At 43.6% G+C, this 56067-nt stretch overlaps 1 protein-coding gene across 3 annotated transcripts; it reads right to left on the bottom strand.

Annotated features, from left to right (window-relative positions):
* Nucleotides 1-7127: 7127 nt before the first annotated feature.
* On the bottom strand, nt 7128-34734 carry LOC141929237 (uncharacterized). 3 transcript variants are annotated; one of them, XM_074838424.1, is made up of 7 exons: nt 34618-34734; nt 30339-30412; nt 23970-24037; nt 22408-23333; nt 9780-9927; nt 9043-9336; nt 7128-8032 (listed from the first exon to the last, which is right to left on the bottom strand). In XM_074838424.1, the coding sequence occupies exons 5-7, from the start codon at nt 9810-9812 to the stop codon at nt 7709-7711; spliced, it is 651 nt and encodes a 216-aa protein (XP_074694525.1). In that variant the 5' UTR covers nt 9813-9927; nt 22408-23333; nt 23970-24037; nt 30339-30412; nt 34618-34734; the 3' UTR covers nt 7128-7708. The 3 variants fall into 3 exon arrangements, with proteins under 3 accessions (XP_074694525.1, XP_074694526.1, XP_074694524.1); XM_074838425.1 differs by lacking the exon at nt 23970-24037; XM_074838423.1 differs by lacking the exons at nt 9780-9927; nt 22408-23333; nt 23970-24037.
* Between the last annotated feature and the right edge of the window lie 21333 nt (nt 34735-56067).

Genomic DNA, 56067 nt, shown 5'->3' with positions numbered 1-56067 from the left:
TAGTGCAATTAGCAGCTTTAGTGCTGGGGCCAGGATTGAGCCACCTGAGATGCTGCTGCTTCCTGACAGCTCACCTCCAGCACGGACCTGCTGCAGGGCTCCCCGCCTGTGTTGTCTCCTTTCTGTTTCCTTATATGTGTTTTTATGTTTAATTAAACTTTAGAGTTCCTTGATGATCCATAAGAAGCATCATCCTCATCTCTGTCCCTTCATTCCCCCATGAGACAGCAGCAGTGATTGCTCAAAGAAACAACCATTTGTGTTTTTCTATCCAACTACTTCCTTGCTGGTGATTCAGGAGTGCCGTGATTTCCCTTCAGCTCCTCCGGAGTTTTCAGTAGTTTCTTCTCCTGTCCATTTTCTGTGATAACTCAGTCTGAGAAACATCTGCACCCCATTAGGAGCAGCTTTGGGTACATAAAGCTGAATACAAAGGGTAAAAAAATGTTTGATGGCCGAGTCACGCTCTCATCCAGGAAGCAATCTGGCAATCGGCACAGGGTCCCTGCGGTATCCAAGCTGAAAAACAGGCTCGACCCTTATTTCTAGCACATCACTGAAGCTACTTACTCTGTTAAAATACTAAAGCTGCTATGAATCATACCTAGAGCATGAAGAAGCTGGTGTCTTCTGTAAATGTCAGCTTCCTTTTTAATAGAAATTACCTGGTGAAGTGCTATCGTAGGGTCACCACCCAGAGAGGGGCTTTGTACCCAATTTCTGGTTACTCCAGCAATCAGCTTAGCTTGAGGTTTTCTCAAAAGCTGGAACACATTGGTGATAGAAACCTGACTTACTGTCAAGGGGCTTCAGGTAGATCTGATTTTGGTAAATTGGAAGCTCTTTGGCAAATTACCCATCAGACAGCAGTGATTTGCCAGCTGTGCTTTGTGGTTAATCTCAGCCATGTATCTGAAGTCAGCACGGGGTTTTTCAGGGACCACAAGCTCAGTGTGGGACTGGTGGGATACATCTCCATTGGACCCAAGTCCTGGCATCCCCTGGAGCCAACCACCTCCCATGGGTGATTTTACACCCCCTCTGCCTGCTGTGGTTGTTTAAGTACACCCTTTGCAATCTTTTCTCAGGAAATTTAGAGTGACCTTCAATTTTGGTGGGCTTCAGGTTTTCTGTGCTACCTGCTGATGCCCCGTGGCCCCATTCTTCTCCAGATGACCAGCACTCTCCCCAAGAGCTCACCTCCCCTTTCTGCCAGCCCATTTTCTCTTAAAGCCTTTTTGATTTTCCTACTCTTTCTGGGAACAGGCAGAGATAAAGGTATTTAATGCCCATTTGAAGATTTATTTTTCCATTTGTAATCTTCTATTTTGAAGCTGTTTTGACTGTTAAGCTCCTTCCATGCCATTGCTGCCCACAGCAGACTTGTTGCTGGCTGCTGCAGATGCTGGTGGTGGGTGAACTCGGGTGTCCTTCTCGCCGTTTCCCTGGGCTGGATGTGTTAGCCACCTTTTTCCATACACTGGGGCATTTCCATCAATTAATTCCCAAAAAAACACAACAGTGCACACAGCTATTTTATTTTTTTTTACAAATAACCTGTTTGTGCTTTCTCTGTGCCCACACAGTTTAACAACTTCTTCTGGAAAGTCTGACTGTAAGGTTGAAGTCTTTGCAGGCACAAGGGCTGTTTCAGGCACAAAGTCTGACCATACTTTACATCCTCAGCTGCTGATTTTCTGAACGTAATCACAAGATTCATGTTCCTACTGTCAAGTGAGAACACAATCAAAGAAGTCACATCCATCCATCCGTTCAGGGTTCAGGCATGTCTGGGGAGGGTAAAAAAATAGTTTAAAAAATGGAAAATTTTTTTCATGCTGCCTGTTGCTGCAGCTGACAGTGCATTGCTGAAAGCCGGGAGGAGATTCCTCCAAATTTAAAAGCCAGGACTTAGATAGATAACTAGAAATAAATCAAGACAATCATAGACCTGAGCCAAATGGTTTGCAATGCTATAGATAGAAGAGAGTGGTTTGGGAGGCACAGTGATTAATTTGTTTTCGTAGAGTAATTACCAATTAATCATTTGTGTAATGACACTGTATTATGAATTAGTTATAAACAGACTTCAGCCCAATTATAAGGACTCGGCTAGATCATTTAATTGAATGTTTATTCTTCCAAAAGTGCTGCACAAGACTTTTTTAGCAGCTGAACACATATATCTAACTGGAAAATGGCACACGTTTAAAATCACTGGCTGCTAAAGATGCCTTAAATTACACTCTGTTGTAATTAGGAGGCTAAGTGGTGTATCCATAGCTGAGCTTGACCTCTGTGATAATGCCAGTTGTTTAAGCGTGTAATCACTCTTTCACATCAGATCCTTTTTCCTGAAAATATTGGTATTTAAGGGGTTTTTTTACTTAATCAGATGAGGCGGCCTAAAATAAGCATCCCTCTCTAGGCTGACACGTGACAGCATTAACAATGAGTTGAAAATAAAATTGCACATAATATGCTGTTTAGAAGAATGTCCTCAAAGTTGCTGCAGAAAATACTGGCTGTACATAGCAGACTAATACTTAGCAATTCAAGTTCCCCCTTGGGGGTACATCTGCCAGATATAAATATTAATGAAAGGGAATTGTGACAGAAAGATTAAGATTCATTAATCATTATTATTATCCAGCATCAGGTGCTAACGGGGCAGCTGCTTGGAGTGAGACGCCGTCACCTTGACCTAGCACACACATTTGTGAGGATGCCGTAAGAAAATGAGGTCTTCAAAGGAAGCAATAAGCACACTGGTGCAAGATGAGACGTACTGAGGGAGCAAATCCAAAGCTCGGTGGTTGTGGGTGTGCGTTGGGTCCCTGGGAGGATGTGGTGGGACAGGGGAGGACCTGGGGCACGACCGCGGTCCCTGCACTGCCGGGGTGATTCCTCTGCTTTCCCCTCTGCTGACGGCACCCGCGCTCACCCCACACGCTGTCGGTAACTCCGCTGTCTAGGGAAAATACAGTCAGAGAAACCAGGAAAAGCTGCAACTCCCATGCTCCGGTGGGATATAGAAGATTTCACAAACTTTCCCATCTGACGTGTTGTTCAAACACTCTGCAGCTGTCAGAGCTCTATTGTTCAGGTTTATATTGTGTTGGGGTTTTTGATGTCTCAGCCATTGCAGAGCTTTGGAGTGGGAAAGAGAGGCCACTGCATCCTCCGTGCTGATCCCAGCCAGGTTGGTGTCTATTTTCACAGCCCCCTGTTCAGCTTAACTCCTCGCGCTCCGCCACGCTCCTTTTGCATTACATGTGTTGCCAGTTGAATTCAGATCTTGCTCCAGCAAGAATTTCCAGTTTAGCTGCTTGCATTGGATAATTTTGCTCAGTATTAGCCAGCCCAGTGTGCTTGCTCCCTGGTGCAATTGCAACAGAAGCAGTTTTGCGCCACCTCTAGTCTTTGGCAGGATTTTTTTCTCAGCTAATAGCATGAGAAGGTGCCCCAGTTTCCCTGCAGGCAATCGCCAGGCAGGGTGCTGTGCCCCATGCAACAGCTGATGCACAAGAACACCACGAACAGGAGGTAGGTGCTCAGAAAAGCAGAGCTAGAAACACAGTCCTTCCCCTACACAATGTATATATTTCAAACATTAGCTTGGAGGAGTCCCACAGCTCAGGTGATCCTGTTGTAAGGCTGTCCTGGGGAATTTGTTTCCCCATTTATTTTTACCAGTAGCAGAAACTAGCCCAAGGACACCAGCCTTGATAAAAGACTGCTAACTAAAATACATAGCACATGCATTTTTCCACATGTGAGACTCTAATGATTGCTGCAGAAGTCCAAATAAAGACTACACAGCCTGGATCAGGTGCTAGCATTTCTGCCTTATCCACACCTGCAAATCCCATCAGCTCGCGTCCCTGGGAAAGGCAAAAGTGCCCCCAGCAGCCTGGAGCCTGGAGGGAGTTAATGAGAACTGGTAGCACTGGGGCAGGGACAGATATAGATTTATGGGGGATTATGTAGGTCAGTGGGCTATTTGCTTTTTCGTCATCCATTCCCACCTGTTTTATTAACCGAGAAAGGATTACAGACAGTTCCAGCCTGTGCCTTCATCCCAGCCCAGCTTTTTTCTTCATGTTTTGGGCAACACTTGCTCTGGGCAGATATTTCACTTGAGTTCCACACACATTTGTTCTGGTGAGAATTAAGATATAGCTCTAGGTAGATTCAGATGTACATCTGTGTGTCAGGATAGACTAATCAAATCTGGTCCAGGTGTGATGGGGAGCACAGCTTCTTCCTCTCCTGATGCACCAGCTTCCCCGTAGATCACAGAGCTTGCATCCCTCGCTTCTTCATTCCCTTGTATTTCTATTTATCCTTGCTGGTGATTAGCATTCAGCACAGCCCTCAGGCACCACCTTCAACCTATCCCTGCTCTGCAAAACAAGGTTCCTGATGTCTGATGTGGTTCCTAAACTGCAGTGGCAAAACAAAGAAGCCTGTCTCAGCAGGAAGGCTGTGTGGTTCTCCGTCAGTGGGCTTACCCGGCGATGCACGTGTGCCAGTATTTGTGTGGGGGGGATATATTTAAGGTATCTAATCACTCACTACACAGACAGTTCTGAATGGAAGCCAGGTCGTTTCATATTAATGAATTGCTTCCGTTCCTCCCTGTCACGCCGTTGGGAAGGGACCTGCTTAAGTGTCTTTGTTTAACGCTGGGTTCTGCTCCTCTGTGATAAGTGCTACTTGCCAAAAGCTTCATTTCTAATGTCAAAGTAAAGTTATTAAGTCATATACGTCAACGTAATCAGGATTTGGGAGAGAAAGGAGAGCTTAGCTAATCACAGTCCTTGGGGCGGGATGCGCACGAGTACAGCTAAATGTTGGTGAGCTAATTTTCTCCCGAAAACAGCATTTGGTGAGGTTCAGGTTTGTAGAGAGGGAGCATTTCAGCCTGCTGCTCTACACCAGATGGGGAGACTGGAGGCCCAAGCCCAGCCTTGCTGAGGCTGAGGGAGTTTTCTTATTGATTTTAGGGTGTTTGGGGTCTAGATCTTAAGGCCTGCAGTACTCTACTAAATTCCATGCCCTGCAATGTCTGTGTGAACCTTTTTATCAACTTTGAAGTAGGTTTTTCCCTAGGGGAGCGCAGATTAACAAATATTATGATTAAGTCCTTTTCCTCCATATCTTAATGAAATCTAACATCAGCTCTCGAGCAAGAAGAACCTGCATTATAAGAAATCCCTGAAGACAGTGATGGTCATCACCTCTTTTGTTATTAAAGGGCATATTTTGCTGTGGTTTGTTTGGTTTGTTTTATGAATTAAATTTGTGAATTCATGAGATTAAAAGCTTAAATGGGATCAATGAAGACTACACAGCATGCATCAAAGTAATTGCAGATTGTTTTTCAAACTCCAGAGGACCACTAGTATTGAAGTACTAAGGGTTTAGAGCAATAATTATGAATTTTTCAAATAGAGAGATGAAAGGAAATACATTATCAGTACACAAGGCTGAACTGAACTGTTTGTTATTTCCAGCTGACTAGGACCTCTCTTGGGGTAAAGGTACATGATGTCCTCTCTAAGGTAGCAATCTGATCCACGGAGAAGTTTGAGAAAAATCATTTGCTGTCTGTGTACAGGATGTTAACTATGTGGAAAAGTAATATAGCAGCGTAAGCCTTCAAGAGAAACACAGACGCTTCCAACTCCACCTTCCATCCTTTCCTTTTTACCTCTGAGCAAGACTGTATGGAAAATATATTAAAATCATGAGTTTTGCTCAGCTCCAATTTCCAGATGGCAACATATATTCGCTGGGTTTTGATTAAAATTAGGCTTTTCAGATCCATAAGGGTAAATCTTGTAATATTCTCATCTCCCAAATCCTTGAATTCTGACATTCGTTATTCCCATAAATTATCAAGTACAGCCAATAGAAAGCAGCTAATTTCTATCTAGTGAAGATCAGGCAGATTTGTGGATCTGATACTATGTAGTTTAAACTATTTTAATATGCTGAATTTATGGAAATGCTGAATTTAATATTCTCAGAACAAATCACACCTGCTTTTCAGACAGAATTCCCTCCCTCCTCTGCCTGATCCCTTGAGTTTGGATAATCTCACTATATTTTGCATGGCTTTCTTTCAACGTATCCAAGACGTAGGCCTTCTTCATGCTTAAAATCAGAAGCTATTTCATAGAGCCTGACTCAGTTCATCCAGAGTCTGATTCATCTTGTTTTTCCGTGAGAAGGTGGCAGAATGATACTGAGGTGCCCGTGGGGATGCAGGGATGCAGAAGGCACGTCGGCTGCTCTAGTCACGTTCCCGTTTCCAGCCAGGGCAGCTGCGTGTGGATGTTGGGATGAATTTTCACCAGTTTGGCTGACCCCAAGTTTCCTGAAACAGGGGGTGATGCATCACCTCACCCTCAGCAGTTCCTAGCAAGAAGTCTGGGATCGAAGCTCCTGTCCTCTGCTGAGTGCCAGCATCCAGCCAAAAACCCTTCCCTACCTGTCAAAAACACTTAAGTGTAGCATGGGCTGAAGTCATTATCCAAATCTTCATGTACTTTAGATGGCTGTAGCCTTCCTGGTCTCACTGTCACGCTTACCCACAGGGAAAACTGGTCTAACTATGGAGATGTGAAATAACTAAATATGATGTGCTTTGCTTCTGCGATCGCTAAGAGAAGATAGGTAATGCTGGTACATTTGGCTGCAGGCTATCAATACCAATGTGCAATCATTACAGAAGCACTCAAAGATTAACTAAATGGTGGGAGTAAACACATCTATTTTGAACAGAAAGTGTCTACGCACAGAGCAGGAATGGGAAAGAGCCGTGTTTCATCAACTTGTGTGGTGTCTCAAAGAGGTGACATACTTGGCAGTAAGGAGAGTGTGTTGCAAGATTTCACAATTGCGAAGGAAACACCGAGCTGACCTTTTTTTGGTCAAATCCTCATCTGGTGTAAATTGGTCAAGATTCACCAAAGTCAAGTTGTTCCTGGACGCTGTTGCCCGGTTTTCCAGAGTCAAAACTGGTGTTTTATAGAAGCTCATAGTTGCACATATTAAAGTAATCAGGAGTATTTTCATTACTGACTGTGCAAGTGAAATGAAGACAGACATAATGGAAATGTGTTCAAAAAATTTTATTGACAAAGAATTTAAATAAAAATGTTTTTTTTCTCCTGTGTATGACTGTTGTGCACAGTAACCAGGTCTAACAGATGCCATTAATACAATGGAAGGATTGTAGTGGAAGGGAGAGGAAATGTATTTCCCAATCCCTACTGGAAATTATGTCTCTGCTTAATTCCTCCAAGCAGCTTAGATTGAAATAATTCTTATTTTTTTCCCATTGACCATTTCCCATAGCTGCACATCCCTCAACTGAACGTCTAGGCTTTGGGATTAGCCACAGAAAAACACAGTTCTCTTCCTCACCCTCCTCCTTTGGGATGTTTTCTAGAACAAGTTTATCTGGATTCCCCCAAATCAGTCATTTCCCTCTCTGCTGCTTTCTGCTCTCATTACACAGTCCGAGTTATCACTTGTTGTTTTGTTTGAGGTTTTTGTTGGGTTTTTTTATTATTATTTATTTATTTTTACTCCATATTAATGCAGATTTTCATGTTGCTGTAGGTTTTAAAAAGTTCTCATTCATGCCTGCGTTAACTCAATTTTTGCTGACAAAGACAACCCCCCTCCTTTGTTCTCAGCACACCAAGCAGCTGGCACTGAGGCTCCAAATACTTGTTTCTCCCCCTTGTCCTTCCTCTTTGTTCTCCAAACCTTCTTTCTCAGTGAAGAACCTGTCTCCTAGAGCTGGGCCAATGCAGAGCTCTCCCTCTGTCCTGTAGGAAGGAAAGTACCCACTGGAGGAAAAGGGTTGGTTCAGATCCAGCAGCCCACTGGGGAGGGAGATTTTGGACAGGCAGTGTTCAGAGGTGCTGTCTCTTAGGAGCTGGTGGGCTGGTGGCTCTTCATCAGTTGTAGAAGAAAGCTCCCTCTTGTTCAACTCCAAACTTGGTGGAGTGGTCTGAAAAACAACATGTACAGGACCAAGAGCTAAGGTCTCAAATGCATAAAAAAGCGTGGATGACACATTGGAAACTGTGCTGCCTTTGGGGACACAGCAGCCCCCCCCCAGCAGTGGGACAGATCTCATCCAGAGCCAACAGTGTGCCCACACAGAAAGGAGTCCAGCGTCCACGAGGTTGTTTCAAAGGACAGGGGCCTGGCCAGGGCTGCCTCAGGTATCTCTTCCTTGCAGATACCTCTACTCCTGCATTATGTTTTCAGAGCACAATTCATTATTTTGTTCTTAAGGGCCTAATTCTGGGGAACAGTATGGTGTGAGATGTGCCCACCTCTCTTCCTCCATTCCTACCCCTTTCAGAAACATTAAAGGTGAGTTTCACCTCACCTAATTTGCAGATGTTTAAACCCAATTTAACCACCTAGACTTTGAAAGAGTCTGTGCAGGGTGACAAGCACTCCTAAGAGGCAGCTGAATGATAGAGGGAGCCAAGGTCCCTCGCTCAGACAGGAGGGACATCCCACCGCACACACCTAAAGGCAGCTGCAAGGGCTCCCACGCTCACCTTTGGCTTTGTTTGCTTTTTTCCCCAGTTATGTCTCCTCCTGCCCTGAATGTACCTGCCAAGGCACTGTCTGCACAAATTCTGCATTTCTTTGGGCATGACCTCAGCTAAAGGGAAGCGCAGTGGCAATACCTGGGCAAAGCACGTCTCCACGTGCCATGGCAAAGACCAGCAAAGCCCCAGGGCGAGCGGGAGACACCAAGGCTGGTGGGGTCGGTGCTCCCACTCGTGGCAGACGGAGCATTCTCTGACTGTGCAATCTCAGGAGCAATTTAACAATTACCCTTGCAACTTACTGTCTCAACATCTCCTTCACTTTCATCTTTCCCACCATTATCACGCTTTTTTCCCTCTGCATTTAATCCATATGTGAGTGGCTGGCCAAGAAGCTCTTCATATGTTCTGTAATATGGAAAATATCCTGTGGAGACGGCTGAAAACTCACTTTCTCATCCTGCTTAGTGTTAACCCTGCCTTCACTGAAGCTTTCTTCTGTTTCTGTGCTGGTGTGCGATGCAGCGAGGGACGATGGGCTGGTAAAGACGTGAGATGTTCTGTAGTAGGGTGGGTGCACAAGAGCAAACGCTGGGTAATCTGGGAAGGACCGGTCATTGCAAAGCAGGAGTTTGGTATGCAAGTCTGCAGGGCTGTCCCTGGTCAGCAGGACATGCTCCAAGACACCCGGGCTGGATGGTGGGGGAGTGGCTTTATCCCTTGTCTCCAGATCTCCTGGAAGCTCCTGAAAGAAATCAAATATGATAAAATTATGCTATCAATGGGCCAGAGCCACTAGAAAATCAGTCACCAATGTTAATCAGTTCTGCTATCCACCCAGGGTATGGCACTTCGGCCGCTGCAAAGAGATAATGAGGCCAATTAGAAGACTGAGGATTGTAAGGATTTGACATTATCTTTCAGCTCTTTCTTTCTGAGATTTGAAATGGTTTCTCATGCAGGGTTTTCAATTAAATTTAAATCCCAAGTTAGTTCCTATGCTCTCAAGCAATCTTCCGTAGTTCACAGGAAAAATATGAAATTTCATGTTTTCCCTGTGTTGATGAAGAGCAGCAATAACCAGGCTTCAGAAATAAAACCCCAGTCTCCATGCCCTGCTACCTGATTTTTTACAAACTACTGTTTGTCACTGTATGAAACCATGGTCCGCAGAGACAGTGTTTGTACCTGATTTGAGGTTAAACTTATATCTGACTGCATGAGCTGCCTTGGCAGATTCCAAGCCAAAGAAACAGGAATCTCGTAGGCTTGGGCTGTTTAGGGTGATCTATGGCCTCCTGAAAATCTTGGTAGATCAGCGGTGCTGGTGAGCATTCTGGAAGTTGAAGAACATAAAAATTTGGGTAGAGCCTGAAAAAAAAGTCTGTAGAACCCTCTTCTCCTCCAGATATTTTCTTTTTTTGAGTTTTCCATACAACCACAACTAGCATATGCAATTCAAGTCTTTAAAAGAGTTTGGACTTGACGTTTCAACTCAACTCCAATTTTATCTCTGTCTTTATTTGAAAAGCTAATTTATCAGATCTCCACTATTATAAGATACTATTTCATTGGGGAAAAAAAAAAAAAAAAGGTCATCTTGCTGTTACAGATAAACACACACAAATATTTTGTTACTAGAAAAATTGTCTGCCCCTTGGCTGTTTGCTACTCTGGTGCTGTTAATTCCCTGTCCATTCTACTTTTTTCGTATCAAAACGTTTTTTGCATTTTAAGGATATCTTACAAATATCTCATTCAAATCCGCCTGGATCTACACATTGGGGAACATAACTGCAACCCATCTGTTCACCAGGGTGAGAAAAAGGATATTTTTATAGTTACCAAGTACCCAAGAAGCATCCCTGAAGGGGAAGCCAGTGAGGAGTGCATCATCCCTGTGCTGCCAAGTCCTGTCTCCCTTGGTGACGGGGTTCCAGGGTGGCATCACAAAGGGGGGGACACCCCTCCCACCCCCTCAGCTCCCTGCTGACAGAGCCACCCCCTTCCTCCTCCCCAGTACAGTCTTGTGGACATCCTGGGTTTACTGGGATGCTCACAGACAGCCTGTCAGTGAGGTAATGAACTCCTGAGGTAACCCCTAATAAACCAGCCATCCCCTTCCTCCACCTTGTTCTTCAACTGGCGCGAGAGACCCTGTTGGATGGACTCCCAACCAAGCAACCAGCAGCCAAAGTGACAAATTCAAAAGGACAAATTTCAACAGAAATAGCATCAGATTAATGCATTTTTTCATTTTCATACTAATGACTGCAAAGACAGTGATAAGTAAAAATTTCACTTTACTGTGACATAATCATCTCTCTCTGGTCTATAAACATAGAAGAAAGCACAGGAGTGCCTCAGCTGTGCCTTTTAAGGCATTTTCAAAGCCATGTATTTCCATACTTTAAAAAAAGATTTTATCCTGTAAATATATAGAAACAGACAAAGACTTCCTGATATTTCACATTGAAATAGTTGTCATCTATTTTCCTCCATTCGGGCTTAAAATATTTTTTCCTAAATGACAGATGATTTTTCTTATTACTGCATCAACATATATGTATTTCAGTGTATAACTAGTGAGCGTAACAGAGTGAAGCAGCTCCTCTGACAATACATTTAAAATGCTCATAAATACCTAGGTAACAGAGAAATTCAGAATAAGATTCAATCCTGCATAGTATTTGATCTATTTACTGAAATTCCAGAGCTCTAAAGCACAGGAATGATTTTGAATGGACTATATTATTATTCATCCCATTTATTATCCTGGTTGCTGCCTGCAGTAAAAAGTGGTTTATTATAATGTGATTTCTCAACTGCATCAGTATGATATACCAGCAGCTAATGAAGTGTTCAGGCACCCAAAACCCCAGCTTCATTGAAATTCATTACTACAAAGATTCTGCCAGAACTAATTGCTGTCAAGGCTGCTTATGCATATGTCTTAGTTTCATTTCACAAAACGACAGAGCTAATGCTGGTTCAAACCAACATAAAAAACCCTCCAGCCTATAACACACCCCAGCACATTGCAGGAGGTTTCTCCAGTGAGCTGACACTCCTGCAGGGCCAAGAATAGTCTGAGAATTTGGATTTTTTTTTTTTTTTTAATTGAAATGTGGCATTTATGTGCAGAGGAAATAATAATTGAGTATGGGAGTGTCTTAAGGAAAAGACGGGGAGGTCTCTGCTGCCTCCAATGCACCCCGAATTACCAGGCTTTAGGCAAGGCATGGGGTTTGGGCCAGAGAAGGACTCAAAGACCTGGGCTTTGAAGACAGGAGAAAGCAAGGGTGAGCGCCAGCCCATGGCTGCTGAGGTGTCCCGGCCCCTCTGCACTGAGACCCAAATCCTCCCTATGCCCCCAAATTCATGCCCACACCCAGAAGACCAGACCCTCTTTCCAAGCTGCAAGTGCTCTTTTGCAAACTGAGTGTTGCTTTAAAGATGCTTTTGTGACGAAAAGTGATAAATGCAATTTTCCAGGAAGGAAGGGAGAGGAATTTGCAAGCGCAGACGAAGTTTGTGAACCCGGGGACTGCTTGAGCAGATTTGCTGAACAACTCCATTTACATAATGTTTGTGCATTCCTGTTTCAAAAGTCAACCTACGCGGATCGCTCCAGATACGCCTTGCCAAAATACTTGGGACTGATCCAAGAGAATGATCTTGACTCTTGCAGGTGGGTTATGGACCCCCCGAGAGGTGCCGGAGGTGTCGGGGAGTTCACTAATTATGGCTCATTACGGCGTGTAGGGGAAGGATGCTCTCAGCACGGCCAGTCGGGGTGCTTTAGCAGGACACCTTTTCAGACACTTCCTGATGTGGACAAGGCGAACAGGGACATCCTTTTCCATTTCAACCTTCTGGAGTTACATTTTGCTGCTGAGATCGGTGGGAGCAAAGCTGCCCTTTCGTGGAGCCTTTCAGCATTTTCTGTAATGATTTCCCCGCAACTTCAGACCTCTGCAACTTGGCCAGTTAGTTTCAACAAAGACAACTTTTATTATCTTACTGAAAAGCCTGGATGTGCTGGTATGTTGTGCTTGCTACATACACATTTTCAAGCATTAGTCATGCCATAACATCTGCTTTTTATTGGTAATTACACTATCCCCATTTTAATAAGAGGTAATTCTTAAATTTCTCATAAAATATATATGACTCCAGGGAAAGAAGGTGAAAGGTTTTGCAAGCCTCTCACAGCCGCAAGACCAAAATGAGTGGAAATAAATCCTTTCTGAGCAGAACTTGTCCAGCCACTCACAACAGCACATCCAGGGATGCTTGTGCGACTCGCCATCCCTATTTCTCTTAATTGTTCATGCTCTGCAGAACAGACCCTCAAAGTCTGTGTGCCACGGCCCTTCTGGGTGCTATTAACGTGCTCAAAAATGGGGACCTGCTCCTAAAATTGCACGTACATGGATACCCCCTCCTGGGTGTAACTCAACTGGAATTAGCGTGAAGGGGGTTCTGAGAGATCAGGTCCGAGCTGGGGAACAGTAAAAGTTTGTGGGCTGTTTCCAAGTGATTTAGATGCTTTAGAATTGCAAATAGGTGTCCAGATTAATGGACCGTAACTTGTTTGCGTTCATATTTATTGTAGACTCGGTATAAACTGTGTTGAAATAGTGTGCCTGAAAAATGAGTAACATCTGAAGTGGAAGACGAATATCCATCAAGAAAAAAATCTTTTGGGGCTCCCTTAAAATCTTCCAGTTTCTTATTTCCCACTGTCTCTCTATAGGTAAGTGCTGCTGTGCTGCTTTGGCAATGCAAGAGTTGGACTCTGTGATTCCATAGTGTGTTTCCAGGGATTTTTCTAGCAATTCTGGACAAGGCAGTGACAAATGACACTTTTGCAAGGTCATCCCCAAATCTTTGAAAACCAGGGAGCTTTTTCAGCGGCTCCTGCCATTCGCTGAATGCCAGCAGCCAAGCCCATATGGAGCATTGTGTGCTGAGCTCATTGTCGATGCAAATGCACACAACTAGTTTTGATTAAGAACAAAATGCAGAATTGACTCAAACTGCTTTTTTTGTTTGAAAAGCTTCAAGCCTCTCATTATCATCAGGGTTTCTTTCAGGGCAGGAAATTGGAATTTCCATAAAATAATGCTGAAAGGCACAGGGCAAAGTCAAAGAACATTTACGTTCCTAACGAATGGAAGGATAAACATGCAAAACAAATTTGGGGACACTCAACTAAGCATTTGGGGGCATGTTATGGCATGTGGATTGTTTAAATTATTCAATATATATTAAGCAGCTACATACATACAAATGATAAAAGGACAAAGCAGTGGGTTTTAGAGAGTTCTTTCCCCTTTGCACAGTAACTTATACTATCCAGTATGGGATTATTGCATTCGGTGGCCAAGGAGGGTTTGCGTTGCATGGTTTTCATGTGAACAAGGAGCTCGTTCCAGTGCAGAAGAAGGTCCCACGGCAACATTTGTAGCCCTGAGGTCACTGAGGTGGGATCAAAAAGATTTTGTGTAACCTCAGGGCTGCTCTGCTGTGCATGGAAACACTGGTGCCTGGAGGGACTCGCCAGCCGCGGAGCACAGCCAGCACACAGGTGGTCCGGCACCGTTTCCCATCCTCGGGATGTCCTGGCTGATTGGAAAATCCTTGTGCCAAGGGAAACTGGAAAGTGGCAACCACATTCTTTCTCTTTCAACACCCAGATGAATCTGATTAGAAAGTTCCTCCATTTTTATGGGGGTTTAATCATAGCCAGGGCTGGCAGTGTTCCTTACAAATAAGGGTGTTTGGTATTTCCCAGTGCAAGACCAGGCTACCCTGCATATGATCCTGCAGGATGTGTTTGTGTTTTCTGGTAGGAGGGAAATAAAAGGAAGGACATTTTTGCCAAGGATGACATTAAAAAGCTATAATGCAAAGACAAGCTCTCCAAAATTAGAAAACTGAGGAACTGAAGTTGCTTTGTCCCTATTTCTCTCCAAGCCTCATCATGCAGATTTTAATAACAAGCCCAGCTCCTGTTTCCTTGAGTTGTCTGCCTGCTTGCCCAGGTCTGCAGCAAGCTGTGGCATGCAGAGTTCAGGTTCATTCCGTGTGGCTGGAAGAAGGAGAACTGTTTCCAAGGCACTGTTTCACAACCCAGTGAAACCATCGTCCTAAACAGCACACAAATGATTCCTTTCCTTCGGGCTGATGGTTCAAACAGCAGCTCCCAGCCTCTCGAGTTGCAGATTCCTGGAGTATCAGTGGTGGTCAGAGTGGGGATAATTCCAGAGACACAAGAATTTTCCTATGGGGAATATTTCCACCACTTGGGAGATTTCACAGTGAACTGGAAAAATGGTGGATTGGAAAAATGGTGGATCAGAAAAATACTGGAAATTATATTTTCTTTTGGTTGTTCCACCTCAAATAAAATATCACCATATCTGTGCAGGACAACCCCAAATGGGGGAAAATTATTACAGCTGGCAGCATCTAGGAATCAGAAGAAGCCTAGAGCAGAAAGGGAGGATGTGTCAGGAATTGACACCATAACATTTTCTTAAAACAGATCTATGTCTGCCTTCACACTGGTAGGTGGCAGCGGAAAGAAAACTCATTGTGTGTTTAAAAACCAGGTCATTTTCAAGAAACATCATGGAAACCTTGAGTAGACGTGAGCAAACAGCCCTGGGGGAGTCATTTGTCTTTGCTGTCAAGAGGAAAATTAAGACTCCAGGGGACAGAGAGGCTGGGTTTGATGGATGCTTGCAACAGAAGGCAAGTGGGTCAGCATTCCTGTTCGCCACAAAATCGGGTTCTTTCCCTGAAGAAAAGTGACTGTATAAAGTGTACACCTGTGGGGAAAAGAGAGGGGATGGGAAGATAAATGGTGGAAAGTCCCTAAAGTGATAAGTGTCTCTTCTTGTTCAGTATTGACAGGAATAACCTCACTCTAGGAAGGTGAACAGGATCACCGTGAGCTGGGGGCTGGTTACTGCTGGTTAGTGCTACATCTGCACTAGCTTTAGCAAGCAGGTATGAGAAGCAAGTGTTCATACGAAGTGTTTTCAGCGGGGGATTGGTCTTGGTACTGAGTTTAGGTGAGCTGGAGCACATCATCTGGCCTCGTGTCCTCCAAAAGCCATCCAGTTCACCCCTCCACAGAGCAAATTGAATTGCCATAAATGGAGATGGTTGGGATATTTGTTTCAAAATTTCTGATCCTGATGACAACCCTTATGGAAATATATGTGGATACAGTACAGTACATTCCTGTGATGGACAATGCCATGCAAGCTCTGCAACCCCCAAACCATACTGCATGATTCCCAGCCCTGAAAAGGAAGAGAAAATGCAGTTTCTCTTGCAGTCAAAATCCTTGGAAACAAAATTTGACTTCTGTAAGCAACCTATTTCAGTCAGCGAGGGTAGGGCAAGTCATACCACTAGTTTTACTGATTTTTTTGCTGTTCTCTAATCAGATTTATTTCAGCCATAAACCACACAACCTGGTGATTCATATTTAGCAGATTTCAGCTGAGCAATATGCGATGTTAGGTTAATACATAAAAAAAAAGGGGAAAACCTCTTCTGAGAGTATTTCAATATTGATAACTGCCAATGCTGGAAAAAAGCTGCAGACAGGCTCCAAGTCTTGAGGTCATCTTAAATACTATTAACATTTTTAAACTTTTTAACTAAATTAGAGTTTCTTCATCTACTTTTTCAGTTTAGGTATTGAGGATGTACTGAAGTCTTTAAACTCATTTTTCCTGCAGTTCTCACATAATCACAGGCTGTGGGAGGGGGGAAAGCACCACGTATAATGAGACATACTAGTAAGCTGCAGAGTTTGGCAAGCACAGCAATCTCTAAAGAGACTCAAGGTGTTTATAGACATTTCAGCCACGACAGATCTTAAGGACTAGGCTTTAAATTCTCAGCATCTGCAGCTGTTTCTGAGCAGGTAGGGAAGGAAAGGTACCAATGACACAGGGGTAGGACTGGAAAGAATTGCCTGGACCCTGAGAGGAGTCCTTGACCACCTCCATCCGTTAAAGCCCAGAAGGGATGAGCCCCTGCTTGGCAGCAAACCTCATAATAGTGTCCTCTTAGAAACACGTTAAATTTCCATTGCATCCTGTGACATCCAGCCCTGAAAGGGGAGGGAAAAATAAATGCTCTTTGAGTTGCCAGCCCCACTGCCACCTCCACACACACATGGCAGCGACCGGTAGTTCATACCTGATGGTCCAATTCAGCATTCAATTTATTTTAGGGAATATATTCTTCATTTGGCATCTGTGACTGTTTCCTATCAGGGACCGATTCATGGGTGCAGCAGCTCTCTAGCTTTGCATTCGCTCAAGCTTCAGCTGGTTTGCCTCTGGCAAACTTTTGATGGTGGAGCTGGAAAGCAGGTCCACAACTGCCCTTGGTGCAGTCTGAGATAGTTTCACGCTGTGGGTTTTTAACACGGGTGTCCGATCCATACTCACTATTTGCTGCAGCAGCAGCTGCAGGCAGCTGTGCTCCTCCAAAAACCGGGTGAAAAGAAGGTCCTGCCCTTTGGTACTGGTTCTTCTGTGACTCCCCTGGTCCCCAGTGGCCAGAGGAGAGAGGGAGGCCCATCTCGGCAGGACAGGCAAGCGGAGGAAGGTGGATGCAGCATGTCCAGGAAGCACATTCCCGGGACATGACGGCACATCCCGGGGGCCCGGGGGCTGCACTTGTGCTGGGAAGGAAGGACTGGGCTTGCTTTCAGGCTCCCCTTCTCGCTCGGGAGCAGGAGTCCGAACACATTTTCTAAAGCCACTTTGTGTTTTTCCCAAATTCCCTTCTCAATACTTCCACTGTGATTCTGAAGGAAAAATAATCCATAAGCAAGGGATAGCCTGCAAACTGCCAAGAGCTCATGGCACAGCCAGGATCCCCGTCTGCCTCACTCCCTCCATGTGTGTGCCCACATCTGCCCATGTCGGGGGAAAACCGCTATGGAGAAGGGATATTTTGTCCCCCAGCAGCTAACACGGGGTCCCCAGTGAGCCACGGCATTCCCAGACACTAGGCTGACACATTAAATAAAACTCCAGTAACATGCAAGGAGGATGTGCCCAGCTTCAGCCTCGCTGCTGTCCCAGCCCACGTGAGATGGAAAGGAGGTGATGTGGATCAGCAGGACACCCAGCGGGCTGTGTCCTCACCTTCTCAGCATGTTCGTGGGCACTACTGCAAGGAGGGCAGATACAGCAAGACCTGAATATCCACCCTCATTTTAGCTGGATACGCTCTGTCCAAAGTTATGCTCACTTTTGCTCAAAGAGGTGCTTTAAGGGAAGGAATAGAGTTCACCTACACAGGTGAAATTTGAATTCTCCTTCCATGGTCTTCTTGTGCTAGAAACCTGGTTTCAATATTCACACTTATACAATCCAAGACTAAGAAAATCTGCCATTCACTCTTCTCTGCTGAGCTATACTGGGCAGCACAACCGAACTTTTGAAAATTGTGAAAATGAGATTAATTATTTCCAAGTCACAGATACATCTGAATATATATTAAAAGCAAGTGACAAATGTTGGAGGGAGCCAAGGCGGAGTATGACCATGCCAGAAGTGAAATTTGGAAATATACCATCTAAATCGATCCAGGCTGCCCTGTGATGATGGGCTTGCAAGCTTGTAGCAGAGCTCTGAGCCTGGAATTTGCTCCGAGGGAGCTGTGGTTGAATTTCTTTTTGTCACTGTTGTTTTGCAATGCCATAATAAGTGTTGGTGAATTTGCAAATCATAAAAGCATGGACCATGGGTGGGTGCTTTCATCTAAGGGCTAGAACAAACATTTTTGGTGTCAGCCCATTCCAGAGAGATTTTCAGTGCTATAAATTAAAAACTAAAAAAAAAAAAAATAAATTTAAAAAGCTAAACAAGCAACAGCTGTTTGGAACTGGGCCCTAAACCCAAAGTATATAAATGGTGTTCAGACGAATGCTTAGAGCCAGTGACAAGAAAATGCTCAGTGCAAGAGCTGCAGGGTGATTTCTAGCTATTCTGCTCACAGGATGCTGATTTTTTCCAGCCACAAGAAATGAGCCATTCTCAGTGGTGAGAGACGCTTCGATGACACAGCCATTGCCACATCTACCTGGTGGGCTGGACCCGTCAGAGCCCGCAGTGACAGTGGGTGGCAGCTTCAGGACGTGTCCCCGGTGACTGCACAGGGATGTGGCACAGCCTTGCACAGCAGACTGGGAGACATTTAAAACAGCTCAATTAGGAAGCTGTCCATAGAAAATTTAAAATTTGGGATAATGAACCAGAGATAATAAGAGAATAATATCAACAGAAACCAGCAATGCTGGACAGCCACTGACAGCCTCCTATCACGGGACTGTAGACATACATACTCTGCAAGTTGAATTATGAGTATTTGTTTGGAAAGGTATTTGCCCTTTGGACAGCCATATTTGTGTTTTGAGCTTCAGAAACATAAATTACAGTCATTTAAACCCCAGGCTTACATTTTACTTCAATGACGTAAATGAGTTCCCAACTTTCAAAGGCCAGCTGTCCCTTACAGCAAGAGGTAGCAATTATATAAAATTCTTTTATTGCATGGAGGTATTTTCAGTCCTTTAAGTTTATGGGCCCCAGGTGAAGCAATATAAACAAACTATAGCTGTCACAATTGTGTTAATAATGGAAACTGCATTTGGGAAGTTTTAAGGATAAAACCTATAACTTTATACTGCTAAGGTGTCAAACCTTTCCAATGTAAAACAGAAGTGCAGCTGTGTAAGGCGCTGAGAAAGGTTTCTGAAAAGCCAACATTCACAGATTCCTTAGGTATATAAAGGTGGTTGCTTCCAAGCCACAGCCATTAATAAGAATTGCTGGGAAAAAATAAGGTTAAAAATATATTTAAATTGGTTTGGGGTTTTCGTAAACTTCAGATACACAGAGTTAAATCAATGCCTAATCCAGCCTCACTGAAACCCGTATTTTACAGATGTGCATGCATTCATGGCTGATGGCAGCAATGAAATGCTGAGGTGCAGTATGAGCGTGGATATGCCAGACAGTCCAGCCTGGCTCTCGGCTCACAGAATTGTTCCATCAGCCCCAGTGCTGGAGTTTTCCTTTGTGGATTTCTAATCCCTTGTCTTAAACTTCAAAAACAGACCAGGCAAAGCAATTGATTGCAACAGTGCAGGCAGTTGGTTTTGGTTTTTTTCCCCCAACCCCAGTAGGTGAATAAAGAAAGGCCACTACCTCAAAAGAACTGTTTAAAGGTTAAAAGCCAACAAAAACCACATCAGAGAGTACCAGTGTGCCTATGGATAGCTCTAATTTGCTGCCCTGTCCACCCCGAGAGCAGAGCATGGTGCAGCAGCCAAAAGCACACCGTGTTCCCAGCTGTGCATGCACCTGGAGCTGAGCTTATTCTGCTTTTCAGCTTTTCATTCGGTTTTGTACAAGTGACATCATACTGAGCCACATGGAAGACAATAATTCTGCTCCACGGCAATTTTTTGAACCAGTTTTTGTTCTGCGTTCAAAAATACTACTTTCCTTTCACCCTTATTCAGGCAGAACGTGGGAAAATTGGCCCTCCTAAGTCACTGGCAATGATGTAACCACCACGGCGGAGAGCAGCAGCCAACCTGCCTGCCCCAAGGAGCCACGCAGCACAGCGTGCACACAGCTGGGCCAGCAGCGCTGGTCACTTGCTTTGGCAAACCAGGGGATGGAGATGGTCCAGGAATGGTTCAGAGTCAGGAACTCACCCTAGTTCCTCCTCTCTGCTGTGGGATGGAGCAGAGCCAGCGAGCCCTGGTCCCAAAGGAGAGGTATGGAACCTCCTGGTGAAAGCACTGTGGAAACCACTAGCCTTTCAGTGCTGCAGTTGCAGTGTTGATGTGTGTACTCATGAAAGGCCTTTTGCAACCTGCAATTTATTTTTTTTCCTAGTAAAAGTAAAAAAAAAAAAAAAACCAAACATTTAGTCATCTGGTTTGATTTCTAGACAGAAAATCCAAATACATTCACAGCTCGAGAATGGAGTTCATATTGGGATGGGCATCCAAGCTCTTCTCTCCTGCTAACCTGCCTACGCTTTCAGCTGTCACCTGGGGAGACAGAGATTTTTTAACACTTTTTCTGACCTCATGTCCCATGAAAAAGTCAGGGCATTTACTATAAGGCAGGCTTCCTGCAAAGCAAGGCAAAGGTTTGGAGGCAGAGAAGGGAAGGTTTGGATGCAGTTCATGTCTCTTGCTTGGTGAACTGACAAGGGGGAGAATCGAACTTCAAAGGCTTCCATTGCACAGCTGATGACATTTAGGAAGAAAAGGAAAACTGTTGCTTTTTTAGGAGATTTACAAATGCCATCCATGTCCATGGGTGTAATTTTCCATTAAGGAAAAAGAATCTCAGAAGCAACATATGGACCATGCAGTAAAGAAGTTACCATAGCAACCAGCCTCCTAAAAATCCCTATATATGTATACAGAAATCAAATGCATGTAATAATTATGGCCGCATGTCTAAAGTCATTTATAAGTCCCATCTTCATAGCATTTTTTGTTGTCTATTAAAAGTCTAATTCATGCTTCAAACATCAGCTTACTGTGCTGCCCCTCGAACCTGCACACGTTTTGCAACTGAAAGTCAAAAGCATCATGACTGACAGTCACTGACAACAGAGTGAAATCTAATTTAGCTAATTCAAAATATATGCTATAAGCATAAAAGAATGGTTATGGGACCAGAATGAATTAAGCTCTGGGAATACAGCTGAGCTGACATTTAGGTTTAGAAAATGTTAGCTGTTAAAAATAAACAGATGAAGGGGTGTGAACGTCAGAAAAGTATTTCAAAAGCAGGGTGTTTTAGCAGGGCAGAAGGGAGTTTGGAGGGTTACAGCCCTCCCTCCCCTCTGCACTGTGGTCCCTGTGTGGGGACAGATGGGACCATGGATCGTCCTCTCCCCACAGCCCCGGTGCTCTCATCATGGTGGGCTCAGGGACACACACTTCTCCTGCTCTACTTTTTTGCAGTCTCTGAAGGGATCTTAAAAGATTTCATGGCTTGGCACAACATGTTCCCATATTTCTCTGTGCTCTGGCATTAGGAATCAGAGCTCTTCCTTGTTGTCTGCTAGACACTGGAAATTTAGCAAAAGTGTATATCCTACATGGACATCTAGGAAAACAAAACCTCTGCTGCTGAGAGGAGTTGGGGATATGAAGTCAGTGCCAAGAGAAGACCTTCTGACGCACTGGCTGTGGGATGGGAGGTAATCAGGTGCTTCAACGTGGTCTTCCAGATCCTGCCCCAAAAGATGCTGCAAGGAGACATTTCACCCTTGCTTGGGGCACCATCATGTCCTCTTGCCTGTAAATTTTACAGACTGATGTCACAGTCTTCAAGCTGACAATCCTGAATGCTGAGGTCAGTTACAGCACCCAGAAGCCCCAAGACGGGTTCAGCTCCCATTTTGATATATCTTCAGCCATGAAATTAATCAATTACATGCACAACATGAACAGACTCTCCCTATCTACCAGTGTTCAGAAAGACTCTCGGTGAGCTTCAACGCATGCTCTAATTAAGCAGTGTTAAGCTTAGCCTGTTAAAAGCATTTTTTCATCACACGTGGCTCTTGTTACTGCAGGAGCTGTCTCTGTGCTGTGCCAAAATCTGCACTCCTGTTCGTGGGATGCTGCATCCCTGGTGTACAAACAAGGCTCCTGCCGCCACAGGAGCAGACGGTCAGAGGAAGACATTCACTTCCTCTTCAAAACAAATAATTTGGAATGTCAAGGAAGTACCTGTTCGTCACTGGGATGTTTCACAGTCCCTCCAACTGCTGTTCCTCTTCCTGCTCCAAGCATTGGCTGCTGCAGACTCTGTGCAAAAGGAGCTGAAATGCAGCCTTTGATGGGTTTTATGCGTGTTGCCTCCACTTGCATCCTTTCAAAGCCCTTCCAACTGCTCATTCTTTCACCCTTTCAAAGAGAGTTGAGCAGCTGGTGAGAAGATTGGGAAGGGATAGGTCCTGCAAATGTCTCTTCTGAGGGAATGCATCGCTAATGCTCTTAAACGGACATTTATCCTACACTGAACATTGACAGAAAGTTAATAAAATCACATTTCTAAGCCCCTTGAGCACTTGTTCTTGATGAGAGTTATCTCCATCGCAAGCTTTAGCTCTCTCCCTCTGGCTCATTTGTGGCAAAGTCACTCAAGAAAAGACGGAGCCATGATTCTTCTTACGTGAGCAAAGACCTATTTGTTCTCCCTGAGTGGAAATCTCCCTGTTAGAGAGCCAGAAGACGACCTTGGCTGAACTTGAATCTTTTCTTTAGTGTGAATGGATATAAAACTAGCTTTTGCTGAAACATCATTTCACTCTCCTGTTGCACAGACACTGGGTTCCATCTTGCTCAACCACAAAATAAAAGGCATTTTTGGACCTGAAAGGTGCTGTCTGTTTTCTGCAATGTCTCGTGGGACCGTAACACTTCTGCCTGCAGCGGGGACCAGGGGTTTTCTGCCCAGATGAAAACTCACTGGCTTTGCTTGGTTTTGTTCTTCTGTTTAGGCAACAAGGGAGGTCATCCTTCATCCTAAGCAATGAGGGTTCAAAGCCCACATCACATGTGGACTGGACTGGATCACCCTGCACCTTGTCTGCTGGGGAGGAGGTTTCAGTATGTTGCACCCAGTGTGATATGCTGAGACTTGCAGCTCCTGCCTGAGGGAAAAATGAGAAAAAGTCCGCAAAGCTTGGTTGTTACAGGAAGGTTTTCTACCTTGCTGCTTTGCTTGGTGGCCACCACGGGCAGCCCTGGTGCCACCCCCTGGCTCCCAGCCCCAGCCTCGCAGGGGTCCTCCTCCCAAGGCACGTGGTAGAGCAAGGCACTGTCCACAGCGATGAAAACTACTTGTTGCAACATTTTTTCTAGCTCACATTAACTCATAAATGGCAAAACAGATGGCTTTTAGGAAACTTAGGCCCATGTTTCCATGCCATGGAAAGGCCATACTTGTCATTCACAGGGGGATTATGGTTTCACCCTTGTCCCACAGAGAATGTGTGGTTTTGTGGATGATACAAAGTTTGGTAAATGTTTCTTTGAAACGGTTGCTTTTTTTGCGTTATGGGCATATGATATTCTTTCTGGTGGCTGGACACATAATACTTTTTCTTAATACTTTGCCCATAAAAAAATTCACTTAACACATGGAACTCCACATGCCTTTAGGACTCTAACTGAGGGATACCAATTCTGAATAGGGTAGAAATACAGCAGCGTTTTAATGTCTGGCAACAACAGCAAAGAGCCAGCAACAAGAAGTGGGCAATAAGCAATGTATTAGGGTTGGGTACTCAATTCCTTGCACTGCAACACTTGATCTTGCATGAACCACAGCACTCTTGGGTCCTTAGCTTGGCACCTGTAAGAAATAAAGATAAAAATGTGTATATTGCTGCATCCCCTACTTATATTGTGAGAGAGAAACAATTTAGAGGCGCAGAGATGCAGGAGCTGCACAGATCCCTCTGACACAGAGCATATGGACTGAAATGGGAGGGACCTTCTGCTTCTCAGAAGAAATTGTTGTACACACAGAATTGACGGGTTTTTATAAATTCAGGCGCCTAAAGATGAGCTCCACAATCTACATGTAGCATGCCAAATGTGAGGTTTGAACATCTTGGTTCTTGTCTGTTCTGCATATCCCAATTTCTCCTGCTGAAGGGGAAGTTGCCAAGGCTGATGCTGTGATCTGTGGGTTGTACGCTGAGAAGGCAGCGTGCAAAACCTGCTGCCTCCTTCTGACCTGCTGGGCAGAGTCTGTCCATCCTCAAAGCACAAGAGCCTGAGGGTCCAGACTTGCTGGCAGTATCAGGCTTCCTGGAGCTCATGGTGTGCTCGTGTCTCTACCCAAGTCAATATAACAACTTATGTCATCGCTTCTGGCCGCTGTTCAGGAAAGCATCTCTAGGAAAGGACTTACACTCCTTTGAAATGAGACTTAAACACATGCTCAGGTGCCTCCTTGAGCAAAGATATCTATGCACGTGGTGATGGTGAGAAAGTGGCACAGTTCACCTGGCAAGTAAGCAAGTTCCCTAAAAGCTGGCATCTTGTCCTCCTCAGGCCAGCATCATGGTGCCCCAGATCCACAGATTTACCCCCCTGGGCTTGAAGAGAGGCCATTCATGGGACAAATTTCTGTGACCTTTCCAAAGCTCTCCCCAGGCTAGAGATGCCAGGCTTGAAAAAAGTAATTTGCCAAACAATTTCTTAATGTTTGTGTCTTCGGGTGAAATTTGTCATGATTTTCATTTATTACAGAAGAAAAGTGGAAATGGGGAAGGCTTTATGATTTTTAAATGTTCTAACATTTATTTCAGTGTTTCAGTTTTTATTACAATTATGTTTGTGGCAGAGGAAATTTCTCAAGACCAAGAGCTAATGTTGCTTTCAGCCACTAATACATTTTCAATTAGTGTCAGAGGATGCTAAAACGCCTTTAGCTGCTTCAGAAATGAAGAAAAGCCTCTGGCACAGGAGTGTGCAACAGTGCCACTCCCATTAGAAGTGAATGGTGCTCCAGTACACCTTCTTTTTACGATCTATTTCCCTTTACTGGGTCATGATTTTCCTCTGTCAGTTTTCTTTTGAGCTGGATTTCTCTCTGCAGGCTTCTTGGTGAGCATTTTGCAAAAGCCACTTAGCTCTTTTGAGGAGGGTGTGTGAGAAGAAATCTGTTCTTTTCACACTGTTCTGACCAGAAATGCTGAATATGCATCTCTTGCAACAGCTATTTTCCTCTCCTGCAACCACATCTGTAAGTGCCAGGTTCCCAGTTGGTGCAAGTCAGTGTGGTTCTAGGAGCGTGCAAACTGGTGTCACCAGATGGTCTGGATCTCATTTCAAGGCTCTCTGTTCTTCCATGTGACAGCTGAACCTTAAATAAAATGTTTAATACAGTCACTTAACTCATGATCCCTGGATTTCCTACCTTGGTGTTGTTAATAACTTACATCCACTGCCGGCATTATATGATACTTATTATAGTCGCGGAAGTCACACCATCCAGTGAGTTAGATCACGTTATGACACTTCCTCAACCTCTATGTCAGGATAGCAAACAAAATTGATTATTTAGGTGCTGTTCTACCATTGTGTTTCAAGTAGAAAATTTTGCATTGATTTCAGATCTCAAAAAATAAGTTGAAATGTAAGTACCGACAAAGGAAAGCTACTTCTTTGTGTTCTGAAGTTTTGCTTGTATAATGCTTCCCCAGTGAACACCTGTTGCTTAATCCTTATGTTTTTCATCTCAGGAATATCTTCCTGATGCCTGAAATGAGTGGCTGGGTTTGCGGCTGCCTTCTGTCGTGGCAGACGGAGCTCGCACCTTGGCTGAGCGCAGGCAGCTGCTGGTGCCTGGAGGAGGGGGGGGCTGTGCTGACCCCCCCAGCAGATGTGCGTGGGGCTTTGATCTGGCTGATGCCGGGTTGCAGGCAGCCCTGCCCGCCCCTTTCATCTGCGGAGCTGAGGCTCTGGGGAGCGCGGATGTCAGACCTGGCCGCACAACAGACGCCGCTCAGCAGAGGGAACGGAAACCCGCGAGTAAACAGCTTCTTCTCGCTGCTCTGTGATCACCTAGACTATTTTGATCCCTAATATTGTAAGTTAAGATGTGACTATATTAAACAAAATGAACACATGTGGTGTTCTCAGAGATGCATGATGCAGACACCACATCTTGATCGAATTAGGTAGGGCTCAGTGTCTATACACGGTGTCTGTACAAGCAGCAAGTTGGGAAGGAGCCTCCTGGACCAGGATGTGAACTTTGATATGATCCTCTCTCGTGGTGCAGAGCCATTTGCTGTGATACATATGCAGACACGTTAGACTTGCAAAGTTTTTTCCCAGGCATGTGGATTGGGATAGAGGGCAGGAGGTGAAAACATGAAGTCTTGCATGAGTCCCTTCACATAGGTAAAGAAAATAGGGACTAGCAGGGGAATAAAATCAGTAGGACTCTGAAGACTGAACAGCCAGGATGAGGAAAACCAGGATGGGGAAAATGTATCTCAGCTGGCAGTAAGACAAATGGATTAATGTAAAAATATAAGAAAGGCTACAGTGGGCCAGACTGAAGATTTAACTACCCTGGGAGCCTGTGGTCAGCTGTAGCCAACACCACATGTCTAAGGACCACAGAGACCAGACTGAAGGAACAAGGTAAGTGTATGACTCCCTGGTTTACTTTCCCAGGTTGCAGGCAGGGTATTTTTTTATTATTTTATTTTAAAACTCCATCATCTGTTGCTTTGTTGTGTTCCTCTGCTTCCTAAAAACATCTTGGGTCACCAGTGTGCTGAGAAGGGTGACTCACAGGTAGGATAACCTGGTAACTAACCCCGTGCAGTGCAGTACAACTCATCCAGACTTGGTTCCCTGTGGCCAGTCGCAGAGGGAGGGAGCTGTGGGGTGCGAGGACAGCAGCATTAGTCACCTCCATACCAAGGCCCTTGGAGCTGTTCTCTGTTTGTGAAATGTTGCGATGAGTGTTTGGTTTCTCTTGGTGACATAAATCAATCTCACTGCCTTGGCGCTACTTTTCCAGAACAAAGAATTCCCAGAAAAGGGGAACCCCGCTGCTGGGTTGTATAATACAAATGTACGATCCTGTTGGCCACATGGCATTTCCAACACTGGATGTTTTTTTCTCCAGGATACAACCCTGATTCTAACGAAAACAACACATGGAAGACCTCAGGATAAGCCCCAGCGTCTGCTGAAGAGTACATAGCTCTGATCTGGGTCCTAAAGCAAACACAGATGCATCTAAAACAATTATCAAAATAAAACAACCTGTGACCCAAGAAGCAAAGTCTATATGTGCCTGCAGACTGATGGCTGGCTGGTCTAGGCTGTGGGATTAACTTTCAGATTTTGCATCTGACAAAGCAACATCTAGCAAGAGGAACAGAGCTGAACGTACGAGTAGCCACAAAGGGAGTGTTGAGTGTTGTTTCTCCTGCTGAGGACCGAGAGAAGCTGCTGTTCCCTCTAGCTGGGGAGAGCTTCCCACAACCCCACCTTGTTGGCGGGTGAACCAGAGCAAAGTGCCTCAAGCTTCAAAAAGCTAATCCCACAGCCCTCCTGTATCTTGGTACATTGCAAAAACTGCCAGCAGAAAGGTAAATTGTGAGCGCCATAACCAACAAAAATAATCAAGCCTCTGTTCCTCAAACCAGAGCTCTCTTGTCTGGAGGGAATTAAGGAGCAGGCTGTATCTCCTGCATGAGTGCTGAGGGCAGCCCTGGGCTAAGGTCTCACAAACACCATCACAATATTGTGACAGACTTTAAAGTGCAATTTCTGCAGGGAAAAATTCCTTCTTCCAGGTTAGATCACAGCAAATGACAAACATTTTTCTCAGCTATAAAGCTGAATATTTCATGTAGATTTTTTATGGGCAAATTTTGTACTGATCACAGGTGATACAATATCCAGAAACATGTCCAGGCAGACAGATGAGGAAAAAACGTGATTTTGGAGGTGGAATTCACTCAATGAAGAAACCAATGACTGAGCACAAGAATACTGCAAGAAGAAAGTTTAAAAGCAGGTCCTCAAACTAGCAGAAACCTTCCAGCCCAGCTTCATGCTGTTCAGTAGGCTGCGTGCTCCGGCAGCATTTTCCTATATTACTAATATGGGTTTAATTATATCTGTTCATTTTGATTCCTGTAATTTTTCAGAGGGAAGCATTAAGGAACTATAAGTGGATAGGAAATTATTTGGTTAGGAGGTTGGGATTTTTTCTTCTTTTTCTTTATTTCTGCCTCAAAATATCTCTGGCAATGTATAAAGTACTTTTCCATTGATGTTGGCCATTCAGTACATTCTTATGAAATTTTGGTTTGCCTTGTGATATTTGCAAGTTTGCTCCATGGAAAACTATATTTTTGGGCAGGCTGTAGAAATATCCAAGAATTCAGAACATAGATTTCAACATCCACTAACTGGAAGAATTTTGGAGTGACAGCAGATCTGTTTTCCAGTCTACGCAGTGAGCTGAATCACCCTCCTACAGCCAACATCTCCCTACGTCCAGCCTTGTTTCTGACACACCATCAAACACTGGAGCCGAAAGCCAGCCCAGGTGTAATCCTGCATTTCTGTGCATCAGGTCTGATGCATGTGAGGACACAAGACAGATACTCACCCAGGATCCAAACTCAAATTGCCACAGAGCACATCAGGCACAGACTAACCTAAACTGGACGGGAAGTTATTTAGCAGAATCAAACTTAAAAAAAAAAAAAAAAAAAAAAAAAAAAATTCATTGCTGGATTGCACCTTCTTTATTCTAATACAATTTATTTTATCTTTTCTTTTACCTACTGGAAATCCCTGCTGTTCTGAGTTAATGTACAGAGCAGAGCATAGTCTCACGAATTCTGATTTCTCTGAGTCTATTTTCAACATTTTCCTATTTCCCCTGAAACAAATGGTGTTGTAAGGAAGTTGCTGACTGGAGCAGCATCAGAGGAGGAATATTCCCAGATGTCCAGCGTCTGGTCCCATTTCCCTATCCACCCGAGTGCTTCTGGGGGTCACAGCTTGTACCCCTCCAACATGCCCTGTGTTGTGTTAGACCACCAGTGCTTAATTCACTGAATTTTCCAGAGCCTGGACTCACTTCAGTGGTGGCTTACAGGGAAACCAATTATCTTCACTCATCACAGAAAAACAACTTTTAAGTGCCGTCCATCATTTCTCCAAATACCTCGTTCCTGGCGTTTGCTCAGGCACCCTCCCTCGCCAAATAAAAATTTCTCCTCAAAGGCTAAGGCCGGTGATGAACCTGGGTGTCTTTGTTTAAACTGGATTACGACTGTCACAAGTGATGTATCCTACTAAAATCATTTCATCCTTTTCTGTCTGCTCACCAGTACTTATGCAGACAGGTAATGAAATACCAAAGTATTCAAGCACCTACAGGTGGGGTTTGGGGTGGAGAGTCAAAGCTTCATATAAGTCGACTTTGGTAGCTTACACATATTAGTCAAAGAAACAGAAAAAACTACCTTGTTCTTAAGGGAAAAGATCAGAAATTCCTCAGTGGGATTTTTTTGCATGCCAAGAAGTTATAACTACACAAACTAAACCTTTCTCAAACTTTATTTGGATTAAAATTAACAGATTCTTCCTTCAAGGTTGCCGTAGCAAGCTTATCTCCTCCCCAGTCCCTCACCTATAAATCTAATTAGTGTTTGGGGAGAAGGAGGAGGATGAATTCTTAAATTAGGCTTGAGATAGGAGACAGCAGCCTGTAAAATGGAGTCTGCCCAAGTGGTTGCTCACAGCAAAGACTTCAGATTTTGGGATGGTTTTTACTGGAGAAATCATGAAATTCCTCTCACCACAAACTTCTTTTCTGAGGGCCCGATCCAAAGTCAACAGATGTCAGGAGAAAGCTCTCATGAACTGACCTCCATGGCCATGCTCTTTGCTTGTTATCTATCTGATTTCCAAACTTTGTTTTTTGTGCTGAACATTTTCTGTGTTGTATGCCTGAGCCTTGGTGACGTTTTTTAGTTTCAGCTGAAATGGTTCAGACACCATTAGAACAGGCTGGCTTTTGTGCAGTGCCTAAAAGAAAATAAAAATGCAAGTGATTTTACTGCAAATCCCCAAGACACCAACCTTTGGAGACCTACCTGAGTTGGAATGAAGAAGCCATCCAAGGATGAAGAGTCAATGCCATAAAAATCAATGTTTCTTGAGAACATATCTGCAAAAAAAAAAAAAAATGCAGGGCTGAACATTGAGTTTAGCATGTTGAGATTTATTAGGGGTCAGTCCTGGGCACCCAGGGCAGTTCCTGGCATGGATGTACCAGGGCAGGACAAGGGCTCTGTGGGCTTAGGCAGGAGATGCAGGTGGGCAGCATCCTCTGTGTCACCAGCACAGCCAGAAAGTGACAAAAAGTGGATTTTTCAAAGCTTCCAAAAGAGCCATTTGTTCCTCTTCTATCTAGATTTATGAAATCCCTAGGATTTGCTAATGCCCCTCAGCGTACGCACTTTCTGACCAGACTTTGAATATCTGAAATGACTAAATATCAAGAGCAGGAAAGTAGATTGAATAGAGACATCCTAGCCTCATAAAAATTCCTCCTGTGCCTCTTCTACCCATGAGCTTTAACACCATATAGCTTTTCTTTTCTTTAAAAAAAAAAAAATCTGTTCCCATATTTAGGTTCTTTTCCTCCTGTGAATCATACTCAGATGATTTTCAAGGACCTTTCATTCTCTCTCTGCCTCACATGTTAATCCAAATCTCTTTTCTTAATTAAAGTTTTACTCTACAAGAGTCTTTAACGTCCGTTTCCAAGTGGCAAAATCAAATCCAGCTCCTCTCGATAAGGAAAACTAATTTCTTGTTGATTGACAAGTTTAATTAAATACCAATATTTTCTTTTAATTGCTAGATTATTACCAAGACAGAAGTTTCAAGGATTATTACGGATGCACAGAGGAATGATACGTAAAGCCTGAGCTGCACAACTATTTCTTGTTTTCTGCTTTCCCCTTCCCAGAAGGGACTGTATCTGCTTGATGTTACATGGAGGAGCAGGGTATGGGCAGGCTCTGAGCTCTGATCATGCTTGATTAAGGCCACTTACCTTCTTCTGCTTAATTGTGGTCCTCAGCATCCCTACAGTCACATAGGCAGTATCTCATTTAGGCCACTGAACACCCGCCTCTGCTTGCCACCGCCTGCAGCCCTGTTGAGCTTTCTGGGGCTTGGGGTTTTTTAATTTGCTGAGATACAAGATGTAAGCAGCCAAGCTGTGCCAAGCCTTGGTCCAGATATATCCCTGTTTACACCAAAAATTGCAATTAATAACTGAAAGATGGCAGGATGGAAACTGCATTATTAAAAACATCCCATCCACATTCTTGGGGCTTCTCCGTATTACAACACTCTGCGGTGTTGCAACACTGTGTTCGTCTCTAGAGAAAGTGGAAAAACCTGGTTATGGGTCTATTGCACCATTGTATGTGCCAATAGCCATTATATTTCCAAAACCATCGAACGTCTAGAGAAAACAGGGTGGCCATCACAAACCAGGGATTCTCTAATTAATTCAAACTTCATTCACGATGAATCACTGCTTATTTCAGTTGCAGCCCGCAAACAGGCATAGGAGTAATCGTATACATATGTGAAGCCTCATTTTCAAGGATTTATTCTTGACACTGATTTTAATCAATTATTGGTGAACAGTAGGCAATTACAACTGTCTTTTTTTTTTTTTTTTTTCAGGTAGTTACAGTTTACTTTGTTAGATTGGTATTACAGAAAACAACCTAACCATAATAAAAGAGGCTAACAGGTCTTTCCTCCAACACACAACTGAGCCCTTCCCCTGTTGTCCTGATGTTATTTGTGGGATATGAGTCAGACATTGGTTTTGTATGAAAAATAGAAGAACAAAGTTGAATCACATGAAAGGTATCATGGTAATGATCTTGGTGACAGGATAAAGCCCCAAGAGCCAAGTCAGATAAACTTCCCTAACAAGACCTTCCACTGTCCTCCATAAACCATATAATAGAGCCTCAGATAGGAAAGCTACTAAATAACTCTTTCAAAGAGCAATTACATCTCAAAGCTCCCTATCTTGACAAAGATATTGTCATGATGCCAAACTATTCATCATACCCTATTAAGATGTCAAAGCTAGAAATGCTCTTTAATTTGTTTATGTATCTTAGGAAATAGTTTATGGTTTCCCATGTAGTAAAGAAACACTATTTAATATGTATTAACTGGGCTATAGTTTTCATATGGTCTTTCCTATAACTCTGATGATATACAGGAATGAGATACATTGGGGGATCCTGATCCCTGATCAAAGAGACGGAGGGCCCTTGATACCTCTCCTAGGCTTGTTTCTGATGAGTCAATTAAAACATCAAGCCACAAGTTCACTGAGGCAGGAACTGCGTGGTGAGGTTAATGTTACTTATCACTAAAAGCAAAAGACCTTGGCTCTCTGCCTGGTTCATCCCAACATGGGCTGGCAGAGAAGGACAGTATCATGTCCAGAAATATCATTCAGAGAGCCATTCCCTTACACATACTTTTGAGATCTACTTCATTTTTTATGCATTTATTTGAAGGATATCTTAACCACAGATTTCAGTTATAATTCTCACTAGGCACCTTCACCAAATTTACATCCATATAACATTAGCACATGACTGTGATTAGGTTCTATTTCATCTAATCATGCTTTTCATAAATTAACTCAATGCTGGCAAACAATTCAGATACTCAAATATTGCAAAACTAAGTGGTCTCCTACCCCTCCTTCCGAAATCCTAAGATTGCCACAGCCTCTGGGTTATTTCTCCGCATCAGGATACCCACAGTTCAGTCCACATTATGCAAGCAAATATCACAGGCCAAAAGTGTTCACGATAGTATTTTTATAAAGTTAAAAACAAACCCACTGACCATCAATAGTTTCCATGAAACAACCTTGACACCGTGAGATACGTTTGCAAGGCAATGTAAAGGATTTCAGCTATAACACTCCCACTAAATTTAACAGAAGCCATGAGACCGACTCTCCACATACATCACAGACTTTAAGATGATCCAGAGGCTCAAAATTCAGCTTTCAATTTAGGTGATTTATTTTATGACATATTCCCCCATAGCATAACTCCATTAATGTCCTGTTGGTTTTCAGTTTCATATGTACTCTGGGCTCAGCTGTCAAATATTTTAGAGCATGAGCTTATACGATATGCTAATAGCACTGGTCTTTGTACAACCAAACCGCTCTTACTTTTTTCAGCAGATTTGATTACTCCTTCTCCAATATTTAAAATTTCCATTTCACTGCTGAGAAAGGACAGGCTTCAGCATCTCAAGATCCTTCTCATCCAGCTTTCCCTGTGCTGTCATTGAGGCAGTGCTCAGCACCGGTCCCTCAGCTGACACCCAAGGTGGAGGGTCCCAGAAAGTCACACTGGTTCATGGGCAACTGCATCCCACTCCCTCCCTGTGGGATCCAACCCCACCTTGCAACCTCTAGGCAATGGCACGTGTGCCATTTGGCCCAGAAAAGAGGTTATCCCCACCGAGTCGGAGCAAACACTGAGCTCTTGCTCAACAGTGTGAGTGCTGAGTGTGTGAGAGTGGTTTCTGATACGCTAATTAGTGGAAATCATTTCCTTTCCAACATCCTGTTATTTTACCCACATGGTGATTTACTGATGTTAAAAGTTGGGTTTGGCAGGTGGAGTCTTCCTTGCTGCTGGTCACTGCCAGAAAAGCAGGTGTCTTGTTTCTGGTTTTAAGAGGCTTTTTGTTTTCCTTTGTCTGGATACTTTTTTTCTTTTTCAATATACCTGCCCTTCCTTCATGGCTTTGTTCTTTGCAGTTCATATCTTTTTTTTTTTTTTCCTAATCTCTGATTTTGGAATGTTTCCATATTTGACTGTTGCTGGTATTTAAACAACTTCCTAATCTCTAGGATTTCCTTTTGTCTGTAAATCACCTTTAAAAACCCAGCAATCCCTTATTATTTTCTCTTTCATTTTCATTGCTTCATCTATAACAAGCAACATTAAATCCAGAGAGCATTTAAGACCAATTTCAATTTCTGCATGAAAAAAACCACTTTTTTTTCAAGCCTGAAGTAGGATTTTTTCCAGGAGGAATATTTGTTCTCTCTAGTAACAAGGTGACATGGTGCCAGTTCAGTCAAATTTCGTGTGAGGCCAGGAAAGATTCATTTAAACGGCTGCAATATTCATTCAGCATTTCTTTCAGAGAGTGTCCTAAATAAACTAAGAGCTGCATGATGTCTGCTGAGTTGTTTCCTTCCTCCCAGGGAAATAGAGGGACTGTACTTATTTTCACAGGTAGCAACAAAAGAGACCATCTGCTTGGCTATTTTATAATCAGCTTATTTACCTGCATGTGGTCACTGCAGGAGGCTTCAAACATGCCCCCTGAAGCTGACGGCTGGAGGGGAGCCGCGATGTCTGCATGCTCTTTGGGACGAGGACCAGCGTCCGCCCTGCGTGTTCCACCCCATGAGTAGTCCCTTCGGCTGCGCTCGCAGCTGATGTTATTTGCACGCATCATTATTTGCAATGATGCAATTGCAAATAATGCTGGGCTGAGACCCAAAAGGGCAACAGGTGGGGGAGAAATCAGCAAAGTGGACATTGCAAGGGGGAGAGAAGGGGGCAATGGGTTTTCTTGGCAATTAGCTGCCTGCAGCCTTCCTAGATGGAAGGAGCCTGGCAGTGTCAATAATTGCAGTAATCAAAGTAAATCACATCTTGCCACTTGCCTAGATGACATTTTTCTCCCTGTACGTGAGAACAGAGATGAATTTTCCGGTTGCGTTTGAAGATGACAATTTCAGAGATTTTGCAAGAGGATTAGTTACACATTTCAGCTTTCAGTGCTGGAAAAGGAACTTGCATGGAAAAAAGAAATTCAGAGCTTTCTGTGAGATTTTGAAGGATGCTATGGAGAGCTGGACATAAATCAGAGCAAAAAAGGACCCCATGTATATCAGATTGTTGATATCTTTAAAAGAGCAATTGTGCTTTGAAGTACAATAGGAAAATAGAGATTTTTATCTCGATGAGTTTTGAAGATAATTGCACTCAGGCACTTTAATCAGCATGCTTCAGATTTAAGCAGATGGATACAGAGGGCAAATCTGTGAAGGATGAATTATTTATTTTGGGCACACTAAAACTTTGTCTCTTAAAGGTCATCAAACTTTCAACAGAATTGTCAAAGTCTGCTGCATATGTGAATGCGATTAATCTTCTCATTAGTGAGAGGCAACATTTTCTTTTGAACTTGATATGCCTGGTAGGGGAACAAAAAAAACAGAACAAAATCATTTATGGAAAAGTACAGCTGAAGAGCATCTGTTTGTCTTACATCAGCGGTTCTGCCCAATTGCTTACAAAAAAATTAAACTGGAAACCTTAGAGCAATATAATATGTTCTGTCCATTAGGCACAAATATTTGACATATCTATCATCGTTAATAGGATTATAAAATTAAACGCCCTCCAATCAAGCAGCATTTATCAATTAGTATGATGCCTCTTTAGTGGCTGGCTAAGGGACTTTGGTGTCAAAAGCAATAAAAGACTCATTTACACCCTGTACCAGAAATCAGCAGTGAATAAAGAAGAAAGAAATGCCATTGTTCGTAATTGACTTCAATGGGACTGCTTGCATGGGTAAGCTTAAACACATGCGGGAATGGCTTTAAACAATTTATGATACTTTGCATTTAAATCAGACATGGGTCAAAACTGGGCCCCCAGCTTGAATTTATCCATCTGGATCCTGATCAGTGGGGCCAAACTTTCATTTCTGAGGTTACATTGCATTTCAGATGACACGAGATGGTTGTCCGCAGAGGGCTGGGACCACAGTTACACTGCCAGCCCCCACAGCTGGAATTTCCAGGGGGATTTCACATGAGTGAACTCGATGCAAGTCCATGTGCCAAAGGAGTTTATAGGCGAAGGTAACTGAGATTCTTCCCTGTCAGCACAGCGAATCTATGGAGGAAATAAAGAGAGAAACTGCATTATTAACAGAGTTAAATAAAGACATGAAAGCTCATGTATGATTAAAATATTGTGGTGTTCAGTGAAAGAGGTCTGCAATGGGTACACTGTAATATGCACCACAGACAGGAACATTGTCAACAGAAATCTGGACTAGACCTTGTGATGTTTAGGATCTGTTCCCTATGCTATCAGTGCCTCGAGAACAACTCAACAAATCATTGCATGATCTTCCCCCACATAATCTTTCATTTTTTTTCAAAGCACTTTGAAATATGTGGACGAAAAATGCTCAAGGTAAGTTATGCAGCACTAGCTGTTTTCAATAAAAAATAGTTTCTATTACTTTTATTAAAGAGTACCTTATTTTTGAATCAAAACTATTTCAAGAAAACATTTTACATGATTGCTTTTGCAGAAAAATGCTTTAATCTATTTACAGAAGGCAGAAAGTGCTCTGCAATTTTTCAATCAAACAACTAAATGAGCTAATTAGGGACAGGACAAGTGTTACTCCACCAGGCTTCTTAGCACATTACAGTAATCCCAACATTCAGGACATTTGACATTAACAAATGCCTTAAGAAATCCTTCATGGAAGGATGGAGGGAGAATTGGAAGAGCTGCACAGGCATGTGCTAGCAAGAGCAAACAACTAGGAATTTGCCCTTTTTTTTCCTGAAGATGTGCCCAAGGCTGCAGAGCACTTTGCTCTGGGCACCAAGTCACCCAGTAAGTCAGGTCTGCCAGTAAAACCAGCATTACTGGACCCAGTAGAACCCAGCTGGCTACACAGATTTTATGGAAAGATGTTATTCATTCCAAAAGAGTAAATGAACAGGAGCTGATTTGCTGTCTGGCTTTCATTTTACCACTTAATTCCTCTGCAGACCATAAATGTTTAATCCTCACAGCCTAAATGAAAGCTGACCTCCACATCTCCACAACCTCCTACAAAACACCCACCACACTTCTGAGAGGGGAAGGATGAGGACACGCCACGTAGGCAACCAGAGTTCAAAAATACAGATAACATCTTCATGCTACTGTCAAATTAAGGATATTATGTGACTACTGTATGTGAAAGGGAGCAATTAATTTAATCAAATAACTGAAAACACTTCTTAAAATTACATCTCTTCTCTTCACCTTCCCAGCGTAAAAATCAATAGGAAATTACAGTCTAATGTACCTGAATATTAAAACTCAGAGATTCATGCAGAATAGGAAAAAAACTGAGATCCTAGCAATTACTCTGATGACAAAGTTATTGAGTTAATGACACAGACCTGAGTTGATTTTTACTCTTGGAGTGGCGCCAGGATAGTATTAATGGTTACTTTTGCCAGTCTAATAACAGCACAGAGTCTTCATTGTGCTCAGCAAAAGCAAACATTTTAACAAATGGTACCTTCTTTTTAATTGTGTGGACCGCAGCCTTACTACCTCAAAGCATGACATACACGTGTTTTGGTGTAAGTTCCTCTCTACTCAGGAAAGTATTTCAAGATGGACAAAAGTACCTTTTTTAATCAAGAAGCAAGCAACATAAAGGTGCTAGCTTGCCTTTTGTAAATAACGACTTCGCAATAGCTTCTTAAATATAGTTGCACAAAAAAATGCTGCGGCTATTTCAAAAACCTGTATCCAGCTTAAGTGCTGCCATAAAGTCAGCTTTGTCTGAAACCCAACCTCCTAAGAGGAATACATCACAGAAGTTTTTGGATTTAGGCTTATATGAAAAGCCCTTGGGCACTTAATTTGCAATAATATGAGAAAAACCTCAGCAAAGCAGAGCGACGGCCTGGGCACCCCAGGAGACAGGGCAGGGCGAGCTGGTGTCAGTCCAGCTCTGCTGCTGGCGTGGTTCAGGTCGGGCATTTACATGGCTACTTAGAGCACCCTCTGAAGGCTTAAATCAGCCTCAAAATGACAAAGCCAGGAGAGCTGTGGCATCATTTGCAATGGAAAACTGGTCTGAAAGGTGGATGCTGAGCATCCTCCGACCTGGAAATCCCCCAGCCCCGTGGCAGGGCATTGGACAGGGATCTCCCTCACCCCTCACCTGCCCCACGACTACCCATATTTATTTGTGGCACAAACCTGTCACAGAAACTCTCAAAACTCTACTCTGAGATGCTGTGCATCTAACCAGGACCACAGCAGTAATTAAAAGAGTGAAAGATCTGCTGCCAAATATCACAGCGTGGTGTTATTTGCATGGTGAGGGCAGAGCAAAGCGAGCTGCAAAGGCTGTGTTCTTTGCAGAGATTTTCTTTCTTAAAAGAAGATTGTAACCAAACTACCCTGGGAAGAAAAGGGCCTTTGAACAACTTACTTAATAAAATTCTAAATTTAAATTTAAACACACACACAAATCATTTACGAATGTTTATTTCATTTCACAACGGGAAAATCCCCCTTCCTTTGGTTAGAATTATTACCTTTTAATGGGGACCAGAAGATTTGTTCGTTGCCATAATTTTTTCCAGGATTTTTCTTTCTTAGTGTGCCCACAGTGTTCCCCTGTTTTGCCCTTCCAGTAGTCCCAGGAACATGCCCTGTATTCACTGTGACAAACTACTGGGTAGTTTCAGCAGCACCTGAAATTTCCAGCCAGATTGGAGTAGGCAAACTAGGCAGAGATTTTAGACTGGAGATTAGAACTAAAATAGAGTGAAAAAACAAAGGGATAAAAGAAAAAGAGTTGTTATTATTAGCAATTTCTTTGATATAAGATGCTGCACAAAACAGAGAATGACCTAATGATTTATTGGCAGTTTGGAGGTGCCAGATCTGGGATGTCTGACGTTCCTCTCTCAAAAGTAAAGACAGACTGGTGTGACAATTTGTGGACTGAGGTGACATACAGTTTATGATTTCTGGTTGTGTTTTTAGCATAACCACTAGGAAATGTGACATGTTCCTGGTGTGGACACGCAGATCCCCCACATTGGAGACGACCTTCAGCCCCCCTGGCTGGGACCCTGGAGCGAGAAACACTAAAACAGCCCCTACGCCAACTAGGGGCTGAGCTGAGAAGCCAGATTGACTTAATTTATTACACAGAGGAGGTCTGGAAAGTGGAAAATTACCCAGGGCTGAACAAAGAGGCTCATCTGTAGCCATGGGGACACATAGAGGGGCCGAGCACCACCCAGGACGGCTGGGTGGGGAGGAAGGACACAGACATGCTGCTGCAGAGGGGGAGCTGGCTCTGCTTTCACTGGGGAACCCACATGGTTAAAGCAAGCTGAGCTGGGCAAGGACAGAAACTTTCAGCTAATTTAAGGAGAAATAATAAGCTGCAGGATAAGTATCTTGAACAACCCCTGAAGGGTTTGACCCCTCTGAATACTCCAATGCACGGGCCGGTAGTACCATGCTTAGGCACCATGAGGATGCCTGAATTTTTCCCAACCCCATAACTGAGAGCTATGGGGAGCGAAAGCAGCCAAGAGATGTACATGCAGATATGGGAAACCTGGTATAACAGCCAGGACCTCTTGTCTCCTTTCATTTAAATGAAGTAATTAACTCCCCTGAATCCCAACCTCACCTGTCTCCTGGCACAGAAGGGACATTCCCATTTATTCTGTGACACACTCAACACTGTGATTTAAAGAAAAATCAAGGATCTTTACCCTTATCTTGGTGCCCTGGTCAACCTTAGCATTGTAATAGGATTTCACTGGGTTGCTGGAACAATTTTATTTCTTTTTGGTAAACCAGACTTCCCTCCAGTTACCACCTGTTTATCATCTGTCTGACACAATATTTTTTTAATCAAGAAATTCTTTTAAAATCCCTTTTTTGGTCAAGGCTATCATTGCTTAAGAGCGGCAGTTTACAAACAGATTGCAGTTACAAACTCCTGGAAAATAGGCAACAGGAGATTAACACTCTATAAAGGATGAGTAAATGCACAGGAACTTGTTAAAACAGTAGGAAGGAAGGAATTGTGGACAAATACCCCAAGAGCATCCAGAAATTTGTTCTTAACCTCCTTTCATCCGTAGCGGCGAAGCCTCGCCATGCCCCGGTACTGAACCCTCGCATGCACAGCCCGTGCGCCTGCAGCCGTCCCGCACTCGCAGGCAGCCACGCCACGGAGGAAGAGATTTATTTATACTACGTGGGAACAATTTCCCACCCCAGCTTTGAAGTCGGCCACTCTCTGCACAGCCGCAGAAGCAGCTCCCACGGCGGCGTCCCTGCAAGCCGTCGGAGCAGTTGGGAGATAATCTTCCCTGCCCAGACCCACTCTCAGCTTCAGGAAGAGTTTGAAAACATGATATGTTTGGTTTTATCTGCTCATTTTCACTTTAGGGGTGCAAGAGAAGAGGACACACACAAAAAAAAAAAAAAAGCCTTTTAATACCTTTCTCTTTTTTGGTGTGGCTACTGGTATCAGAGGGTTACTTAAAACTGTATCAGCCTACACAGAAATCTCAGACATACATTATCTTATGTAGATACATTATGTAGACCAGAAGCCAAATTTTTACTCTCTGTCAAGCTGATATAAATTTGATTTTCTGCAACGGATTTATGGGAGAAAGAGAAATTCCCTGCATGCACAAGCTTTATTCCCAAACCTGGAGGGAAGAAGCTGCCTGCACTCTAACTAGTCTGACACTTGACGTTGAACAAAAGCTTAAGCACAGATTGTGTCCTGTCTGTGAGTGAGGGACGGTGCTTAAAAGGCAATATTCAGTGTTTTCCTTCTCTAGTTGAACTACTGAATTTTTAATCATTGTTAGGAACTCAATTAGTCACTGTTATTAAGCAGCCAAATGGACTGAATGTCAGGGTGGAAATATTTGACGTTTTCTTAACTTGAAATATTCCAAAACAAACCCATTTGGGGTGTATTATTCCCACTGAGTTGCCAAAATCCCTCAGCTGTCACAGACCTGATGGGAGCCTGGAAGGGTACGGCTAGGTAACCCCAAACCCTGACTTTGACAAAAACCCCGAGTAACGTCCTGGGAACCAGGCAAGCCGCTCGAATCCATAAGGTTTTTCATTTGTGAGAGGACCTTGGGTTTTCAAAAATTTAGAGAACGTGTTTGGAAGCCCTTTGCTACTTCACGGTTCGAGGCTTACTGAAAAAAAGGAAAATGCACTGGGGAAGTGTGTTTTCCCCAGCAGCCGTGCAGGGGTGAGATCCCCCAGAAAACTGGAGAAGTCAGTGCTGGGGGAGCCCTGATGTGCTGTAGGCAGCTGCCCCTGCTCCAGGTTTCCTTCCCAGCTCATTCGGTCGCTGTGTAATCTCATTCTGGCTGATGTACAGGGTGTTTTGGAAGCCTCACCAAACCCACGGCTGATTTTTTTGTGCCCAGAGAGTTAATTCACGCCAGGGAGGCTGCAGGGTGTGGGTGGTGGGACACGTACACTGGTGTTGGGTGTAGGGCAGAGGCAGTGTTGTTCCTGTGGCTCCTTTTGTAGGAGATGCATCCCAAAAACAGCCAAGGAAAGCTGAGGGAAGGGAGAACACTGCAACCTGCCCAGATCAAAAGGATCTAAGAATGTGGAGCCCAGGCACAGGAAGCCCTGCCAGGACTGTGATGTCTCATGAATGACCAGGGTTTAATGGCTGAGGACATAACCCACAAAACAGCTTCCTTGTCCCGTCTACAGGGCACCAGGATCTCCCCACGGCTTTGGGGAGCCAGCAGCCCAGGCTGTCAGAGGAGGCGCGTTAGCGGAAGGACCGCACTTGAAACATATTTCCTGGAAAATGATGATTCCCACATGGTCTCAAACGCCTGGAGAAGCTCCCACTCCCACCTCACATGCTCCGACAGTGCTTGCTGGCTTCAGCATGGGCAGTGTGGGATGCTGAACTCCAGTACCTCTTTGCAGGACCAGGATGAGCCCAAGGAAGGAGCTGGGCTGCAGGCTTCATTTGAAGTGAGGCTCTGCTAAAACTGAGCTTGCAGGCCCAAGGCAGGACGTGGGACACAGCAGTGGGACCACACAGCCAAGAAGCCCACGTTTCTAGCACAGCTGCTGAGACGCCTCCTCGCTGTGAAGGTGACAGGGAGGAATCCACAGCTGACATATACATATTTTGCTGGAGCATTTCATGTCTTTTCTCAGGCACTGTGACTAATTACGCAAATTTAAAAAAATCAGATTTTGCCAGCAGACGTTAGACTTAAAAAAATAAAAAAAAAGGCAACCTACCAGGGGACAATTCACATGACCGACCAGAAAAAAATGGTAAACAGCTGTGCATTAACATCTGTACTGCAGAGTCGGACTCTGCAAGAAGGAGTAAATGACCAGAATAAAAATTGTTGAGAGCTCCTCTATTCAAGCCCAGACCATGCTCGGGGGCAGGAGGGACCCAGGAGTCAAGCAGGCTCCTTTCCTCGCACCGGACAGCGAGTCACTGGGTGGGACTGATTAAAAGTCAAATTTCTAATCAAAATACATTTGTCTAGAAAGGTGCTGAGCCTAAGTGCCGAGGTTCAAGCTCTCCTTTGGTCCATCACCCCTCTGCTGATAGCTCCTAGATGGCCGGTCCTTGTGGGGACGTGGTGTTCTGAGCTGCAACCAAAGACATGGCAAGCACCTGTAATGTTTTTATCTTAAATTACAGAAATGGAAACTCATGATATCCATTTGCTTCTCACATTTGCCCCTCTAGGCTAGCTCCCTCCCAGATGGAAAACAGTCCAGCAACGAGGACTTCGCACAGTCCCAACGGATGCTCCTTGCTCCTAGGAAGCTGCATTGCTTTGCTGGACCCTGCTCCTATCGCAACCAGTTAGAGTTGTCTTAAATTTCTCAATCTGAAGTAATGAGTTTACATTAGATTCTGCATTCTCAAACCATTTTAGTTGAACAGTGGAATTCTAGACTTCATTAGCCTGATGGCTCAAAATCAAAAGATAACCACCCTCTCCATTTATTTTCAGTTATTAAGGCCATCTCATGACAGTTACAGCATGACTCTGATTTTGAATATTTATGGTTTGTTTTGCTAACAGGACAACAGAGAAAGAGAAGCTTGTGCATCACTGGCTCCTACTGCTTTCATTTACAGACCAAGGCCAATACAAATCTGCAAAACACACTCTGACGGGGCTCAATCGATCCAGCAGAGCTTGGATCTGGGCTATATTACCCTCAGAGGATTTCTCAATATTGACATAAATGCCTGGTTCTTTTAAATAACAATTGCAATTCCCATGTGCTGAGGCCACATCCCGGGTGCAGGGCAGCAGCATCACGCCCGCACAGCCGCCATCCCAGGGCTGCAGGGGCCTCCTCGATTATCTCCCTAACGGGTCTGAGCTTTGCCAGCACCTCTTAAAAGAAGGTATTTTTAAGCATCCAAAAGAGCTGGAGGCATATTTACTCCCCATACATCATTTTTTTTAATTACAAAAGTAATTAATGCCCTGTCTGTTGAGATGCAATAAAATGAGTTTGCTGAAAACTGCAATTTAAGCCTATTTCAGATGAGCTGAATTAAATTAATTAAAACACTGAGTAAATCCAAACAACAAACATATGCAGAATTCAACCCAAAGCGATTTGAAACAGCCCATAGATACCTTCTCATTAGCAGCAGGGGAAGTTTTCCCTTGGGCTCTTCTAAAACGGTTCTCAAAAATAGATGAATATGTTCAAATAACATGTTCATTTGGCAGTATTTCTAAAAAGAAGTAAAAGTATTTCCAAAGTTGCCTATGTATTTTGTTTCAGCGTTTTCTAGAAGAAATGGATTAAGTTTTTAAGTGAAAAAAAGACCTCTTTTTCTTTCCTTTTTGAAAGGGAAAAAAGACCCTACCATTTTAAATGCCTGGAAACAATTTTTTCGGCAATGTTTTAGATCTTTCAGCTAGCTAGAAAAGTTGCTATATCTTCATTCTGACTCTCTCTAGAGAATGCACTTTGATATCATTAATTAAAAAAAGGGGCTGAAGACCAGACTACCGAGTTTGCCTCAAAATCTCAGCTTGCGTAAATCAAAGGAGAACCATAAAAAGGAACTTGGTGGTTTACATGAGCTGCGAATCTGTCCCATTTTTGCTATAAATATGTGCACTGGAATGTCACGTACACTTTCACATGCTAATGGCAGTGTCATATTAATGCTGTGAAATCACACTTGAGAGCCGCAGATTTAAATGTCACTTGGGTAAAAGGATTTTAGAACACAGTGCGTAAGTTTTGAAAACTTGCTTTTGGCTGAAGGATGAGGAAAATGGACAGTCCTTTACACTTTTATTTTTGACTCCTCTGTCAATACTGACTTGCTGTGGCTTATCACATAATGCAGCTGGCGACTCTCCAAACTCTAGTGAAACCAACTGAGAAAATCACCGTGAACATTTCGGGGCTGGAATGATGAGTTTTGGTAATGAATATTTTAAGCTCCTTTGACATTTGCAGCACTCGTTCCCAGAGCAGAGATGATTTAAAGGACAAGTTGAGGATCCTGGCGAGGTCTGACGTCACTTGAGCTGTCACACTCAGTAAAACCATCTAATTACATGAGCGCCAAAGTCCTGCAAAACCTGCTGATCCCACCAATTTGAGCTCAGGAGTTAACTCAAGTCTCTTCTTTAGATCATCTCTCACGTTGCATCTTGTCTGTAGCGCTTTTTGTTGTTCTATGTCTTGATGTATTTAATTAATTAATCAATCACCTTGAGTGCTGTTAGCTTCCCGTCAGATGGAGCTCTTTTGTTGCTAGATGCGGCTGAGCTTTGTTGCTCTGTCCATGAGTAGTGAACCAGGGTGTCTGGGTATCTGAATTTTGACTGTTTTCCATTATTACTTCGATCCATTGATATACCAAGAGGGAGGAGAGCCGTACCTGGACCTTGGAGATGGTCTCTCCCACAGGACTGCTGATTGCCTTGGTAAATCCCCATCATCCCCAAAAGGAAGACTTTATCTGATATCCCATGGGCTTTGGCTTCGATCCCCAAACTTTTACCAACTGTTATGCCATTTTACATCCTCATAATTAAGTTATTCTATTTTTTCTACTTTGTGGGCTTGAAAGTAGGCACCTAAATTTATATATAGGCTTGTAAAGGCATGCCCTGATTTGCAAAGGACCTAAGCACTGCAATCTCCATTACTTTCTGCGTTAGCCCTCTGAAAATCAGTGGCCAATGCTCCTCTACTCCATATTTCTCCTTTGTCTTATTGAAGAGTGAAAGCAAAAGAGAAGGGAAACCTCTGTCTACTTGCATAACAAAAACTGGTGCAAGTAACTTTACCATATTTGTGTTGGCCCTGCCATATTGCACACCTTACCCATATTTACCATATCTGCATGGACTTTTCCAAGCTGAATGCTCTGCACAGTTCCCAAGCCGTGAGCCTGCCTGCTACAGGTAGGAAATGGCATTCAAGCTCACAACCCTGCATGCCCCAGTCCCCCTGATAACCTGGAGCTGGCATTCGGTTTGTCATAGCATGTCACCAGAAAATAGCAACGGAAAGACTGGGAGTGGGTGAGGTGTTTATGTCTTCTGAGCTTTGAACAAGACCAAAAAAAGAAAACCAACTCAAAATAGCGCTTGAGATGCTCCTCCCACAGAGATGGGAGATATTCCTCCCTGCAGTGTGGGAGTCATCTAAATGTGAGGAAGAGATCCTGCACAAAACTTTAAGGTTGGAACTAATCTCATATTTCAGCTCTGTAATCCAGGACCATTAAATATTTATACTGTTGGGATACACACAAAGAAAATTAATACCTGTTCAAATGAAAAGGATCAAGCTGGGAAGGAGGTTAAAAGCAAAAGAACAAAATATCAAGTTGGATTTTCTTTCCATTTTTATTCTCAGCTCTCCTTCTGCTAATGTGTTATTTCACCCTCAATACCTCTGACAATACCAGCTGCTTTGATCCCAAAGGCTTATTTGCTCCCTAAGTCAGCAAGTTTGCAATAGCTTAAATAAACTCCAAAGGGTTCAAAGCCCAACAGAAAGAGATAAAATATACTTTAAAAAGACATGAAGTCAGGAAGGCATGTGTTCCTTAATGACTTTCCTGGAGGCTATATCTCTTCTCCCTCCCCACTCCTCCTCCTCATCTACCTTCCTTCTGTTTCCTGGCTTAAAGTAGACTGTAAGATCTTCTGGACAGTGAATGCATCCTTCCTGTGCAATGGGCCATGATCTTCACTGGAGCCCCTGGTTGATACTGGGACTAATTTTCCATCTGTTGTCAAGGGTACCTCTTTGATCCATTAACAAATAGCAAAACAAACAAAGTAAAAAAGGCCAGTTCACACATGATGTATTAATTCTCATCTCCACACTGCTCGTTTCTCATCTCTGGAGACTCCTTTTAAAATGCAACTGGTATTTTGCATGCATGCCAATGTAGTGGAGAGGCTGTGGACAATCATAACAAGCCCAAACAAATTATGGAAACTGTGAGGACTGCTTTTATACACAGTGTAATTTATTACCTGTTGCATTCTGCTAGTGGCAGGATTACGTTTGTCACAGCCCAAAAGGAGGAATAAGGAGGTGCCACACGAGTAGGATATCACACACGTTACTGAGTGTCCTAAAGATGCAGTTGTAAAAAAGCAACTTGTCCTGAGTGTAGGTGTGGGGAGGGAGGAATAAATGCAGTAGAGATGAATCGTTTTTCTTTGAACATAACAAGGATTTTTGTCTGTGGCAGCAGTGAGATCAAGGCCATGTTTTGCCCTGAGTTATAGCCCCTTTTCACCCTCTTTTTGGATAGCAATACAAGTACTGCTTCTTCCATATGCTGCAGACTTCTGCCCTTCTCAAGACTTTCTCAAAAGTCAAATGCTAAGGACATAACCAGATAGCTTTGACAGGCTCACCTGGACTTCAAATGCCTCAAGTGAGGCCACACACTTTTAAAACACGACTTCTCCAACATTGCCATCCTTCAAAATGCCAACAGAGGGTTAATGCTGCAAGAAAGCTGAGACTGTAACTTTCCCACTAAAGGGGGAAAAAAAAGGAGAGTTGAACATTATGTTTGCTGCCAGTGCTCGAGCCTAGCTTAAGCTGCTCGTCCCATTTTATCACCTCCCTGGCATGCAGCAGTGCGGGGACCTGCTGCTTCAGGCTAAGTACACCACAGTCCACGCACAACATCAACAGGCAAGCAGTGAGACACCAACATGCCATCACCTCCCCGAGCCCCCCACCAGCTTGTCTGCAACAGGGTGCACTCTCCTGTTTCCAGAATTCAGGAAATCTGGTTCAAATTAAAATAAACTCCAGCAATTTTCTCACTAGCAAATCAAGAAGAGCTCTCTATTTTGTTTTCTGGCAGAACATGGATTGTTAATTTACAATTGTGTGCATGTCAAGTAAATTGGTTTTATGGGGAGAGGTCGTTCATATTCCTGAAGGAAGATGGCATCTTCCCTCCTCCTTCTCCTTGTGCCTATTTCCAAGCATCTTTATCAAACAACCTCTGATCAACAAACACATAAAACCTTCTGCACGTCAAAATCTGTCTAATTCTCTTCTAGAAGCAATTCCTTTAGTTGGTCTTAATCCAAGGCCTTCCAGAAGTAGAAAGTTACTGTATATTAAAAACACATGTAAATCTTGGGTAGATTATGTCCAGAAATGCTGAGAACAACAAACATTCACTGGTGGACCAGTAGCCACCAACTTTGTTATAAATATTTATAAAGGAAAACAGGCACAAAATCTTTGTTTACTGCACAGCAAAGCACTCAAAATAAAGGAATTTTTAAGTGTATATGCAGCTGAAAATCTGTACTTGAAGTGACAAATCCTGGGTTTAGTTACACTCAGACAGTTTGATTCTCCTGAACTGAACTCAAGGACTCCACGTCTTTGCTAGCAAAAAGGAGATCTCATGGACCATTCCCAACAGTGGCCATGTAAATGCACTAAAGGCTCCCAGTTGTACATAAATTAAGTCAAAATGTGACTGTCCAGCTCCAGCTTTACCCAGCCTCATTCCTTGGGTTTACGTTACATTCACATCACAGTGCTTTAGAGCAGACCAAAAGGTCTTCATTGGCAGGACCATATCCTTTTGATATTTTCATGAGGTGCTTATGCATTAAATTAAATGTGGACAAAAATAATGGTCCAGAATATGAAGGGAGCCAGAGCCAGCAGCCACTTCCCAGCTTGCAGATTTTCCATGTGCATTGCATGGCCTGGCTGCCAGAGTGAGCTTCTGGGGTTCCTTGGGATCCTGTTCTCCTGTTCCCTCTGGTTCATGCCACGAGCTCTCCCTCAGGACAGGGCCCCTGAGCTTGCCCAAGATGTTTTGGGAGAAGAGCCCAGCCCCGCTTTCCTCTCCCTTGCCACAGGGCAGGAGGAAGATGCCTGAGGACCCAGTTTCTGATTCCAGCTTTGCAAAGGAGCTGGAGATCAATCAGTGGGACAGCAGGAGATGGACACCTCACCAAAGACTGACCTGAGTATAAATCCTTACCGATGTCTGTGGTTTCTCTCCCTTTTTCTCAGTCTGTTGGTAAGATGGAGCACTTTGTAAATTTGTGTTGGGTTTTTTTTTTAGGATCCTCAAGGAGCAAGAGACTGGGGGGCAGATATAATCAGCTTGCCATCCAATAACCAATTAATCACCTAGGGAGAATGAGGGCTAGAGATCAACCCATAGATGGACAATTGTTCCCTGCACCACCAACATTTTTCTTTCCGTTTCTGGGATCTTTCCTACAGCAAGATGCTTTGGCAGATCCCAGCTTCACTTCCCCAAGCAATGGGTATGAGTGCGTGCTAAAGCAAGGAGGTGAGGCAGCATGTTCTTGGAGGACAGGGATGTGCCTACAGTCACCGCTGGGGTGACCTGGGCAATGCCCTGGAGAACCGGCTGAATCAAGAAGTTAGACTTTAATGCATACAAAATGAATGGACAAGGGAATATTTTTTAACCCTTCATCTGTAACTACAGAGTGCCTTTAAATGAATGGGTTTCCCCTCAATACTGTTCCCAGGAAACAGCCAAGTGAACTCAGCCCCTTGGAAAGAGGGGAGAACACTGATGAACATCTGATCTCACATAGGGACAGGCTAAAACAATTAAACCTTTTTCCAATGGAGCAAACAATGAACTGTAAAGAACATAAAATAAACTGCAGATGATCAAACCTGGAATATTTCACATTATATGTAAGGAGACAAGGTTTGCTAAAGGATTTAACCTTTCCTCAGTACCCTGTCCTACCTATTCACTTTCTCTATTTCCTTTGGATTTCATAATCTTGATAATTTCCTATTTTGGATGCAAAGAAACAAGTAATAGTCACTTAGGGAAAAATGTATCAAACGTAGGAGAGGATTTTTTTTTCACTTCTGCTGCTTAATAACTTTAGGAATGTGAGTCAAACTATTTCTTTCTCTACTTCTGTTACATTAGTGACACATGTAGATTTTAGAGAGCTCCATTCACCATGTTCCCCAGCATCTTTTTAAATTGCATGAACTTAAGGAAAGCTTTTTTAGGACACCCCCAAACCAGTGTTGTGTACTGCCCGGCATGGGATTAGGTCATGCTTTGAAAAGCTCTTTCAGGCCCTCGAGCCAGAAGAATCCCACAAAGCTGAGGCATCACCAGCCAGTCATCCTTCCTAACCCCATGGCCAGCGTGGGTTTTGGCACACTGTAATTTAATGTCTTGTTCAGAGAAAACCCTTGAGCAGGATAAGCAGTGTGGGTGAAGGGAGGGGACAGCAGAAAGGCAGCAAAAGAGAAGAAAATCTGTCACCTCTTAAAGACAGTCAAAGAGCATGTGCAGAGGGTATCCCAGAGATAGTATGCTGGAACACCAGGCACCAAAGGTGCTGAGCAGGATGGGATCAAGCCACAGGCTGCCTCCCCTCTACAAGCAGCAGGCAGGGCAAAGCCAGATGGAAAGCGAGCCCCTGAAAAGCATGCTTAAAGATTAAGCACATAGGATTAAATACCACACTTATAAGAAATAGCTTCCTCTCTCTCCTTGTATCATTCTGTCGAGAGCTTTTTCTGTCAGAAACACCTACTAATCCTCAGTATCTACTAGCCAAATGGATGCTGTTAGGGTAAAGGAGGAGCTGGAATTAAACCCAGCTCCCAGCCTAAGCTGAGCCCTGGTGCAGAGTGGCTGCATGCACTGCGTGCCTCTGCTCAGCCTAACTCCTGGGGCCCCCCCAGCCCCCCATAAGCCCCTCACAGCAAACCCTGCCACCCGGCACAGACAGCTTTATGCCCATCCCACCCAGCTATGGCCCAGCAGCACCCACTGCCCACCCCAAACGCTCCTTGCAGATAAAAAGGGAACTGCTATTGCATTCCTCCTCCCCACAAATCTTTATTAGCAGTGGCAGAATGGGAGCTGCAGGGAAACGTTCACTGGCTGCCTTCAAAGCAAAATTTACAGTTATTGAGTAATTCAGTAACTCTCGGTCTGATCCCTGAGAAGTGAGATCTGGCCAACTCCTTCCGTGGTGGCAACAAGATGTTAATGAAAGAATTCTATCAACAGCTCTCGGGTTGTCTCCTTTATTTATACTAGACGCTGGCAATAGATGCAATTACAGTAGATTAACTTTGGCATAGCTTCAGCATGAAAACAATATACCAGGGCCAAATTTTATTCCAAGTACAACATACCTATTGCCCTGCTTGCATTTCTATTTATTTTGTTTGGACTGACAAACTTTAATTCAAAGAATGTAATTACAACATAACTTGCCACTAGGTTTTTTTCAAGACTATATTATTCATCTGAAGGGAAAGTAAGTTTACTTCTCATTGAGTTTAAATATGAAGGTTAATTTTCTTCGAGCTAAAGGGGTTTGGTTTTTACTTGATTTCTATGCATTTGGGGCAACTAGCACAGCTGTGAAAACATAATTGCTCTTAGAAATTTAGGGCCGCTCATCCTCATTTTCAAAATTGCTCGCTCTTTTGTGTGCTTTCCTAATTTCAGCTCTCTGAAGCGGCCGCTGATTAGCTACCACAGGTGCAATCCTTCTGGACTGTTTGCTACCTCCGACTCAAACATTTCCAACTACATTCTGCATCGCAGAAAATAGCCTAATTAGAGACAAAAAGCTGATCTGTTAAAATAGCAGAGGGGCCAGCAAGAGAAGCAGGGAGAGTTATTTGCCCCATCAAAGTCAAGGGGAAATTCACCCTTAGCTTCAGCAAGGAGAGGGCAGCCCCAGGGAGAGGCAGAGGTCGTACAGCTCTGTGCACCCATGGTGTCAGATGGCAGGAGTGAAAGAATGGCAGAAATCTGTTATTTATGACCTATGGATATAACTAATAAATGTACAGCAGCGGCATCCCCAGGACCTCACCTCTCTGCAGCCTCCGGACAGGACAGAGGCTTTTCTCTATGAATATACAGAGGTGAAGCAAAGCCCCCGTGTGGGTGCCAAGGCCTTGGGGGACACACCAGTGAAGCGCAGCGCAGTGTCCAGAGCTGTGGCTGTAACAAGCACATAAATCATCGCTAATGACCCCGTCCACCGGCCAGCATGTGTGCGGGGACAGCGAGCCTGGCCCACGCCCGCGGTGGCTGCTCGAGAAACGCTTCGGGTTGCAGTGAGCACAAATGGCTCTTTCACACGTCGCAGCAGATGTTACTCATTTTCTCCTCATCTGACTTTAAGATTTGGCTCCATTCTTTCCCTGCTCCCAAAGCCCAGCAGTTGTCCTAGAAACCTCTCCCAGCTCGTCCATGGGCAATAGGCTACCCCGGCTATTGGGCTGGGGCCGGCGCGCATCTGCAGGCATCCCACCCCTCCAATTTCTCATCCGGATTGCTTCTGTCTTCCCCACTGAAACTCACCTCATCTACTGGCCATTTCCGCTGCTCCACTACACGTGATGTTATTCATCAAGGTGCTTGTCCCTTCTGCGCAGCGACAAGCACTCCAAAATACTTAAGGACATTTGCAAAATTTGGATGGAGGATAGTAACAGCAAGCGGGACCAGATGTTCAGTGGGAAAGACTAATGATGGACCTCTGTAACACAGAGTCCAAGGTTCAGCCCTGGACCATAGGAGGCTGAAGAACAGCCAGTGGGGACAGTGCAAGCTAATCCCGGGGTGGACATGCACAGGGGGCAGAAATTGCTTCCAAAAATGTAAATATTTTTCACTTGATTTGGGGGGGCTTGCCTGTGTGTAAATGCACTAGTAGAGTTTAGGTTTGTAGGAGGTACCAGCATGTTGTCACCAGAGTCCCCACTGGAGCAGATGGCTTCAGGGTGTTTAGTCCCATTGGAAAACCTGTTTTTACGGACAAAAACCTACTGTGTTTTGCTCCCAATTCTGTCTGCTCCTTAGTTCTCCAGCTCTGCATGAAAATCAAAACATCTTCTGCACAGCCCTGGAAGCGTGTGGGCCACACTGCTTTGACTGAACAGTCATCCGTGTGAGTAGGAGTCTGTAATTCACATGATACGTTCCCATAAACTATCTTTTAATTTATCCTAAGGATCTCAGAAGAAACTAAAAAGCCTCAATAGATGTTTCATTTTTTTTGCCATGTCAATAGTTTCGGCTGTATTGCACTTTGTAAAGGAAAAAGATAATACAAGCAGATTCTTAGAAATGGATTGATGACAATACATGTGTATGTGGTTTAGCTCAAATCTCTGTACCAGTTGTGCATCGCAAGACACAGAAGTCACTAACCAATCTATAACTCAAGATAAATAACATTCCCTATGGATTCTGCTTGGTATATTAAGCACACAGATCACCCGAAGTCACTTGTCACCACCAGCAGGAATTGACCTAGAATAAATCATCAGAGAGCGCTGCAGTGCTACGACTGGGAGCCCAGGGTTGTTGGGAAAAGGTCGGATTCCTCTGCGGTTCAGGGAACCTGTGTTTGCCCAGTTTGGTCCTTGGACCCCCACGCTCCTCACCAGTAAGCAGAGGGGACCTTCCCAGCCCACAACATCCCATTCTCAGCAATTCACAATTTCACAAGAAATCCCAAGATGAAAATAAACTCCACGGTAGAGCGTGTTCATGGGAAATACAATTAAAATGTTAACATGTAAGGAGGAAACCCTCCATGCAAAGTATGTGTTTTACTCCAGCTCTAAGCTCACCAAAGGCAAATTCAGAAAAGCCCTGGGCAGTAAAGGAGTAAAATCAAAGCAATCACAACCAACAGTTAATCAATATGTAACTCAGGTTTGCAGTAGCATTTTCAAATGGATGAAGAAGCTTACAAAGCCAGTTATTTGCTCCACACTTGTATGAATGAGAAAGATATAAATCAAAAGTAGCTTCAGGTAATCAAACCTCAGCTGTCAGGACCGAAAGCTGACATGTCCAACTAGTGATTTGTTTTTCTCTGGGAAGAGAGATTTGTGGTGATCCTCCACACAAGAAATGTGCCCATCAATTACTGGATTTATGAGCATGCCTCCACGCCATCAGAAACCCCGCAGCCACCAGCCGAGGGACAGCACATACAGCTTTCATCTATACCATATTTCAACAAGGAAAACACCGAGCAATACCTTGTGGCCATCAGTTAAAGAAAACTTGTGAATATTTTGCAAGCAGTGTAGTAGATGTTGGCCACGCTGTGTCTGCTCCCATCACAAGCCCAGCAATTAGGGATGCAGGGTGAAAGGAGCCATATACAAGAAAGTTCAGAAGATTGCCATGTGTCAATACAACTGTTCTGCTCCAAGAGCACCACTTTTTGGTGACAACCCTCAGCTGAGCTGTTGCCTATAGAAACTCATCCTATCCCATCCCATTATCGCACCAAGGTGCATTTTTCGGCGAACACGCTTGCCGCCGTCCCTGCAGGTGCAGTGCAGGCAGCTGCAGCCCGAGCGCAGGGAAACGCCGGCGGCGGAGTCGGGCTCCAAATGAAATGAATTAAAAGGGAATGATTTCCCCAAATGGAGGCTGGGGGGAATCATCAGAAATAAATTAAAATCAAAACAACTTTTCAGCAGGAAACAATGGAACAGATGTAATAATATTTATTACTGGAAACTGCTAAACATGCCAATTAATTTTGAAGGGACTTAAATGGATTAAGCCCTTTTTTACTGAAAAATATGAAGGAGTCATGAATCACAGCAATACCTTCAGCAATGTAGATGTCTTTTCCTGGAAGTCTGTTCAGAAATCAAAGAAGAAAAAAAATCTGAAAAGTCCCAAACTGGACAATAAGTTTTCTGTTGCATTAATTATATCGATGCTCCCATTACTATGCCTAGAAATATTAGGGGGAGGTAAAAATCAAATCACTATTTCCATACACCAAGTTGGTCATTTTGGTCTGAACCAGAAAAGCACTTGACTGGAGCCAAAATTAGCCACATCAGCTTTTTGTGATGTTCTAAGCACAGAAATAGTTTTAAGTTCGTTCAGATGCTGAAAGTTGTACAGGTGATTAAAAGCTTAGATAGACCAGGGTGTATCATATTCCTGTTACCATATAGAGGTAGTATTATTAAAAATAGGAAATAAGTATGCATTTTATTTGTTTATTTTGACACAAGAACATGGAACTCCTTTCTGACAAAAAGGTATAATGTTTAAAAAATATTCTTCCTATATTGGGACAAAAAGTATATAATAAAGCAATTCAATTTTAGGAGCACTGAGTGACTTTTTAACCATTTTTTTACATGCTCGCTTAGAAGACCTTTACTCACATTGCTTCCTGCCAGTATGCAAAAAAAGAATTGAGAAGTGCCTTTCTGGTAAGACTAGGAAATCAATTTAATTTTTCCAAAATAAAATTAAAAGTACTTCACAGCACTGAAATCTGTCCATTGTAAATGTTGATTTTGCAAAGGGACATTTTCCCTCAGAAAACTATCCGGAAACATTCTACTCAGCTCTACTTATCATCATTGCCTTCCCTTCCTTTCACATTTTGTATGGCACTCTATGTTTTCTTATGCAAAATTGTCATGTTCTTCCCAAAATAGTACTATGTTTAGAGAGGTTATAAGGAGGTACTAATAAAATTGTGGTTATTTAAAGAGTACAAGATAAATATGACACACGCAGTCTCACAAATAGAAAGCAGCTGGAAGAATACTAACAATGTCAGGGTTATGTGTAAACTCCATTTTCCTATCAAAAACTATGGAAACAGAAAAAGAACTGAGAAAAATTCATTGTTTGCTTAAGCTGAGACTTATTGCTGCTGATTCTGGATATAACTCGTACAAGAGACAAATTGCTTCACGTTTCCAGGCTTTGCTATTCTGATCTCAGCAAGAAAGTTTCATTCTGATTTCCTCCCTAATAGCTTAAATGTATTTTCTTTGGCAGATTCATTTCAATTCTGAAAATATTTTGTCCCTAAATGCGAGCAGGTTTGCTTTTCCACAAAGTGACCTAAACCTCTGATATTTTGACCCGTTTATACATATTGAATAGTTGTTCAGTGGGAGCTTTGACTCTGTAAGGAACCTAAAATCAGACTTTTTCAACAAGGGCATGGTGGTGTCTGAGCTATCCCTGCAGAGTCCTTCAACAGGCAATAGGAAGAGAGAGACACCTCCAAAAACTGATCCATCCTAAATGAGTTATTTGGGAGGAAAGGAGAGAAATGAGCCATAAATTCAGTCTGATCTTGCTCATCCCCACATAAGGCCAGCCCTAAATGCCAAATATTGCCATCATGCAACGGCCACAGGAGCCATCCTTGTGGAAAGGGTTAAAAAAACCCTCAAGTAATGAGAAGCGAACTGCCTCGGGGCATTTCAGCTGTTGAAGTGCAGGTGTCACTTATGGAAACCTCACAAAACACGATCTTTTTCCTACCACCAATACTAAAGCCCAGAA

The sequence above is a fragment of the Strix aluco genome, chromosome 13, assembly GCF_031877795.1.
Source record: "Strix aluco isolate bStrAlu1 chromosome 13, bStrAlu1.hap1, whole genome shotgun sequence".
NCBI classification, from domain to species: domain Eukaryota; kingdom Metazoa; phylum Chordata; class Aves; order Strigiformes; family Strigidae; genus Strix; species Strix aluco.
This window is presented reverse-complemented; position numbering and strand designations above follow the sequence as displayed.

Bases quoted from the DNA above. Each gene is read 5' to 3' on its own strand.
- LOC141929237 (XM_074838423.1), bottom strand. From the start codon at position 30,410: ATGTTCTCAAGAAACATTGATTTTTATGGCATTGACTCTTCATCCTTG. The intron at 9,337-30,338 runs GTAGGTCTCCAA...GATTTCTTTCAG, and splicing joins GCTTCTTCATTCCAACTCAG to GAGCTTCCAGGAGATCTGGA. The intron at 8,033-9,042 runs GTGAGTTTTCAG...GTTGTTTTTCAG, and splicing joins ACACTAAGCAGGATGAGAAA to ACCACTCCACCAAGTTTGGA.